At 36.6% G+C, this 71,303-nt stretch overlaps 3 protein-coding genes and 1 pseudogene across 3 annotated transcripts; all 4 read left to right on the top strand.

Moving 5' to 3' along the window:
• Window positions 1-20,974: 20,974 nt before the first annotated feature.
• Window positions 20,975-21,907, top strand: LOC116599892 (olfactory receptor 4S2). The gene has a single exon (XM_032359836.1). The coding sequence runs from the start codon at window positions 20,975-20,977 to the stop codon at window positions 21,905-21,907; it is 933 nt and encodes a 310-aa protein (XP_032215727.1).
• A 12,808-nt stretch (window positions 21,908-34,715) lies between these two features.
• LOC116600021 (olfactory receptor 4C11-like) lies at window positions 34,716-35,648 on the top strand. Its single transcript, XM_032359983.1, has one exon. It carries the CDS (start codon window positions 34,716-34,718, stop codon window positions 35,646-35,648), a length of 933 nt encoding a protein of 310 aa, XP_032215874.1.
• A 6,408-nt stretch (window positions 35,649-42,056) lies between these two features.
• LOC116599891 lies at window positions 42,057-43,002 on the top strand (annotated as a pseudogene).
• Window positions 43,003-57,131: 14,129 nt separating this feature from the next.
• Window positions 57,132-58,064, top strand: LOC116600104 (olfactory receptor 4C11-like). Its single transcript, XM_032360182.1, has one exon. The coding sequence runs from the start codon at window positions 57,132-57,134 to the stop codon at window positions 58,062-58,064; it is 933 nt and encodes a 310-aa protein (XP_032216073.1).
• The last annotated feature ends 13,239 nt before the right edge of the window (window positions 58,065-71,303 follow it).

Raw genomic sequence — 71,303 nt, 5'->3', positions numbered from 1 at the left:
TTGTACTATAAGTTAGCTAACTGAATTTAAATAAAAATACCCACTTGGCAACCTTAAAAATATTTATTTTGAAAGAATAAATAATTTAGGATAAAACAGAGAGGGAGACAAACCTTAAACCATAAGAAAAAACTGAGGGTTGGTGGAGGAGAAGTAGGTGGAAAGATGGGATAATTGGATGATGGGTATTAAGGAAGGCACTTGATATAATGAGCAGTAGGTGTTATAAGCAACCAATGAATCACTGCATTCTATGCCAAAAATAGTAATACACTGTAAGGGACTGGTTGGCCAGAGAGAGCCATTTTGTTGCAGTGAACTTAGATTGACCCTATGCAGTGAACTTAGATTGACCCTGCCCCTCCCAGAGGAACTTACTTGCAAAGCCTAGATACAAGGGCCAGTCAGGCCAGGTGAAGACATCCAATCAGAAGGGCATACCTATATTTACTGAGGTGAGTTTAAATCCCATTGGCTACCTGTGTGGGGGCGGGGTTCAACCACCCCTATAAAGGTTAGTCTGCAAGGCTGAAGCTGGGGAGGAGTAGGAGAGTCGTCAGAGCCGTCAGAGCCATCAGAGCTCTTGTAAGAGCTGTAAGAGCCATCAGAGCTGTCAGAGCTCTTGTAAGACCTGTCAGAGCCCTCAGAGCTCTTGTAAGAGCTGTCAAAGCTGTCAGGGCTCTTGTAAGAGCTGTCAGAGCTCTTGTCAGAGCTGTAAGAGCCATGAGAGCTGCCAGCAGCCCCGCCGCTACGAGCCGTGGCCTCAGGGAGCAGACTCACCAGAGGAGCCCCTGTCCAGGGAAAGGCCCTGTCTGGGGAGCAGCCTCATCCAGAGTGGCCATGTTGGGAGTGGCCTTGCCGGGTGGTCGTCATCGTCAGAGACAGCTCTGATTGGTCAGTTTGACTCTTGATGCTTGGCGTGAAATAACGCTTTGCTTAACCTTCGCTTGGTATGGGTCTCGTGCCTTTGATCACGGACCCCAACATTGGGGGCTCATCTGGGATCAAATGACGAGAACTTGAGCCAGCATTGGAATTTTTGGGAAAAGCCTCCAAAGGTATTGGGATCTTGGGTATTGGGATCTTGGGTATTGGGATCTTAGGTATTGGGATCCTATCTGTCTGTTTGGAGCTCCAGGGTATAGCCCACCGAGGAGAAGCTGGATGCAGCCATGCTACCAAGGTTTGGAATGGATGCAGGGATGCCCCATCCTTCTGCTGGTAGATTGACAGGGGGTTCGAGTCCCTCTGGGCAGTTGGGAGGTTCGAGTCCCCCTGGGCAGTTGGGGGGTATGAGTCCCCCTAGACAGTTGAGGGGTTCGAGTCCCCATAGGCGGTTGGGGGATAAAGAAAGCCCCCACCAGTGGCAGCTTCTGGGTAAGAATCATTGGGTCTGCAGTTGTCTTTGCCTGGTTCTTTTGTTGTCTGTTATGTGGTTTGTTGTGTTTCCAGGGGACCAAGAAAGTCCCTACAAGCAGCAGGCTCTGGATGGGGATCGCTGGGTCTGCAGTTGTCTTTGCCTTGTTTTTTTGTTGTCTGTTGTGCTGTTTGTTGTATTTGGAGAAATGGGACAAACAGGGAGTAAGGGGCCTGTGTCAACGAACCAAGAATGACCTTCCAGCCCCCAGTGGTGCTAAATCCAGCCACAGTGCTGTCAGAGGACCTTGCTGACCATCCACACGACTGTGGGGAGGTCCTAACCCAAGTCACAGGAATAAGGCTGGATCTCAGAGACATTCCCCTCCCAGATGCCGAGATGACTCTGTTCACAGATGGGAGTAGCTACACGGTCGATGGAAAGAAGTATGCAGGGGCTGTGGTTGTTTCTCCTGAGCAGGAACTCTGGATATCAGCCCTGCCACATGGAACTTTGGCACAAAAAGTGGAACTGATTGCACTCACTAAGGCACTGCAGATGGCCAAAGGTAAAACTGGTAACATCTATACGGACAGCAGGTATGCCTTTGCTACTCTCCATATGCATGGGGCTATTTATAAAGAAAGGGGCCTATTAACAGCAGAAGGAAAAGGAATTAAAAACAGAGGAGAAATATTGGCTCTCCTCCAGGCTATTTGGGACCCAAAAGAGGTGGCTGTTATGCATTGCCTGGGACACCAAAAGGGGACTGATCTGATTTCAAAAGAAAACCACTTAGTAGATCAAGTCGCAAAGCAAGCAGTCTGAGAAACAGTGCAAGAACTGGTTACACTCCTGGATCCAGCCTACCAGAAAAACCGAACTATTCAGAAGAATATTTAAAGTATTTACAGAAATGGGTTAAATTGGACTATAAGGGCACTTGGCTAAGACTAAAGCAGGAAAAATAATTCTTCCTTGAAAACTAGGTAAGAAGTTAATAGACCAGATACATCAGGGTACTCATTTGGAGATACACAAACTCAAGGACCTTATAGGCAAGCAATTTCAGGTTTCTAAATTAGGGCATATGGTTCAGGATGTAGTTGATAGATGTGCTCAATGCCAGGCAGTTAATGTGGGAAGAACTAAAATGGGAAGAGGGAAAAGAGAAAGAGGTAAGGAACCAGGAATTTATTGGGAAATAGATTTTACAGAAATGAAACCCGGAAAATATGGGCACAAATATATGTTAGTTTTTGTAGATACCTTTTCAGGCTGGGTAGAGACTTTTTCTGCCAAACATGAGATGGCAGGAGTGGTAGCCAAAAAGCTACTAGAAGAAATAATTCCTAGGTTTGGGCTGCCTCTTGCGATTGGATCAGACAATGGCCCTGCATTTGTGAGTTCAGTCTCACAGGCATTGGCCAAGGCCGTGGGCACTAATTGGAAACTACATTGTGCCTATCGGCCTCAGAGTTCTGGGCAAGTAGAGAGAATGAACCAGACTCTTAAAGAGACCTTGACAAAACTAATTCTGGAGACTGGCGGTGGATGGGTGGATCTCCTTCCTTCACCCTCCTCAGGGCACAATGTACACCCTATTTAAAAAAGGTGACCCTATTTGAAATAATGTTTGAGGGACACCCCCCCCCGGCTCTGTCCTCAGCTACAGGAGGTTGCCCTATCAGAAATGACTGATCAGTCTATACTCCAGTCACTGCAGGCATTACAGTCTGTCTAAAAAAAAGCCCATGCAGGGATCTGAACTGCCCACACTGGGATGGAGATGGTGGTGGAACCACATCCTTACCAACCCGGGGACTTGGTTTGGATATGTCGCTATCAAGTGGGGAACTTGGAGCCTCGCTGGAAGGGACCGTTTACTGTTATCCTAAACACCCCCATGGCAGTAAAAGTAGAAGTCATTAGGGCCTGGGTTCATGCAAGTCACGTCAAACAAGCCGAGAGTAAGGACGCCTCCCAGAGATGGAAGCTGCAGCCAACAGACTCCGCTGACCATGGACTAAAGCTAAGACTAAAAGAACTGTGAGCTTATTGTTGCTCCTATTGTTACCTGTTTATGTAAAGTATAGGTAGGAAATTACATGAACTGAATTAGGAAAATTGGAAAAGGTAATAGAAAGTGTTGAAGAGCTAACTTATGAGTCTACTGTGTATTACTGTTACTTTTCGCTCCTGTATTATAAACGCCCTAATGTCATTTGTACCAAAGAAAATTAGAGCAATAAAATATTAGTCTTACATGCTCAATATAACATAGAACTTGCTGAAAAGTCAAGGATTTGACTAATTTCCAAAGAAAAGGGGGGAATGTAAGGGCCTAGTTGGCCAGAGGGAGCCATTTTGTTGCAGTGAACTTAGATTGACCCTATGCAGTGATCTTAGATTGACCCTGCCCCTCCGAGAGGAACTTACTTGCAAAGCCTAGATACAAGGGTGAGTCAGGCCAGGTGAAGACATCCAATCAGAGGGGCACACATATATTTACTGAGGTGAGTTTATATCCCATTGGCCACCTGTGTGGGGGCGTGGCTCAACCACCCCTATAAAGGTTAGTCTGCGAGACTGAGGCTGGGGAGGAGTAGGAGAGTCATTTGAGGAGTAGGAGAGCCCTCGGAGAAGAAGAAGGAGAGCCCTCAGAGAAGAAGGAGAGCCCTCGGAGAAGAAGAAGGAGAGCCCTCGGAGGAGTAGGAGAGTCATCAGAGCCGGGAGAGTCAGAGCTGACAGAGCTGTCAGAGCTCTTGTCAGAGCTGTAAGAGTCGTGAGGGCCACCAGCGGCCCCACTGCCCCGAGCCGTGGCCTTGCCGAGATGCCTTGCAGGAGCAGCTTCATTCCAGGAGTGGCTTCTTCGACTTGAGGCCTCCTCAGTGAGAGGCCTAGTCAGGAGCAGCATCGTCTGGGGAGAGGCCTTATCCAGAGCAGCCACATTGGGAGCGGACTTGCCAGGGTCGTCGTCGTCACCTTTTCATAAGAAACAGCCCTGACCGGTCAGTTAGATTCTTGATGCTTGGCGTGAAATAAAGCTTTGCTTGACTTTTGTTTTGTATCAGTCTCTTTCCTTTGATCACGGACCCCAACAACACCATCTAGTAACCAAATGAATTTAAATGAAACCAGGAAAAAAAAAAAAAAAAAGATGTCCCTTTCAAGGTGAAGGGTATCTTGGTCTATCTATCCCCTCCAACATCAAGAGATACACAATACCAAGTAAGACTCTTTGGACTGGGACGGTGAAAGATTTTTCCTCTGGGTGTTTTACTCTGGCCTATTTATAAAGTGAATCAAAAAGCTTCTGGTTTCCACGGAGCTCAGAAAAAGAAGAGGTCCTGTTACATGTCCAGGCTGTGGTGCAAGCTTCTATTCCACATAGGTGTTATGATTCAGCAAATCCAATGGTGCTTAACGTGTCGATGGAAGAAAGGTTTGGCAGCACTTAGTGTCCTTACCATATGGTGATTTATTATTTTGGTGTAGAATGCAGTGATTCATTGGTTGCTTATAACACCTACTGCTCATTATATCAAGTGCCTTCCTTAATACCCATCATCCAGTTATCCCATCTTGCCACCTACTTCTCCTCCACCAACCCTCAGTTTTTTTCTTATGGTTTAAGGTTTGTCTCTCTCTCTGTTTTTATCCTATATTATTTATTCTTTCAAAATAAATATTTTTAAGGTTGCCAAGTGGGCATTTTTATTTAATTTCAGTTAGCTAACTTAGAGTACAACATTAGTCTTTTATGTTGATGTTGGCAGCCTTGGGAGTCCTCCATATATGAACTGCAGTGCAGACTCTCAGAATATTGGAGCAAAATTCTGCCATCTTCTATGGATAATTATTATTCTTTTGAGAAATGGCTTTTGGTCTGCTACTGGGCTTAGCCATGGGCCACCAAGTTTCCATGAAAGCTGAATTTTTTATCATGAACTTGATGTTTTCAGACCCTTAGAGCCATACAGTTGATGTGTGAAGCAGCACTCCATTATGGAATCAAATAATCTCCTGTTACACATGGTTTTGCTTTCCATGGGCACAGTGACCTGAAGTTCAGAAACAGATGATGGTTCTTCTGACATATCATCAGAAAATAAGTAATAGTCTAATGCTACATGACAATGCCCGTGTCATTCACCTCACTTCATCTCATCACAATGGTATTTTTTCACCTCACATCATCACAAGAAGAAGGGTGACTAGTGCAAACAGGTATTTTGAGAGAGAGAGATACCACATTCAGAAAACTTTTGTTACAGCTATTGATGAATTTTTTTCTATTTATTATTATTGTTGTTAATATTTTACTGTGCCTAATTTATGAAGTATGCTATATCTGAGGTATGAATATATAGAAAAAATAGTATTTATAATACTATCCATAGTTTCAGGCATCTACTGAGGGTCTTGAAACATATCTCTTCTCCCACATAAGGAGGGACAACTTTATAGGTGATCTGTCCAAGCAAGAACTAAAGAAAAATTACATGAAGAAGTGCCCAGTTGTTCATGATCACCACTTTTCCTATGATGCCTTCATTCTCCCAGCATGCACCCAAGGTCTTGTGGAGCTTCGTTATGATCAACTGACAGAAGAAGAAAAGATTTGGTCCTGGTATACAGAAAATTTTACACTGATATGTAGGTGTAACTCATGAAATAATAGACACAGAACTACAGTCCCATTCTGGAAAATCCATAAGGTTCAGTAGTGAAGGGAAATTATTTCAATGGGTAGAACTCTAACCAATGCACCTGGTGTTCTCATTCTTGGAAGGAGAAATGGCCAGATGTACATCATATATTAATTCATGAATTTTAGCCAAAGGAATGGCTGAATAATCAGGGACTTGGAAAAACACAAAGACAAACAGACAAACAAAACCCATAAAACAAAACCCATAAAATTGGAAAATCAGTAACAAGAAAATTTGAGGAAGATGAATGTTTCCATACCTTAAATACACAAAAAATATTTATGTCCCTTCTGAATGCTCACCATTAAATGACCAGCAGAGGAAGATTTTAATAATTAAGTGAATAAGATGACTCATTTTGTGCATAAAACTCAGGCTTATCCCTACCCACTCCTATCATCACCCAGTAGGCTCATGAACAAAATGGTCATGGTAACAAGGATGCATGAGCTCTACAGCATAGACTTTCACCAACCAAAGCTAACCTGGCCTTGTCCACTACTAAGTGCCAAATTTTCCAGTAGCAGAAACAACATGAAGTCCCCAGTATGGCAGCATTCCTTGGCATGATCTGCCTGGTTACAGATTGATTACATTGGACTGCTTCCATCATAAAAGGACAGTATTTTGTTCTTAAAGCCATAGACCCTTTTGATATGGATTTTCCTTCCCAACAAGCAATGCATCTGATAAAACAACCAGGCACAGACTTAGAGAAATTTTTGTCCACAATCATAGCATTTCACACAGTATTGCTTCTGATCAACAATCTCACTTCACAGAAAATGAACTGGTACAATGGGCCTATACTCACAAAATCACTGATATTATTATATTTCCCACCCTGTTGAAGCAATTGGCCTGATAATGGCAAAAAGACCTTTTGCAGAACTAGTTATAGTACATGCTAGGTAGCGATACCTTCCAAGTTTGGAGCAAGAGTCTTCAGTTTCCTGGAAGCCTATTTATGCTCTGAATCAGCATTCATGGCATGTGGCTGTTCCTCCCACAGCCAGGACCTGTAAACAAAGTAGGAAATGTGAGAGGCACCATTTATATTGTCTTTGATGACCTACTAATTTTTGCTTCCTATTCCATTTAGTTAAATTTTCTTGTTTCAAAGTCCTCATTCCAAAGGGAAAAAATGACTCCAGAAGGAGACGCAAAGAGTCTATGGAACAAAGTGTTAAGACAGCTCCTGACCACTCTGGCTAGTTCATGAGTTTGAATCAATAGACAAAGAAATAAGTTATTATGTTGGTTGGGTGATTGATCCCGGCAACTGAGAGGAAATCGGATTACTTCTCCACAATGGAGATAAGGAAGAGTATATCTAGAATAGAGGAGATCACTTAGGACCACACTTAGTATCACCATTCTCTGTGATTAAGGTCAATGAAAAACAACAACATTCCAATCCAGGCAGACCTACTAATGACCCAGACGCTTCAATAATGAAGGTCTTTGTTTCTTATCAGCTGAAGAACCACAGCTGGGTTTTATGGCTGCTGAAGGCACACTGAATACAGAATGAATAACAGAAGAATGTAGTAAAAAATATTAGCGGCAACCATTTGAGTGTTACAAAATGAAAACTGTAATTATTTTATTTACTTCTTATGTTATGAATATGCCTACATGTGTGAATATATATAAGGCAAATATCTGTTTTCTTCCTTTTCTTATTATTGTATGAAACTGAAGATATATTAACTTTCTATCACAGAAGGGTAGCATTTTTTTTTAAATTTTCCATCCTAGTATTTAACTTACTATCAATAGGAAAGTAAAAATCACACAAGAAAATGACCTTCCCTTCTTGTGGAGATTTTAGTGAATTTTCAGTTGTTTGCAGGATAGTTGTATGATGTTAGATGGAATTATGACCTTGTATTGTCTTTATTGGGGATTAAGTATGATTTACAGAAATGTGTATAGGTGCTATGTGGATAATCAACTGACTTCTACGAGTTAATTCTATGTGTTAACTTGCCTAGACCGCAGGCTGCTCAGATACTGTTTTGACTTTTGCTTTGGGTTGTGACTAATAATTTTGGAGGATATTAACTTTTGAATTCATAGGCTGAATAAATTATGTTTCTCTTATTAAAGTAGCATTCTCATCCAACCAGTTGCAGGCCTGACAATTATAAGACTAAGCTCCCTTGAGTAAGGGAGACTTCTACCCAAGTGCTTTCAAACTGAACCATTCCTCAACCTCAATAAGCCATGTGCAACCATGGCCTTCATACCAACAAATTAACTCTCCCTGATTCTTCAGAAGGCTCCTGCATATGGACCTGAACTGAGACATCAGCTCTTACTGGTTTGTAGCAGTTTCTGGCCTTTTGACCCAAACTGGGACACAGATTGTGTAGATTTTGTGATATGCATACAATGCATACAATGTATATTGTTCCAGGAAATGTTAAATGAAAATGATGACTTTACTTTAGATGGAATAAGATTCCATTTTCAGTAGTACCTGTGTATTGAATAGGATTAAACACCGTTGGATCATATCAATAGGAAAGTCTCTTAATTCTTTCATTTGCTTTATGAATACTTATTGCTAAATATGTAAATTTTTTCTAGGTGCTTAAATTCAACAGTGAACAGATAAAAATATCTTCCTTATATTGCTTCATTCAAATATATGGAATTTAAATTTGAGTGTATTTTTCTATGAATGAAATTATCTCTCCATATTATTTTTAATAAGAAGAGTTTCTTTTGAAATCAGGTCCTTGGCTTATTTTCATTTGCACTGTGTTTTGTTTTTGTTTTTGTTTTTAAATATTTGTCTTTATTTATTTATTTATTTATTTAGAGAGTGGAGCAAGGATACAGGCAGAAGGAGAGACAGACAGACACACTCCACAGCAGGATCCACGGCCAGCACAGAGCCTGGCATGTGGCTTGATTCCACAACTATGAGATCATGAACTGAGCAGAAATCAAGTGTCAGACACTTAAATGGATTGAACCATTCAGGCACCCTATGCATTTTGTTTCCAAAGACTGATCTCTGAAATTCATTTGTATTTGAGAAAATTTGCTTCTGTATGGAATACATGTTGTAAATGTACTCAAATACTTGGCACTTATGCATTTAATTGTGCCACTATATGGAAAATGTATGTCATGAGTAAAGACAAGGTTTTTTTTGAAGTGTACGTTTAAATTTATTAATAGATATTTTACATGTAAGAAAGAGCATATGTTTAAAGTGTATATATTTAAGTTTCAAACATGTATACATCTGTGAATCCATCACCTCATTAAATTAGTGAAATTATGCAACCACTTTCCTTGTGCCTTTTTGTAATCTTTTCATCCTGACCACCAATCTATTTTATTTCACTATAGTTAGTTTATATTTTTTAAAATTTTTTATTATGTTCAGTTAGCCAGCTTATAGTATATCATTAATTTTTGATGTGATGTTCAATGATAAATTAGTTGCACATAACTAATAAACCTGGTGTTCATCACATATGTGTCCTCCTTAATGCCTATCACCCATTTACCCTCATCCTTTCTGGTGGATGAGTAATATTCCATTGTATATATGAACCACATCTTTATCCATTCATCTCTTGAAGGGCATATTGTCTTCTTCCACAGTTTGGCTATTGTGGACATTGCTTCTATGAACATAGGGATGCATGTACTTCTTCTTTTCACTATATCTGTATCTTTGGAATAAATTCCTAGTAATGCAATTGCTGTGTCATAGGGTAGCTCTATTTTTCAGGTCTTGAGGAACCTCTATACTGTATTCCAAAGTGGCTGTATCAGCTTGCATTCCCACCAACAATGTAAGAGGGTTCCCTTCTCATTTATTTCCTGTCTTGCTGATTTTTGCCATTCTAACTGATGTAATGCAGTATCTCATTGTGGTTTTGATTTGTATTTCCCCGATGGCTAGTGATGTTGAACATTTTTTCATGTGTTTGTTAGCCATTTGTATGTCTTCTTTGGAGAAGTGTCTGTTCATGTCTTCTGCACATTTCTTGACTGGATTATTTGTTTATTAGGTATTGAATTTGAGAAGTTCCTTATAGATCTTGGATACTAGTCCTTCATCTGAGGTGTTATTTGCGAATATCTTCTTCCATTCTGTAGGTTGCTTCTTAATTTTGTTGACTCTTTCCTTTACACTGCATTTTTTTTAATATTGATGAAGTCCCAAAAGTTCATTTTTTTTCCCTTGCCTTTATAGACATGTCTTGAAACAGGTTGTTCTGGCCAAAGTCAAAGAGGTTAGTGCCAATGTTCTCTAAGATTTTGATGGTATCCTGTCTCACATTTAGGTCTTTCATCCATTTTGGGCTTAATCAGAGAAGGATTTTTCCAGTGTTTAGTACATATAAATAAATATGAGTTCCCTTCCTGTTTCTCTCTTCTCTTACTGAAATCCAGGTATGGGATACTCAAAACATAGATACAAAGAATTCTATTGAAAAGATTCAGCTATGACTTTTACCTTCCTTTGGGGAGCTTTATATCTTTGGGGAGATATTGGAAGATAAACAAGAAGGGGGGAGTCTCTATAAGCTGGCTCCTGGAAAGTGATATAACACTGAATGCAAAATAGGAACCTTAAGAAATCTGTGCTAGTAAGTGACATCCCTCTCAGAAAGGGGATCTGGAAATGCAGAACTGATGTCTAAAAGGTAGAATTCTAGAAAGGACATTGTGGTCTTGGGATCTGATAAATCACAGAGCAAATGCAAGTATCTGAAGATGTAGAGTGCCCAAGCATTGGAGCTGGGAAGCAGGTTATGATCAGCTAACCCAGGAGATTCTGTTTTGGTCAATCAGTAATAGAAAGCCAGGCCATTGGTAATGGCTCTTTTATTGAGCAGCCTGAAAAAAGACTGGTACCTGTTCCCACAACTAGGCAACATCTTGCAGGTGGTAGAAATCTGGAAAGGACATTAGGGTGGCACCCAGACATGGTACAGTAGCTTTGGGTGCATGTGCAGGCCCATGGCCACTTGTGGTTTTAGGGTCACAAAGGACACAGTCACAAAGGTCACAAAGGACACAGTCACAAAGGTCACAAAGGTCACAAAGGACGCAAAGACCCAGGTACTCCTGGGCCCCTAGGATTACCTCTGAGAGAGTTGCAGTAGGTGCCCAACAGGAGAGGCTGCAGTTTTGAGTGCATACAGAAGTGGAGACTGTCTTGGAGGGTTTAATTAAAGAAGGCAGACTATGGTCTTTCTGCTCTGGGTCAGGGTGTGTTTTGCATTTGACCACTTTTGCTCTGTTCCTCTGAAGAGGTGCAGAAAGCCTCCCGGTGGGTGGGGGGGAAGCCACACAGAGGACCAGTTTGCACTGAGCCTATCCTGCTGACAGGGGGTGGGACAAGTCTGCCCAAGCAGGGATACCTGAGAAACAGTGCAGCAGGATACTCCCCCAGAATACAGTCTGGAACAACAGGTGTTATTCTATGGAGGCTTCCAAACACTCAGGATTTTGCTAGGGTACATCTTGCTTGGGTTGTGGTTGATATTTTGGACCATTCATTCATCTACTCAATGTTCTCTGGACAGAATGACAGGAAGGAGGAGCTCATATGAAAAAGAACCAGAGATAGTGTTCTCTGCCACAGATCTAATCAATATGGATATAAATAATATGTCAGACACAGAATTCAGTACAAAAATCTAAAAGTTAATAGCTAGGCTTTAAAAAAATCATAATTGACAATATAGAAAATCTAAGGTCAGAAATGAGATCTATTCATGCCATTAATGAGGTGCGATCTAAACTGCTTACTCTAACTGCTAGGGTCAATGAGGCAGAAGATTGAATAAATTATCTAGAATGTAAGTTGATGGAAAGAGAAAAGAAAAACAGAGATAAGCAGCTAGTAGCCCATGACAAAAGGCTTGGAGAGATTAATTATGCCATAAAACGTCCCAATGTTTAAATTATTGGGATCCTTGAGGGGGTGAAGAGAGAGAAATAGAGGACCAGAAGGTATATTTGAGCCATTTATAGCTGAGAATTTTCCTAATCTGAGGAAGAAAATAAGCATTCAAGTCCAAGAGTCAGAGAAGACCCCTCTGAAAATCAATAGAAATAGATCAGGGGCACCTGGGTGGCTCAGTCAGTTAAGTAGCTACCTTTGGCTCAGGTCATGATCCCAGGGTCCTGGGATTGAGCCCTGCATTGGGTTCACCAATCAGTTGAGAGCCTGCTTCTCCCTCTCCCCTGGCCTGCTGTTTTGCCAAGTTGTGCTCTCTCTCCATATCTCTAATAAATCAATAAAATCTTTAAAAAATTACTTGTTAAAAAAAATAAAAATAGATCAACACCCTGACATACAATAGTTGATCCTTGCAAATAGTACAACCAAAGAAAATATCCTGAGGATAGCTAGGGAGAGGTGGTTACTTAGCGGTGGAGGGAGGAACATCAAAATAACATCAGACCTATCCACAGAAACCTGGCAAGTCAGAAAGTGATAGCAAGGCATATTCATGATACCAGATGAGAAGAACATGTAGCCAAGAATACTTTATCCAGCAAGACTGTCATCCAGAATGGATGAAGAGATAAAGAGCTCCCAGGACAGGAAGAACCTGAAAGAGTATTTTACCACAAAGCCAGACTTGCAAGAAATATTAAAGGGGATTCTGTAAGGGAAGAGACCCCAAGAATAATATAGACCATAAAGTAACAGAGGCAATCTAAAGAAACAGGAACTTTACAGGCAATACAGTGACACTAAGTTCATATTTTCACTAGTTACTCTGAATGTAAATGGGATGAATACTCCTATCAAAAGACACAAGGCTTCAGATTGAATAAAAAGGCGGGACCCATCCATATGCTATCTACAAGAGACTCATTTTGAATCTAAAGATATCTTCAGATTAAAAGTGATAGGATGGAGAACAATTTACTACATGAATGGACCTCAAAAGAAAGCTGGGGTACCAATCCTCATATAAGACAAATTAGATTTTAAAACAAAGACTGTAGTAAGAGATGTAGAGGATATTATATCATACTTAAAGAGTCTATCCAACAAGAAGATCTAACTATTTTAAATATCTATGCCCCCAGCATTGGAGCAGCCAATTATATAAAACAACTAATAACCATAATAAAGAAACATCAATAATAATATATTAAACGTAGGACACCTCAATACTCCACTCACAGCAAAGGAAAAATTTTCTAGGGAGATCAACAAAGAAACAAGAGCTTTGAAGGACATACTGCACCAGGAGAACTTCATAGATATATCCAGAACATTTCATCCTAACAACAGAACACTCATTCTTCCTGAGTGCACATAAAACTTTTTCTAGAATAGACCACATACTGGGTTACAAATCAGGTCTCAACTGATACCAAAAGACTGGGATTATTCCCTGCATATCTTCAGACCACAAGGCTTTGAAACTGGACCTATCAGAAGAAGAAATTTGAAAGGAACTCAAGCACTTCGAGGATAAAGAGCTTCTTACTAAAGAATGATTAGGTCTACCAGGAAATTAAAGAAGAACTTAAACAATTTTTTGAACCAATGAAAATGAAAACACATCAGTTCAAAACTTATGGGATACTGCAAAGGTGGTCCTAAGAGGGAAATTCATAGCCATCCAAGCTTTGATCAAAATAATTAAAAAAATCCCGAATGCACATCCTAACCTTACGTCAAAAGGACCTGGAGGAAGAACAGCAAATAAAGCTTAAACCAAGCAGGAGAAGATAAGTAATAAAGGTTAGAGCAGAAATTAATGAAATAGAACACAGAAGAATGGTAGAAAAAATCAACAAAACTAGAAGCTGATTTTTTGAAAGAATTAATAAGATTGATAAACTTCTGGCCAAATTTATCCAAAAGAAAGGAGAAAGGAGCCAAATTAATAAAATCATGAAGGAAATGGGAAAGATAATAATTTTCAAAGAAATAGAGACAATTATTAGAACTTATTATCAGCAACTATATGCCAACAAATTAGGCAATCTGGAAGAAATGGATGCATTCCTGGAAACTTATAAACTATGAAGACTGAAACAGGAATAAATGGACAATATGAACAGACCAATAACCAGCAAGTAAAGTAATCAAAAGTCTCAAAAAAAAAAAAAAAAACAAAAACAAAAAAAAAAAACAAAGCAAACAAACAAACAAACAAACAACAACAACAACTACAACAAAAACAAAAGCAAGAGTCTGGGGCCAGAAGGTTTCCCAGCAGAATTCTACCAATCATTTAAAGAAAAATCATACCTATTCTAATGAAGCTTTTTAAAAAAATAGAAATGGAAGGAAAACTTCCATTTTTTTTTTTCTATGAGACCAGGATTATCCTGACTTCAAACTAGACAAAGACCCCATTAAAAAGAAGAATTACAAACCAGTATCCCAGATGAACATGGATACCAAAATACTCAACAAAATCCTAGTCAATAGGATCCAATAGTATACTAAAGGGATTATTCATAATGAACAATTGGGATTTATTCCTGGGATGCAAGCGTGGTTCAACATTCACAAATCATTCAATGTGATAGAACAAATTAATAAGAGAATGGAGAAGAAACACAAGTTCCTCTCAACTGATGCAGAAAATGCATTTGAGAAAATGCAGCATTCTTTCCTGATTAAAACTCTTCAGAATTTAAGGATAGAGGGAACATTCCTCAACTTCATAAATTACATCTATGAAAAGAACACAAAGAATATCATTCTCAATGGGGAAAAGCTGAGAACCATTCCCTAAAGATTAGGAACATGATAAAGATGTCCCAATTTCACCACTCTTGTTCAACATAGTACTAGAAGTCCTAGCAACGGTAATCAGATAACAAAAAGAAATAAAAGGCATCCAAACTGGCAAAGAAGAAGTCATACTCTCTTTCTTTGCAGATGACATGATACTTTATGTTGAAAACCCAAATGACTCCACACTCAAATTACTTGACCTCATACAGCAATTCAGCAATGTGTCAAGATACGGAATCAATGCACATAATTTAGTTGTATTTCTATACACTAACAATGTCACTGATGAAAGAGAAATTCGGGAATAGATTCCATTTACAATTGCACCAAAACCCACAAGCTAACTAGGAATAAACCTAAACAAACAGGTAAAAGAGCTGTACTCCAGAAACTGCAGAACACTTATGAAAGAAACTGAGGAAGACGCAAAGAGATTGAAAAATATACTATGTTCATCGATTGGAATAACAAATATTGTTAAAATGATAATGCTTCCCAGAGCTATCTACACTTCCAGTGCAATCCCTTTCAAAATACTATCAACATTTTTCACAGAGCTGGAACAAACAATCCTAAAATTTGTGTGGAAACAGAAAAGACCCCAAATCACCAGGGGAAAGTTGAAAAAAAAAAAAAAGCTGAGAGCATCACAATGCCTGACTTTAAGCTTTATTACAAAAGTGTGATTATCAAGACAGCATGGTATTGGCACAAAAACACATATAGATCAATGGAACAGGATAGGCACCCCAGAAATGGACCCTCAACTCTATGGTCAACTAATCTTTGGCTAAGCAGGAAAGAAGTTTCAAAGGGAAAAAGACAGTCTTTTCAATAAATGGTGCTGGGAAAATTGGACAACCACATGCAGAAGAATAAAACTGGACCATTCCATTTTATCATACACAAAGATAAACTCAAAATGGATGAAGACCTAAATATGAGACAAGAATTCATCAAAATCCTTGAGGAGAACACAGTCAGCAACCTCTTTGACATTAACCACAGCCACTTATTTCAAGACATGTCTCCAAAGGCAAAGGAAATAAAAGCAAGAATAAACTTTTGGGACTTCATCAAGATTAGAACCTTCTGCACATCAAAGGAAACAGCCAACAAAATTAAGAGGCAAACCACGGAATGGGAGAAGGTATTTGCAAATGACATTACAGATAAAGGACTGGTATCTAAGATGTATAATGAACTCACCAAATTCAACACCCAAAACCAAATAATCCAGTCAAGAAATGGGCAAAATACATGAATAGACTTTTCTCAACGATCTATAAATGGCTAACAGACACATCAAAAAAATGATAGCCAGATCACTAGCTATCATGAAAATACAAATAAAAACCACAGTGAGATACCACCTTACACCAGTTAAAACGACAAAAGTTAGCAAGACAGGAAACAAGTGTTAGAGAGAATGTGGAGAAAGGGGAAACCTATTACACTGTTGGTGGGAATGAAATTGGTACAGCCACTTTGGAAAACAGTATGGAGGTTCCTCAAGACCTTAAAAATAGAGCTACCCTATGACCCAGGAATTGCACTACCAGGTATTCACAATAAATATATAGATGTAATGAAAAGAAGGGACACATGTACCCCAATGTTCATAACAACAATATCCACAATAGTCAAACAGTGAAAGGAGCCAAGTTGTCCTTCAACAGATGAATAAAGAAGATGTGATTCATATATACAATGGAATATTATTCAACCATCAGAAATTATGAATACATACCATTTGGATCAACATGGATGGAACTGGAGGGGATTATGCTGAGTGAAATAAGTTAATCAGAGAAAGAAAATTATCATATGGTATCACTTGTATGTGTAATACAAGGAATATCAGAGAACCCTAGGGGATGGGAAGGAAACCTGAATGGGAAGAAATCAGAGAGGGAGACAAGCCATGAGAGACTCTGGACTCTGGGAAACAAACTCAGAGTTACAGAAGAGAGGAAACTGAGGTGATGGGGTAACCAGGTGATGGTTATTAAGGAGGGCACATGTTGTGATGTGTAGTGGGTATTGTATGCAACAAACGAATCCTTCAACACTACATCAAAAACTAATGATGTAATATAAGTTGGCTAATTGAACTTAAAAAAATAAAACAGTCTGAAAAAAATAACCTTAATGTTAAAAACCCATGTGTCATAGGTTTAAAATTTATTCAATAAATGTAATAGGAATAAAAATAAATAAATTAAATAAGTAAGTAAACAAATTAATTAAATTAGGAAATAAGGAAAAAACCTTAAAATTTAACAAGTTGAAAAGACCTCTTGAAATTAAAGCTCATTGTTAGTTGTCTATTGTATTTCTGAATATGGAGGGAGACTTTGGGAGAAAGCCTTTCCCCAAGGTCATTAACGTTTTGCATCACTCTCTTTAAACAGACCTTATAAGAAGTAGAGAAAACAGCATTTATTGCCAAATATGCTGTGAGAGTTCAGATTTCAGTAGGTAGGAGACAAAAATCAGGACTGACAAAGACCTGACTTCTGCCAGCTTTTGAGTTTTGGAGGTCAGAGATTCTCTGATAATAATTATTCATAAAGCAATCCCTATGGCATCAATCTATTGTGGATAACTGCAATCAAATTACCTCAGAAGATATTGAAGAAAAAATTGAAATTGGAGCTGTAGAGAATATTGGTGAGATTTTTTTCTTCTAAAATTAAAGTAAAATGGATTATGTAAAAAAGGAATTAAATACAATTGCTATATTTTGAATATCTAAAACATAACTGCAAGTCACCAGTCTCAGAAATAAGTGGAAAATAAAATTATTAATATGATGGTCAGATACTAAAGTACCTCCATACATGATTATAAATTGGGTAACATGATTGTGAATAAGAAAATATCAATAATTTCAAAAGAAGTTGACATTGTCATCTTTCAAATGTTCAAAAAGTGGAGGAAGAAATTCTTTGAGATAGGTTGTAATTCAAAGACTAGTAAAAATTCCCTTAGAGCCCCATAGATTGAATAATGGTAGCACCATACCCGGGCTTGTGTTTAAATGCTCAGTTTCTTCTAAGTGAGAGCCAAACAACATAATTAACAGTTATCAAAAATTACTAGTTCTATAACCAAGAAGACATTACACCAACTCCATCTGAAAGAAAAAAGTGTAATCCTGCCTTTCTCAGCGACAAAGATTTCAGAGAAGACAAAAATGACAATAGGCCTCTAGATAAAGATACTGGCAGGGTTACCATTAAAATACTGCATTCCCTTAATGTTCAATTAAAACAGACATAAGTAAGAGTACACAATGTATAATGCTTCTAAAAGAATTCACTATCCAATCTATACTATTCAAATATTAGCAACAGGGTATGTTTCCATTGAACCACTTAATGTATTCCTATAGTACAGCCAAAGAGACGCACACACATTAACAGTCATTACATACTCATAGTTTGGGGACTTTGAAATGGTAAATATTCATGGTGTGTAAAAAAGCATGATACATAACCATGATCTTAATTACATTAAAATGCTTACTTTTGTAGATACACACATGGGACCTAGAAGTCAAACTGTAAACTGCTTGTGATTATGGATGACTTTGTTCTTTGCTTCTTGTGTTTTTCAATTTCCTTTTATGCACATGTTAACTTTTAAAAAAACAAATTTTTAAAACCTACAAAAAAAAAAACTACTAGTTTTCAGACCTTTAAAACTGAAAGGTCCTTTCAGTGAAAATAGCTGGACATTTATTTATTGATTGTTTGTTTGTTCGTTAGTTTTTGTTCTTTTTTAATTCAGAGGGATAAAAAGAGGAGAAAGAACATGTAAAAGTAGGGGGTATTCTTAAGTCTAAACTTGAATTCTTATTACTACTATGATCTTTACCATTGATATTATCAATTCATGCCACATAAGAGAAAGCACATTTCCAATTACTACTCCATCAGCCATAATACACAGATCTGAGAAAACACAGCCATGCAGTTTCCCAAAAGCTGGAAGAGCCAGTCACAATGTTGCAACAAAGGGACAGCTGAGACAGAGTATAGTAGAAGCTATATGTGTTACATGTGACAGACCCAGAGGAGATAGGTCCTCAGACAGACAAAATTCCTGATCATGGCCTATGATACTGTACAATGCCAAACTAACATACCACTAAAGGAATTATTTGTATCTGTGGCTTACTTTGAGAAAGAACTTGTACGTTTAAATCAAAACTATTACACAATCTCCTTTCCACATGTAACTTCTGGTGAACTCACTAGAGCACATGAAGTCTCAGCCCTGAGGAGGCATCCAATATTGTTCTCTTCCTAAATACATTTGAAATATTTTCAGTGATGTTCTCCTCAAATGTCTAATGCATCCTGATGAGGAGACCAATATAAACAATATGAAACCCAAAGATTAAAAGGATGGTGAATGGAGGACCCAGGTGCCAGCTGTGGCTACAACATAGTTTTATACAAGAAAAATAAAGTGAACTAAATCTTGTTAAAAAAAAAAAAAAGATGACGAATGAATTAGTGAAATTAAAGGCAGAGTCCTTCCTACCCACCCGCCCTCATTTGAATTTTTCATTTTTTAGTTAACAGGCAGATGTTTAAAAGTAATTTTTGAGGAATTCTCAAAAACTGGGTTTGAAGATGAGAAATCACCCAGGATTTCACTTCTGCTCCTTTCAAATCCAACAGTTCTTGATGTGTCTCTGCAGTTCCCTTCATTGCTTTATCTTATTTTGTCTCTGCCTCTTCATAAGGGTTTCATGGCTATTCCAGGCTGACATAATGGATTTAATTTCATAGTAGAAATAGCTGCTCATATAATAGATGGTAATGAAACTGAAATTTTCTCATTTCACAAAAGGGATAAAAGAAGACTCTTGAAGCTGAATGATTTATTTATAAAATTTCAGCACCGTTGTCTCTAAAGGAGACATGTACCATTTTTGTCCTCTAACTATACCCATCACCTCTTGAGTAAAAGGCCTTGATATCAAATAGGGAAACACAAATTCATTTACTCAAAGATCAGAGTATTCTAAGAGAACCTGCAGACATCATTCACACTCAATTACTTGAACATTCATGGCAGTATTCAGAAGGGAAAATATGGGGGTATGTTTTCACATCTGTGACAAAAATAAGGTAAGCTTTTCCAGATATATAAAAAATATCATATTGCCCAACACTGAATTGTTTCAAAATTAAGTCAACTGCCTTATACAAAATTAAGGGGGTTGGGGTAAATTGGAAGGGGAGGTAAACCATGAGAGACTATGGACTCTGAAAAACAATCTGAGGGGTTTGAAGTGGTGGGGGGGGTGGGAAGTCGGGGTACCAAGTGGTGGGTATTACAGAGGGCACAGATTGCATGGAGCACTGGGTGTGGTGAAAAAATAATGATACTGTTATGCTGAAAATAAATAAATGAAAAAAAAACACACTAAATTTTCTTCAACATGGATGGAACTGAAGGTTATTATGTTAAGTGAAATAAGTTAAGTATAGAAAGTAAATTATCATATGGTATCACTCACATGTGGAATATAAGGAATTGCACAGAGAATCATAGGGGAAGGAAGGGAAAACTGAATGGAAGAAATCAGAGAAGGAAACAAACTGTGAGAGATCTGGAGTCCAGGAAACAAATTGAAGGTTACAGAAGGGGAGGGGGGTGGGGGGATGGGAAAACGAGTGATGAATATTAAGGATGGCATGTGTTGTGATGAGCACTGAATGTTAAATGCAATTAACAAATCCTTGTACAACCTAACACTAATGATGTAATATATATTAGCTATTTGAACAAGAAAAGAACTACTAAATTTTAAGAAACAAACGAGAAAAAAATTAAAGGTGGGAAATTCTTCATTAGATGTGTGACTTGGAGAATTTGCTCTAATGTTAAATTGCTTCCTCATCTAACATAAATGAATGACTAAACATAAAAGTATGATGATCAAAATATATACCCCTTAATTTCTCTAAGGATACATGCCAAGAAGCAGTAAATATCCATTTTTACATTTCCAACTACCACGATTCTCCACTTATTTTGAGTCATAAGTACTTGTTCCCTGTTATATTTTTCTTTCAGGTAATTTCATTGTCTCTTGGGAACTTGCTGTGCTAGAGTAATTCCATGGAAAAAATAAACAATGTGACTGAATTCATTTTCTGGGGTCTTTCTCAGAACCTAGAGGTTGAAGAAGTTTGTTTTGTGGTGTTTTCTTTCTTCTACATGATCATTCTTCTGGGGAATATCCTCATCATGCTGACTGTTTGCATGGGAAACCTTTTTAAGGTTCCCATGTATTTCTTCCTCAACTACTTGTCTTTTGTGGATATTTGTTACTCTTCGGTCACGGCTCCCAAGATGATTGTTGACCTATTAGCCAAGAGCAAAACCATCTCCTATGTGGGGTGCATGCTGCAACTGTTTGGGGTACATTTCTTTGGTTGCACAGAGATCTTCATCCTTACTGTTATGGCCTATGACCGTTACGTGGCTATCTGTAAACCCCTACACTATACGACCATCATGGACAGGGGCAGATGTAATAAAATGTTACTGGGGACCTGGATAGGTGGGTTCTTTCACTCCATTATTCAAGTGGCTCTAGTAGTCCAGTTACCTTTTTGTGGACCCAATGAAATTGATCACTACTTTTGTGATGTCCATCCTGTGCTGAAACTTGCCTGCACAGATACATATGTTGTCGGTGTTGTGGTGACAGCCAACAGTGGTACCATTGCTCTGGGGAGCTTTGTAATCTTGATAATTTCCTATACCATCATCCTGGTATCCCTGAGAAAGCATTCAGCAGAAGGCAGGCGCAAAGCACTCTCCACTTGTGGCTCCCACATTGCTGTGGTCATTATCTTTTTTGGCCCCTGTACGTTCATGTATATGCGTCCTGATACTACCTTTTCAGAGGATAAGATGGTGGCTGTATTTTACACCATTATCACTCCCATGTTAAATCCCCTGATCTATACACTGAGAAATGCAGAAGTGAAGAATGCAATGAGAAGACTGTGGAGCAAGAGAGTTTTCTCAAAAGCTAATGGTTAATAGTTGAAGGTAACAATTTAACCTGGATGATCTTAAATTTTCTTTTCTGCTCAACAAAGAGAGTAGTGAAAACCTCATAGGGTTTTTGAAAGGACAAAAGACAGAATAACACTTTCTACATACCTGAGGTATTATTTATCATTATTATTATATTTATTTTAATATTCCATAGGTAGATAAATGTTCTGAATTATCTAGGCCAGAGAAATCTTATTAAACAGAAACTCGGGACGATGATACTGACTCCTTTTGTTTTCTCTTCCCCATTTTGGAATTTCTGTCATTTTCCTTTGATTGAGAGTCTACTATGAAGTATTTAAGGCTATTTTCTAGATTTAGAACTCTGATAGAAACATATTGAGTACTCAAATATGTATATGTTGCATGCACAAAAGGATACAGGAAAAACTAACAGAAATCTGAAGTACAGTACTCTGATCTAAGTCCTCCAAAACACAGTGGAAACTAAACCTATCAAGGCTGCAAAGGGAAGGGAGTTTGTACAGTATGTGAAAGAGAAAATAGGTTTAAAACACAAAAGATCTGCCCTCTTCCTCTACTCTTGGGAGAAAGCTTTCCATTCTCTAGGACTCATTTTCTTTACCCAAACAGTAAGGAAATTGGGGAAACCTCTAACATCCTCATTGGGACACTAACATCTCATTCATATGCTTCTGCTAACTGACTAATCTTGCCTTCTCTGTAGTTAGTGGTCTCCAATTAACATAAAGTGCCTAAAACAAAAACAAAAACAAAAAACAACAACAACAAAAAAAAAGAAACTGAATGAAAACAAAGAAAACTGTGATCAGTAGACCACTTGAATCAACAGGGCAAATAAAATGGTGAAATGCACAGCTGGGAATCTATTTCCTCTAATGTTTGAACCACTTCGCTTAACTGAATACACTGAGCCATTCATCACACATCTCTCACTTCATGCACTCTGAGCTTTATTTTTCTATATAACAAATTAACATGTCACTGATTATCATTTCCACTGTTTCAGTTCCTTTTGCACAAATCTGATTGTTTGACTGCCTATACCTGAGTAAATATTTATGATGAAGTTTGCGTGTCTTTGGGTGTGTGTAGCTTACATTAAGAACTGTACATAGTGCTCTAAAAAAAAAAAATCCTTGATATTGATGCATTCACAGAAGTAAAAATAAGAGAGACCAAAAGCAGCACCATTTCTGGATTGGAAGTTATGATGAAGAAACACTGGCCCTGGAACCACACCATGGAACATGTTTATTGTCCCAGTTTGGAATCTCAATGGATTTCCATTCACTCAGTTTTTAATGATGACTAGATTAGTACTTCTCCAACTAGTTTGATCATGGGAGTCATTGGAAGAGACTTTTGAACAGATAATAGTATCTGTGTTCAGAGTTTCTAATCTCTTTGGCCATGATTAAGGGGTATTCAAAAATCTATATTTTTAACAAACTCATATCATACTTGTTATACAGTTAGTGGCACATTTGAACACTTAGATTTGGAAACAGAAAGACTAGAGGATACTTGATGTCCTTAGAGCACAAGAGGCCTATGAGTTAATGAAATTCCGGGAGTCCTACATTTGAATATATGCCCCTGCCTGTTCTACTAACTGATGCAAAGGAAGATAAATTTGAACTAAATTTAGAAAACAGTGGAATAAATGACTATTATCCATTTGTAACTTTCATCCACAGCAATCTTTCATTCATGTATTTGCACTAATGTCTTGACTACAAAGGGACATTAGTTCCATTGAAGTCCTGACATCCTTAAGAATGTAAAAGATTATATATATATAAAATATTTTATTTATATATATAACATATATATATGACATATATATAAATAAAATATTTTATTTATATATATATAGAGAGAATATATATACCAATTCTACTTATAGATATATCTACATCTATATCTGTCCCCTGTTCTATACACTGAGAAATATATATATATATAGATATCCATATAGATATATCCATAAGTAGAATTGGTGATATATATAGCAAATCTACTCTACTTCTGGATATATTTGAAAGACTAAATGAGTATCTTGGGACCATCTGGCTGGCTCAGTCAGTAGAACATGTAGCCAAGATATGGGGAAAAAAATGATCTTCAATAGTTGAATGGATAAAGAAGATAAATATTATAACACCATTAAAGAGAAGGAAATCCTGTCATTTTCAATGACATGGTAAATCTGGAAAGCATTATGCTCTGCAAAATAAGCCAGAAAGAGAAAGACAAATACTGTATATTATCACTTACAGGTAAAACCTATGGGGTGGTGGCAGAGAACAGTTAGAGAACTTATTCTAGCTAAATAAAAGATTTATATTAAGCTTCCATAAACAACACTGTGTGGTATAGCTGTTAAATCATTGGACAATAGAATGTCCATAAATAGATCTAAATGTGTAATTGTTTAACAAAATGTCAAGGTAATTCAATGGGGTAAAGAATAGACTTTTTTTCAACTAAGTGGGCTAGGTCAATTGGATATCCATCCGAGAAGAAAACAAACTTCAATTTCTACTTTATATCATACACAAAAATTAACTCAAAATAAGTCAGAGACCTAGATGTTAAAAGATAAACCTATAAAAGTAGCAGAAAAAAGTATTTTTAAAGTTAGTTTAGATCAATATTTATTAAATATAACAAAGTAAGCATGAACTATAAGAAAAACTGAAAATTGAAAAAAAATTTCTAAATATTTTAGCTCTTTTCTTCATTGGATGTTGTCTCTTTTAAAAATGAAAAGGTAGGGGTGCCTGGGTGGCTCAGTGGGTTAAAGTCTCTGCCTTTGGCTCAGGTCATGATCCCAGGGTTCTAGGATTGAGCCCTGCATCAGGCTCTCTGCTCCACGGGGAACCTGCTTCCTCCTCTCTCTCTGCCTGCTTCTCTGCCTACTTGTGATCTCTGTCTGTCAAATAAATAAATAAAATCTTTACAAAAAAGAAAATAAAAGGTAATACATGGACTAGGGAAAAAAAGATATATATAGACACACATTCATGTATAAACATTTATATTATATACAATTTATATACATATTTTATATAAAATTATATATAAACATACACTTTATATTTATTTTTATGTTAGCCACATATGTAAAAAGGCCTATATCTTGAATATATAAAGAACACATACAGTTTAAAAACAGGAAACCTAGAACTACTATTTTTAAATTATGCAAAAGAATTGAAAAGGAATTTTTCAGGAACTGATGATCCTCCTTCTAACATTATGTCAGAAGGTCAGTGGTAGTCTAATGCAACAACACAATGCCTATGTCATTCACCACATTTCATCTCATCAGATCATCTCATATCATCACATATCATCAGAGGAAGAAGGGAGAGTACAGTACACTCAGGAATTTTGAAAGAGGGAGACCATATTCAGATACTTTTGTTAAAATATATTGTTGAATTAAAAATATATATTGTTGTTATCTATTAGGGTGCCTAATTTATAAATTAATCGTTATCACAGGTATGCCTGTATAGGTATAGTGTTCAGCAATATCCATAGTCTCAGGCATCCACTGAAGGTCTTGATACACAACACTCCCCCCACATAAGGAGGGGATACGTTTTAGGTGATTTGTCCCATGCAGGAACTGAAGAAAATGTTACATGAAGTGCCCAAATGCTCACAGTCCCCACTTTTGCTCCCATGCCTTCTCTCTCCCAGCCTGCGCCCTAGGCCCTGTGGGGGAATTCACTATGATCAAGTGACAGAAGAAAGGATTTGGGCCTGATGTACAGAACATTCAGCAGTGATATGTAGGTACAGCTAAAATGTGAATACATACAACCCTACATCCCCATTATGGAAAAATCCCTGAAGGCCATGGTGAAGGGAGTTTCTCTCAATGGATAGAACTTGAAATAATGCACCTGGCATTCACTTTCTTTGAATGAAAAATGACTGGATGTAGAAATTATACTGATTAATGGGTTTTGGCCAAAGTTTGGCTGAATAATCAAGTACTTGGAAAACAAACAAATATACAAACAAACATTATTGGAAAACTGGTAACAAGAAAATTTGAGGAAATGTCATGTTTCTATACCTTTCTGAATGAGTAAAAGCACACAAAAAATGCACAAACATATTTATGTCCATTGTGAATGCTCACCAATGACCAGCAGAGGAGGATTTTAAGAGTCAAGCAGAAAGAATGACCCAATTTGTGTATACTAGTCAGGCTATTTCCCAGACACTCCTGTCATTACCCAGTGGGCTCACGGACAAAGTGACCATGACCCAAGCACTTCAGTAATGAAGGTTTGTGTCACTCCACTAGCTAGAGAACAACAACCAGCTCTGTTGATTGCTGAAAGTACACTGAGTACAGAACAGGTAACAGAAGAAAGTAATTACAAATTAATCCTGTGTTTCTCTGCTTGACTTATTTCGCTAAGCATGATACGCTCTAGTTCCATCCATGTTGTCGCAAATGGCAAGATTTCATTTCTTTTGATGGCTGATAAGTCAAGCAGAGAAAGACAACTATCATATGGTCTCCCTGATATGAGGAAGTGGTGATGCAACATGGGGGCTTAAGTGGGTAGAAGAAGAATCAATGAAACAAGATGGGATTGGGAGGGAGACAAACCATAAGTGACTCTTAATTTCACAAAACAAACTGAGGGTTGCTGGGGGGAGGGGTTTGGGAGAAGGGGGTGGGATTATGGACATTGGGGAGGATATGTGCTTTGGTGAGTGCTGTGAAGTGTTTAAACCTGGTGATTCACAGACCTGTACCCCTGGGGATAAAAATATATGTTTATAAAAAATTAAACAAATTAATCCTGTGATTGTTATAAAAATGAAGACTGTAATTATTGCATTTACTCCTTATATTAAGAATAATTTGTGTGCCTGAATATATATATGTACACATATATATCCATATATATGTGTGTGTGTATATATATATATATATATATAATATATTTATTTTCTTCCCTTTCTTATTACCTTACCATGAAACTGAAGAGATATTAAATTTCTGCCATAACATTTTAGTATTTTTATTTTCCATCATACTTTTTAACTAACTAAATATTAAGGAGAAAGTAAAAATCACCCCAAAATTTAAAATTTTCTTCTTGTGGAGATTTTAGTGCATTTTTTTTTGTATACAGGATTGTTGGATGATGATAGTTGGTATTATAACCATATGTAGTGTTTATTGGAGATTAAGTATGATTTATCCAGACATGTATAGGTCCTATGTGAATAATCAATGGACTTCTAATGTCAATTTTATGTGCTAACTTGCCTAGACCACAGGGTGCTCAGATTTAGCTTTGATTATTGTTTTGAGTTATGACTATGTGATTTTTCTGGATGATATTAACTTTTGAATTGTTAGAATGAATAAAGTAGATTGTTCTCACTGATGTAGGGTCCTCGTCTAATGAAATGAAGGTCTGAAAATTACAAAAGGCTAACTTCCCCTGAGCAAGAGGGAATTCTCCTGCCTGAGAGCCTTCAGACTGAACCCTTAACTCTTCTGTCTGATGGCTCGCACTCTGACACATTAACTCTTCTCTGATTTTACACTAGCTTCCTGCCTATTGAGCTGAACTGGGACATTGACTCTTTCTGGTTTATTGCAGTTTCTGGTGCTTAGACTCAAAATGGGACATTGTGCACTTTTTCCAATTGCCATCTTCCATATACACAAAAGCATATTCTTTTCAATATGTTGTATGTGTGTCTGTGTGTGTGCACAGAAAGATTTTAGATCTTCATGGATCAAGAGACTCAATATTGTTTAGAGGTCAATACTATCTGAAACAACAAGCATTTTATGCAAACCTTATCAAAACTCCAAAGACAATTTTTGCACATAGAAACATCAGCTGAAAGTTCCACATGGAATTTCAAGGGATCTTTAGGAAACAAAATCTTAAAAAGAAACATTTGCTTCTCCTAATGTCCTCCATGTTATTCCTCATGCTCCACAAGTGAAAACCTATGATAACTGACTTTCTTTGCTTGACTTATTTCACTCAGCATACAGGGAGGACATTGGGAGAAAGAAAGGAAAAGTGAATTGGGGGAAATAGGAGGGGCAATGAACCATGAAGGACTGTGGACTCAGAGAAACAAACTGAGGGTTTTGGAAGGGAAGGGTGTGGGGGCATGGTTGAGCCTTCTGGTGGGTATTAAGGAGGGCATGTATTGCATGGAGCACTGGGTGTGGTGTATAAATGATGAATCTTGGAACACTGAAAAAATAAATTTAAAAAATTTTTAAAAAGAACCATTTGTATGTCTCACATGTCCTGATTTTGAAACATTATAAAACTACAGTAATCAAAACTGTGGTAATGGCATGAAGACAGGGACATAGACAAATGGAATGAACTGGAAAGCCTGGAAATGTAACATCCCTTATATGGTCAGCTGAATTTCTGCAAGGGTGACAACACCATCCAATAAGAAAGAATAGTGTTTTCAACAAATAGTTTAGCCAAACTAGATATTCATGTACAAAAGAATGAAGGCAGACCTCTTACTTATACCACATACAAAATAAACTCCAAATGGATCAAAGACTTAAGTATAAGAACTTCAAACAATAAAATGTTCAGAAGAAAACACTAATGATGCATCATATGTTGGCTAATTGAACACAATAAAAATAAAATATAAATTAAAAAAACTCTTAATCTCATAAAACAAACTGAGGGTTGCTGGGGGGAGGGGGTTTGGGAGAAGGGAGTGGGATTATGGACATTGGGGAGGGTATGTGCTTTGGTGAGTGCTGTGAAGTGTGTAAACCTGGTGATTCACAGACCTGTACCCCTGGGGATAAAAACATATGTTTATAAAAAATAAAAAATTAAAAAAAAACACCTCAGGATATTATCTTACAAAATAATTTCTTGAATATGACATCATAAAAACACAGGTTACAGAAGAAATAAGTAAATAAATTGGACTATCTCAAAATTAAAAACTGCTACGCATCAAAGGCCACAATCAACAGAATGAAAAGCATTTCATGGAATTCCTAAAACTCAGTATCAACAAAAGACTTGAATAAATATTTCTCAAAAAATATATACAAATGGGCAATGAGCACATGAAAAAAATACTCAACAACACTAAAGAACACTCATGTACACTGTTCATAAGAATATAAAAATGTTGCAGCCGCTATGAAAGTATGACATTCTTTAGAATGCTAACAATATGATGACCAAGTGATCCAGCATTTCCACTTCTGGGAATATAACAAAAGCACTGGAAGTGGGGACTGGAAGAGACATGTGTACCCTCATGCCCATATCAACATTAGTCACGATAGCCCAAATGTGCAACCCATTTGTTGCAAAATGTGGAATGCATACAATGGAATATTATTCAGCATGGAAAAGGAAGGAATTTCTGACCCATGCTCAACAGATGTACTTTGATCACATATTAAATGAAATAAATGTATTTCTAATAAATTTTATATGTTGTAACAGCATTAGATATACACAGAAATTGTGCAAACGATATAGAGTTCCCATATGCTTTGCACTCAGTTTCCCCTGTTACTATCTTACAAGGTATGGTTTATTTGTCGCAACTCATTCACCTGATGTGAACACATTATTTTTAATTAACATCCATACTTTATTCATATTACTTTGTTTTTAACTAAAGCCATTTTTCTTCTCCAGAATCTCATCCAGCATACCACATTACAGTTGTCATGTCTTCTTCAATATCTCTAGACACTGACAGTTTCTCTGAATATCCTTCTATTTATTTGAGTAACGTTGACCATAGAGCATTATATTAGTTTTGCTTGTGTAATACAGTGATTCCACAATTCTTTAGCTTATTCAGTGCCCATCATAATAATTATGCTCAACTTTTCTTGTTTTTGATAACCTTGAATGTTTTGGGGAGAACTAGTCAGATATTTTATATAAAAACCATCATTTGGGGTTTGTCTGATATTTCACTCAAGATTGGACTGAGGTTATGGATTATTGGGGAAAGTCATAGAGGCAAAGTACAATTTGCATCACATCATGCCAGTGGGTACATAATTTTGTTGTGACTCATCACCATTGATGTTAATCTTGATCACCTGGTTGAAGTAGAATTTGCCACATTACTCCCCTCGCTTCATTACACGATGTGGAATTTTGGAAGGAATTCATTTGTGTGCAGCCCACAAATAAGAGATTGAATGTTATCTAATAACCCTTTGAGTGCATAATATCTACAAAATAATTAGGAATTCCTTTTTATAGGAGATTTTCTTCCCTATTATCCCCTATTTATTAGTTTTTTAATTTAAATGTTCAAATTGTTATTTGCAGATTTCTTAAATTATGAATTATATATCAATTTGTGCCATTTACTGTGTTGCTCAATTTTTTTTTTCTCAAGTTTGGCACTGTGGGCTCTTCCCATTGACTCCTGTGTCACTTTGGCAGATTCTCACCACAGTGTGAGGTACCTCTTTGTGTGTGTGTGAGTGTGCACGCACGCGTGTGTGTGTGTGCGCGCGTGTGTGTGTGCGTGTGTGGTTGTGTGTGTCTGCGTGTCTGTTACCACTTTTCTTTCTTACAAGTTCATCTTGTACATTCCCCACCTGAGACCTAGAATCAGCCATTTTTTTTTTAACATTTTATTTATTTATTTGAAATAGAGAGAGAGAGATCACAAGTAGGCAGAGAGGCAGGCAGAGAGATTGAGAAGCGGACTCCCTGCTGAGCAGAGAGCCCGATGTGGGCCTCGATCCCAGGACCCTGAGATCATGACCTGAGCCGAAGGCAGAGGCTTAACCCACTGAGCCACCCAGGCGCCCTAGAATCAGCCATTTGATTAAGAAATCCTAATTAATTTTCTTAGAAAAAAATATCAGGAACCCAGTCCTGCCACTAGATCTCTAGATAATCACTGTTTTATTATTCTGTCAAAAGTCATCCTTTATGACCCATATAAACACATTATTTACAAGAAGAGGTCAACTTTTCCCCCAAATCCATTAACACATAGCGAAGATGAAGTTTTTATCACATCTGGCTCATGCATCTTAATTAAAAGGGAAGGAACACTTAAGGGAATGACCTCCCAAGACTTTTGTATTTTGCATCATTCATGTTTAAATACTGCTGTAGGAAAGGCAAAAAGAAGCATTTCCCTGTCCAAATTACAAGTGAGAGTGGATATCAGAAAGTGTGGGATGAATCCTGGAGCAACTTTGCCTTGTGGCATGCAGGTGAGAACCTGAGTCTCAGTGACATCAAAAGAGATCAGACAGAATTTTATTTTATGTATGTATGTATGTATGTATTTATTTATTAACAATTTTTTAAATTAATTTGACAGAGATCACAAGTAGGCAGAGAGGTAGGCAGAGAGACAGAGGAAGAAGCAGGCTCCCTGCTGAACAAAGAACCTGATGTGGGGCTCGATCCCAGGAACCTGGGATCATGACCAGAGGTGAAGGGAGAGGCTTTAACCCACTGAACCACCCAGGCGCCTCATCAGACAGAATTTTAGAAAGATATTTTTTATTCTTATTGGAGTAAAGAGAGACTGAATTACATTGAAGAGAAAAGAGAATGACTGAACATCCTACCCTTTGCATAAACTTTTAAAAAACCTGGTGAGATTTATGTTGGGGATTAACTTAGTTGTATTTAATACTCCGAAAAAATTCATCTGATAAATGCCACAATGAGCACCTAACACATAAAAGGCATTTGTGGAAGGATAGAAAGTTTAGGGAATTTTCTACAAGTGCTTAACAGTCTAAACTGAGAAGACAGAATAAAATAAATACATAGTAGCTCCTGGTGGAGAGAGAGGCAAATAAAAATTGTATCTAGTCCAGTGTTCCAGGATGCTCCCTGGAGATGATGATTTTACTTGGGATGTAGTAGGCTTCCATTTTCAGTGGTAACAGAATATTGAAGGACTGAATACTATTGGATTGTATCAAGAGGAGATTATCTCAATTCTTTCATTTAATTTATGAATACTTTCTATTAAATGTGTGCATTTTTTCTAGCAGTGAGCAATAAATATTACATTCTTCATGTTGCTTCTTCAGAATGTATGCCTCTCTAGTTTCTTCTTATTTGAACTATACAAATCTTTCAGTCTATATCTTTGTAAGGTAGATGGATGATAGCTAGTAGATGATAGATTGATCGATAGGTAGATAGTAGATTGATAGGTAGATGTATGGATGAATTGATAGGTAGACATCTCATTATAATATTTAATTGTTAAAACAATCACACAAACAAGCTTCACTACTGTTTGCTGAAGAGTTGGACAACCAGCATATTTGGCAAACTCCTGAGGGTGTAGGGGAACCTGTAGTGAATGGCAGTGTGGTTGGGATATGATGTAGGAATGAGCCTTGAGTCCAGAACTGTCTCTACAGTGACTCATCCTCACACAGACATTTAAATCTTACTCTGGCCCTGGGAACTTTGCTGTTTCTGCGGTCTATGTCAGAACACAGCTGTTACCATCCAGTAATATGCCAATGTGATTACCCATCTACTAAAAGAAGGTCTTTAAAAAGCTTTATTTTGTTGCAGCATCACTATGACAGATTTTCAACTACCAATTGGAATATTTTAAAAGGTAAGTCATCCTCCTAACTTTGATTCCAAGAAAACTATTTCCCCACCCTGAGGCCATACATATGCTATCTGGATACTCTTGTAAATACAATAATTGATATGAGTTCATGTGTGTGTGAAAACATTACCATCTTCAACAGATAGTCCTGAACTGTGCCACTTTACAACTTATTTTAGAAACCATTGTGTGTGTATGGTGTATGTATATATATATATATATCTATAGATATATATATATCTATAGATATATATATAGATATATCTCCACTTTCCTTGGTTTGATGATTACATACAATACCATCCTTGAATCATTTAGCTTCCTTATGGAGGGCATTGAAGTTGTTTCTTAACTTTGGTCAACATGGAAAGGATTGCTGTGAAGATCTTCCTGCCTATGAATGAGATTTTTGCAGCAAATGCAAACACTAGATGTGTGTCTATGTTACACTGAAATATCATCAATGCTAAAAATCACCCCCGCAGAGATTGTATCCCTTTAAGCTCCTGCCAAGAATGTGTGGAATCAATTGTGTCCAACATCATTTTCAGAACTGTTTGTTAAGAGACATTTATCAAAACTGTCATTTTGTTAATCTGATAAGCGAGAAGATATATAATTGCAATTTGAATTGAATGTATTTTTCTATGAAAGAAATTGATAAACTTTTCACATTATGTTTAATAAGAAGAGTTCCTTTGAGGTCAGTTCTTTTGCCCATTTTCATTTTCACTGCTTTTTATTATTATTATTATTATTATTATTATTATTATTATTTTGTTGATTTATTTAGGGGGGGGCGAAATGCAGAGGAAGGGACAGAGAGAGAGGGAGAGATAGAATCTTAAACAGGCTCCATGCTCAGCACAGAGCCTAGCACGGGGCTGGATTCCAGAACCCTTAGATCATGACCTGAGTGGAAATCCAGAGTTGAATGTTTAACCAGCTGAGCTACCCAGGCACAATATGGATTGTGTTTTCAAAAACTGATCTCTGAGATCCATTTATATTTGAGAAAATTATGCTTTTGTCTGTAATACATGTTGTAAATATACTTAAATGCCTTGGCACTTACACATTTAATTGTGCTTTATATGGGAAATATATGTGATGAAGACAGAAAAGGATTTTTTCAGTTTGCTATAGATAAATGAATATTATTTCCCTTCCTGTTTCTATCTTTTACTGAAGTCAGGGCATGGGACTTACAAGAACATATGTTCCAAGAATCATATGAAAAATTTTAGCTATGACCTATAGTTTCTTTAGCTCATTGTCTAAATCCCTGATGCTTAAAATAATATGAAATTTGAAACAATATTTTGATTTATGCCAAACATTCCCTATCTATCCTTTATTTTAAAAGTCTCAGTCTCTCCTTGTGTCTTAAGAAAATATGCGGAAAGACCCATCAAAATACTGGACAATGTGAAGAATTCCACTTTGGACAATATAGTATAATTTAAAAAGTGCAAAACTGTATGATAGAAGCTGAATGTACAACTGTAAACAACTATACATTGTTGAGAGTTTAAGCAAAAGGAAATAAATTTAGTCAAGGTAATGGATTTAAACTTAATGATGGATTGGACAAATTGACCAAGTGTTCACAGCTAAAATATTGCTTCACTCTTGTCTTCTCTCTCTCTCTCTCATAGATTTCATTCAAAACAAAAACAAAAACAAAAACTGTTAAAAGTTTCTACATTGCTTGATTGCTCAGAATATTATTAGAAGATACTTTATAAATGAACTATCAAGGTCAAAAAGTATGAAAGCACATTATGTATAACATGCAATAGTTTCCATTTGTCAACATTCTACCCCAATGGGTCCTTGATGTAAAATAAGGAAAGACACTCAGCTCAAATTCACTAAATTAATGTTTACTATGCCCAAAGAATAAGGTATTCTTTAATTATTGATATATTTCATTGTTTCCATAAGTAATCAGGTAAAGAGTTTGTGAATAAATATTATGATTTCCACTTTATTCAGATGAAAACAACATAGAAGGTAAGGGATAACCCAATGGTAAGTGGCACTTCCATGATCGAGCATATGGATTTGACCTCCAAATGCAGCACTAATTTCATGTGTTTTTTTGTTTTTTGCAGATTAATTATTTCTAACCTGCACTTTCTCTAATTGACCTGAAATAATGCAAAAAATTAGCAATGTAACTGAGTTCATACTGCTAGGATTGACCCAAGATCCTATGAAAAGGAAGATAGTATTTGTAATCTTCTTCATTTTTTATGTGGGAACCATGGTAGGGAATTTGCTGATTATTGTGACCATCAAGTCCAGCCGGACACTTGGGAGCCCCATGTACTTTTTCCTATTTTATTTGTCTCTTGTTGATGCCTGCTTTTCAACTTCCATAGCCCCCAGACTAATTGTGGATTCACTCTCTGCACAAAGAACCATAACTTACAATGAGTGCATGACTCAAGTCTTTGCACTACATTTCTTTGGCACAATGGAGGTCTTTGTTCTCATCCTCATGGCTATTGATCGCTATGTGGCTATTTGTAAGCCCTTACATTACTCAACCATCATGAGTCAGCAGTTCTGTACCATCCTGATTATTATTGCATGGTTAGGGGCTTTTTTTCATTCCATCGCTGAGATATTGCTAGCCTTGAAATTGCCTTTCTGTGGACCCAATTTGATTGATCATTACTGCTGTGATTTGCAACCCTTGCTGAAACTTGCTTGCATGGACACCTATCTGATCAATCTAGAATGGGTGTCTAACAGTGGGACTGTTTGCACAGGCAGTTTTATGATCCTGATGATTTCATACATTATCATCTTGCATTCACTGAGAAACCACAGTGCAGAAGGGAGGAAAAAAGCTCTCTCCACTTGCATTTCTCACATCATTGTAGTAATCTTATTCTTTGGTCCATGTACATTCATATATGCACGCCCCCCAACCACTTTCCCTATGGACAAGATGGTGACTGTATTTTATACTATTGGGACCCCTTTTCTCAACCCATTCATCTACACACTGAGGAATGCAGAAGTGAAAAATGCCATGAGAAAGCTATGGCGTATCACAACTACCTCAGAAAGCAAGAGATGAATTGAGGGGTCTTTTGATTCCATAATCTGTATAGATATTAAGTATAATGGTGTGTATCCTTATTTAACCAATTCAATCTCTTACAATGCACCTGATTTCCTTACTTTATTTCTGTACTTCTGCCCTCAAACTAGTAGCATCCCTCATGTCATCAACCTGGTTCTTACTTTTCCTGAGAGCTCAATTCTGACATTGCTGATTATGAAATACTCCTCACATTTCAGTCTACACTCTGGTTTGATAAGGAGAAAGATATTTATACAATCACAACTGGTCCAATAGTGAGCATCCATAAGTGAAGAATTGCCTGTAATCTATGTTCTGTAATTCTCTCTAGAGTAAATTTCAAGTAAGGTACCCTGCTTTAATTTGAACTCATTTAAAGCAAAGGAACTAACATTCTGCTTTTAGAGATTATTTTCATTATGTCATTAGTTTATCTTAATAAGTTCCACATGAGTGAGCCAAAGGCCAAAAAGATTAAAAAAAAAAAACTATATGTCATCTATTTCATAAACAGTTTCTCTGTACCCCAATGTTTTTAGCAGCAATGGCCATGGTTGCCAAATTGTGGAAAGAACCAAGATTCCCTTCAACAGACGAATGGATAAGAAAGATGTGGTCTATATACACTATGGAGTATTATGCCTCCATCAGAAAGGATGAACACCCAACTTTTGTAGCAACATGGACAGGACTGGAGGAGATTATGCTGAGTGAAATAAGTCAAGCAGAGAGAGTCAGTTATGATATGGTATCACTTATTTGTGGAGCATAACAAATAGCATGGTGGACATGGGGAGTTAGGAGAAGGGATTTGGGGGAAATTGGAAGGGAAGGTGAACCATAAGAGACTATGGACTCTGAAAAACAATCTGAGGGGTTTTAAGTGGTGGGGGAGTGGGAGGTTGGGGGAACCAGGTGGTGGGTTTTAGAGAGGGCATGGATTGCATGGAGCACTGGGTGTGGTGAAAAAACAATGAATACTGTTATGCTGAAAATAAATAAAAATAAATTAAAAAAATAAAGATGTAAATATGAAAAATTAAAAAGCAATAAAATATTAGAAAAAAATAAAAAGTTTCTCTGATTGTTTTTTTTTGACTATCAGGACAATCAAAGCATTATGGATGGGATTTTTAAAATGTACTATTACAAAAGCCTGGAAATGTTCAGCTAATTTATATGATTGGAATATAGGAACTACAACAAGAGAATAGTGCAACTCTAAGGTAGAGGGAAGTAAAAATATTGTAAAGACTAAATATGAATTTAAAATACAATAGAGATAAAACATATTTTCTGATATTGTAGTACAAAAAAGTAGAACCCAATTTGAAGGGAGGAAAAAATCACATTATTTCATTTACTGCTTTGTTTTATCAGTGGAATAAAAGAAAGTACCAGAGGCATTCAGAAATATACACTTGAAGGTCTTTACTTAATGGATTTAGAGTGAACCTGCTTTTGCAGCAGGAAGCCACTTTGTTTCTCTTCTTGTGCTTTCCTACTAAAGAGATAGTGTGGATTGACAAGTTAGAATTTCCAAGAGAATGTTGGTGCTCATAGTGAACGGAACAGATTAGCACACATGAATTGAATATGTGCACTTCAAGGCTTATAGAATGAATTTTTAAATTCATTAATTTCAGAGGGTACAAAAATGTTAATTTAAAGTTATCCATGCCCCCTGATGTTTATATCATCATTATCTACAATAGCAGAACTGTGGACACAGCCCAAGTTGCCACTTTCATTGAATGATGAATGGATAAAGATGTGATATTATATATATATATATATATATATATATATATATATATATAGTCCCATTATATATATGTAATGGTATATTATTCAGCCATCAAAAAGAATGAGATCTTGCACTTTGCAACGACAAGGTCTGAACTAGAGAATATGAGGCTAAGCAAAACAAGTCAGTCAGTGAAAGACAAATACCATATGATTTTACTCATGTGGAATTTAAGAAAAAAATCAGTACAGGGAAAAAGAGAGGGAGGGGAGCAAATCAAGAAATGGGTTCTTAACTATAGAAAACAGATGGTTACTAGAGGGAGGGGGCTAGAAAGATGGGTTAAATAGGTGATGGGCATTAAGGAATACACATGTTGTCATGAACACTTGGTGTGGTCTGTAAATGTTGAATCTATAAACTATACACCTGGAACTCATATTACACTATATGTTAACTAACTGTAATCTAAATAAAAACTTGAAAATAAATAACAAATAGAATTCATTACTTGCAGTGTTTCCAAGCGTTCCACATCCTTAGTAACTGTGAAAAGATACAATTTTATTTTTAATGCTCTTACCCATTAATTACGTGGAAAACTTTTAATGCCAATAGTTTCCTCCTGTCAAAGACTATTTAAAAAAAATCATTAAAATATCATGCTTTCAATGTTCTCACTACTTTTTGCTTTTTGGGTTATTATGAAGCTAGTGACTGCTCTAGTGTCCCAAAATTGGCATACTGACATAAAATGTATATATATTTTAGTTGCACAAATAGATTCTCTAACATACATATAATATGAAAAGATCACCACAATATAACTAATTAGTACATCTATCTTCTCTATATAGTTACCATTGCATGTGTGTGTGTATGTATGTGTGTAAGATTTAATTTACATCTATCCTCTTTTTAATTCCAAGTATACATTATGGTTAACTATAGTGAACATGCTGTCGTGGCCAGTGCGACAAATCGATCTGGAATGTGAGGGTAAGAGGATGGTGAAAAGAAATTAAGAGACAAAGAGATGGGGACAGGAGGAGCACCAAGAAAGATGTCCAATAGTGTCAATTTTATTCAAGGCAGCAGCAAGGCATTATATAGCTAACAGAAACAAACCTAAGAAAATATCCATTTTTAGCTGATTACTAAAGAGTTTGCAACATGCACAGAAAATCCTTCACATTTTCCCATTATCTATTTCCCAAGCACCAATAGCAGACCCTCCAGTGCCAGATGTACTGACTTCAAGGCTACTCAAGACATAGTTTATGTAAGCACAGCACAATCTCACAATGGTGTAGTCTATGGCCTGTGCAAGGACAGCAAGAACCAGCCAAGAATTTATGACCCCAACCAAATTGTTTCTATCTGACTAGCAAATGTGTGGGAAGTCACGTAGGCGAGCACACAACACATAACACATACCCTTTCTCAGTGCTACTTGATTTTACTGACCTAAGCCCTTTGTTGGCTATTCAGCCTTTAAAGGAGGCATAAGTCAGGGCCTGGTTTGGTCCTTGTCTCATACCATGGTATATATTAGATCTCTATAATTTATTAATTCTACATAACTGAAACCTTGCACCCTTGGGACAATGTCACTCCATTTCTCCCAATCCCTGGCCTCTGGTAACCACCATTCTACTCTCTGCTTCTGTGAATTAAACTATATCATTTACACATACAAATTAGATCATGCGATATTTCTATTTCTGTGACTTTCTTGTTTCACTAATTTCAAGTCCTCCAGCTTCATTCAGCTCCAATTTGTTATTGCAAATGACAGAGTTTTCCTCTTTTTAATGTCTGAATAATAAAGATCTCACATTTTCTGTTGATCTGACAGTCAGGGATGAGGTTTTGGTCATACTTTGGCTACTGTGAATAATGATGTCATGAACCTAGGAATATAGGGAGCCCTTCACAATTATGATTTCAGATCCTATCTTACAGCAGGATTGATGGATGGTAGTTCTACTGTCAATTTTTTGAGGAACATCGATACTCTTCTCCATAATGACTATATCAATTTATATGCCCATCAGTAGTATACATGGGATCCCTTTACTCCACATCCTCACCAGCATTTTTATCTCTTGTCTTTTTGATAGTAGTCATTCCAACAGATGCAGAGTGGTATCTCATTATGATTTTGATTTGCATTTTCCTGATGATGAGTGTTGTTGAGCACCCGTTGTTGTACCTGCTGGACATTTGTATGTTGTTGGAAAAATTACTATTTTGTCCCTTTGCCTATGTTTTCACAGAAGAGATGAACGAAATCTCCATAGTTTCTGCTCAATTTTCCTGTGAACCTGAAACTGCTTTAAAAATAGAGTCAATTATTAAGAAAATATGTTAAGAAGAGAAAATATAATATTAGAAAAAGTCATCTACTCAATTAGCTCAGAAGAACATATAAAAGAATTAAAATAAGTTAAAGAGAAACAAAAAAAAGTAAACTACAGTAAGATGAACTATTCCCCATACATTTAACAATTGTATGTTTAACAATTTAACATTTAACAATTACATTAAACTCAAATACACTGCACTTGCAAGGCAGAATCTGACAGGATAGACGGAATAATCTTCAGCAAAAAGTAGTAGACCAATGATATACATGTCAATATGTTAAATTCTAGAAAAAAGATACCATGCACTATGAGTAAATGTTGTGATTAAATTTACATGAAGTTAAAGAATAGACAACACTAAAACACAGTGAGAGGGGCACCTGGGTGACTCAGTGGCTTAAGCCTCTGCCTTTGGCTCAGGTCATGATCTCAGAGACCTGGGATCCAGTCCCACAAGGGGCTCTCTGCTCACCAGGGAGCCTGTCTCCTCCTCTCTCTCTGACTGCTTCTCTGCCTACTTGTGATCTCTGTCTGTCAAATAAATAAATAAAATCTTAAAAAAAAAACAAACAGAGAAATCAGGGTAATAGTTGCATTAACTGAAAAAGGAGTATGACAGAAATTTCTGGGTGAAGAAATGTTGAATCTGTTAATGGTGTGTGACTATATACATTTATTCAAACACCTGGGTGGCTCAGTCATTTAAGCCTCTGCCTTCAGCTCACATCATGATCCCAGGGTCCTGGGATAGAGTTCCACATTGGGCCCTCTGCTCATTGGGAGCTTGCTTCTCCCTCTGTCTGCCACTCTTTCTGCTTGTGCTTTGTCTGTGAGAAATAAATAAATTATTAAAAATACATTTATCAAAACTAATCAAACCATAGGCTTAGAACATCTGTATTTCATTGTATCTAAAATTTATCTCAGAAAAAGAATTGTATTACTATTCTCACTTTATAGATGTGGAAGCAAGGGTATATCATGCCAAGAAATGTGCCCAGGATTAAAAAAAAAAAAAAGTTGCAAGTTCAAAAGCAAGATTCCAATCTTTCTTTCTGACTTTTCAAACCAATACAGTACACTTAACCACTGTGGTAGTCATTTTCAACATTGTGCAGAAATCTGGGAACTCAAGCATGAAAGGACATTGAGAAGGGAAGAAACGGAGCCACATCAGAGGCCAAGGTAAAAGTACTCTCCAATAAAAGCAACACATGAACACTTTTCTGAAATAGCATTAGAGACATTATAAGTATGATGATCTTGTCAAAAGATTACTAGTTCAACACTGTGTATTATAACATAACAATGTAGGGAAAGGACTAAAAATTTTCAGGAAAAAGGTCACTAGTATAATTTGATCTAATCTTGGCTCTGCCCTTTATTAACTGCTTCATCTTGGGCAGGATCCTTATATTCTTCTCTATGTACATATCTCCTACACTGTGAAAGAATTATAAATTCATAGTGATAATTATCTTACAGACCTGTAGTGAGGATTAAACAGCCACACTTCTGCAAACCCATAGCACAGGAAGAGTCTAGTAAATTTTAGTTTATGTTATTATTACTATTACCATTAGTCTCTGTAATTGTTTCTTCATTCTTGAAAAATGAAATAATACTAACTACACACGTTACTGCCATGCCATGCACATAGCAATCAATCATTAAAAACACATTTATTAACTATTGTAATGTTAACAATATGTACTATCAATTCATTTGTAGTAGCTCCTGGAGACTTCTGTCACATTCTCATAAGAAACACCCTGTTACACTTTTTGGCAACTGTTATAAATAGGGTGATACTGGGCTTTCTGTCACTGGCTTGCATCCCCTTACTGAACCTCAGCTGACTTCAGCAAGGCACACAAAGTTCTTACCAGACTTACATGTAAGAGTCTCTCTTCCTCCAACTCCTGTTCATCCTTCCACTCACACTCTCAATTATCTTCCATGTGTCCTCATTCCCTTAGGATAAAGGAAAATTCCCTAGCTCTATATTCATAATTTTGGCACCCATTTCTCACCATGATTTTCAGAATTAAGAGCCAGTGGGACTACATCAGGATAGGCTTTTTGTCATCTCAGGCAATGATGTGCACACTGACGCTCTTCAAGAACTCAAAACTACGTTCTATCTCAAAAACCTCATGAGAATCCACAACTCAGTAGAGTTTATGCATTTATTATTTATAAGATGAAGAAGGTTAATAAAGTTAAGATTACATTGATCAAGGGGATTTCTTTTCTAGGTAATACAATTAATCAAAATATTAAATGATGGAGAATAGGAACAACCTGACGGTTTGTTCGACTGGGGCTCACAGAAAATCCAAAAATGCAGAAAATCATGTTTGTTGTGGTTCAGGTTATCTATATTATCTCTGTGGTAGGTAATGTGTTCACTGTGGTCTTTATCACTGCCAGCCCATTTTCAGGGTTCCCCTTGTCCTTTTCCCTGGCCTCTCTCTACTTCACTGATCCCTGCTATTCTTCTATCAATATCACTACAGTGATCTTAGATTCACTCTTTGAAAAGAAGACCATCCCATTTAATGCCTATATTACCCAAATATTTGGAGAAATTTTTGGAGGTGCCAATGATATCCTGCTTACTATGATGGTGTATGACTGCTATGTGGCTATCTGCAAGCCATTGCACTACATGACCATCATGAATTGATGAGTTTGTGGCCTGCTAACAAGAATGGTGTGGGTGGGATTCTTCTGCATGCAACCATACTAGTCCTTTTTATCATCCCATTATCCTTCCATGGCCCTAACATCATAGATCACTTCATGTGTGATCTGAACCTTTTGCTCAATCTTCTCTGCACAGATATCCACATTCTAGAGTTCTTTGTGGCTTCCGAGAGTGGTTTCATCTGTCTGTTAAGCTTTCTCCTATTGATGATCTCCTATGTGGTCGTTCTGCACTCCGTAAGGAACCACAACTTGGAGGTGAGGCACAAAGCTCTCTCCACCTGTCTCCCACATGACAGTGGTCATCCTATTATTTGTGCCCTGCATATCTGAGTACATGAGACCCACAGCTATGTTATCTATTGATAAGATAATTACATTGTTCTATACTACAATGATGCCCATGTTAAATCCTTTAATCTATACCTTGGTAAATGACCAGATGAAAAATGCCATTAGGAAACTGTGAAGTAAAAAAGTTATTTTAGGTGACACATTAAATGTTCTTCAAGTTCTCCATTGATGCAACTCAAGCAAAGTCAAAAAGACACTTTGAATGATCTCAGCAAAGAACACCTATGAAGAAAAGAATAAAAAATGACTGCTAAAAATCATAGATTTTGCACTGAGAAGAGAAGAAATGGGTGCAATAAAAGGAAAAATAATCTTAACCCAGGATCATTCCTTGCATATTTGGACATTTCTACCAAATTTCATTTTAATTTACTACCTTCATTCATGTATATGATTTATAAGCTTTCATCCTAATTCAACAATTAAAAATATATGGGAATCGAGCTGTAATCTCTCTAACAATCCAAGAGGGAGCCACTGTCATTACTCCCATTTTATAGGTGAGGAAACACAAAGGTGAGTATCAAAATAACTGGACTAAAGAGTCAGTGATCAGAATCTACCTGATTTTTCAGGCCATGCTCTTCAATGTTGTGATACAGTGCCAGACAATGATGACAGAAAGACGGTTATAATAGCTTCCATTTATTGAAGTGGGGATTTTAGAATATTATACATTTTATATAATAGTATAATATTTACATATTATAGATAGCATACATATACATGTTATATTATTTTATATGAGATATATCATAGTTACACACAGGTATGTATAATTATGTGTTATATTTATATTAATTCATTATCTATATCAAAATTCTATGGACATTTCATTAAAACTCTTCTCATTTTTATCATATTTGATAATAATGCATCCACTATAATATAGGGATATGTAACTACATTAGGAATAGAAAAATAGTGGTCCACTAAACCCTTAAGGGGTAGGTGAAGAATATTATACCATGTTTCCAAATTTCCTTGTAGGCTTTGAATCATTTTGTATTATTCACATCACCCATCTTATGCTGATAAGCCATTAGAAAATGCAGTGCTTCAAATGAAGGATTATTTTAATGTCAGACAGGAATGTTTATTTTGCAATATATATTTATCTCATAATGTTCTTGCATGCTAACCAAAAAGTAATTTCTATATGTACAATGTATAGTGAATAATAAATGTTGAATAAAAAATAAAAGTATAAAGGGAGATGAATAAAGTCAATAAAATGTACAGGGAAAAATGACTGAGTTGAAGGAATTTTTTCCTATTTATCTGATTCAGACTCTGAGACTTCAAGCTAGATCTCTTTGAGAAACCACAGTTTGTTGTAATTCCTGCTTAGACTGTGTGATGAGAAACAAATTGAAACGGATTCTCAGTGAAGGAGCAAATAGTTTATTTGGATACTTTCTCTGCTCTCAGCAAGATTTCATCATATGACTGGGAGCTGTATTTTCTCTTTCCGTTAGCTTAATTTTGGTAACATTTTATTTTGAGAATGTATTATTAAAACTATGTGACTCCATCTACACACAAAACAAAGGCAGCATAAATATATCCCACTTATCCCTTCTATCCCTCACTCATTAATCAACAGAAATTTCTTAAGCCCAAAGAATATATTGGACACATTGATAGCTGCTGCACTTACGATGGTAAGTAGAGAGAAACCTTGTTCTTGCCTTCCCAGGCTTCATATCCACTGAGAGACAGCCAGAGGGGAGCAGAAAATGACAGTGCAGTGTGATAAATGATAAGGTAGTGGCAGCACAGGTGCTATGAAAGCATGTTTGAGGGACACACAGCAAAGACCTCGGGTTTCAGGAAATGTTCCAAGATGAGAGGACATACAAAATGGAACTTGAAACTAGAAATCAAGTCAGGAGTGTGAATAGGTACACATAAGTTGGAGTAGGAGCATTCTTAGAAGAGAAAATACCTAACAAAGGCCAAGGTGTGGAAATCAGTATTCATGAAACCTCATGAATGCAGTGTGGCTATGGTTGTGAGTTCATCTACTCAAGCAATAATTTTTTTTTTTAATTGAACTATCACCGTGTGCCTGGCAGTGTGCTAGAAAAAGAGCACAAGGTATTGATTAGGTAAGAATCTGGAGAGACAGGAAGAGAGAAGAACTGTCTCGTAATCCTGTTGAAGTTTGCTGCTAACTACCAGGGAGTAAACATTGGAAGGCCTTTTGATCCAACAAGTGATAGAGTTTGATTTGTGTTTGACTTCATAACTGTATGGGTCATTAGTGTGTGAAATGGATTGAAGGGAACCAAGAGTGACTTCAAGATGTTCCTGAAATGACTTGGTATGAAAGGGTGGAGGTCTGAAGTATGGTGATGCTGGAGGGGATGAAGAGTGTCTATCATGCTCTGTCTAGCTTATTTCCCTTCAATCCTTAATGCCCCAGCTGACTATAAATATCTCAGAGCTCAGTGCCCCAACTTCTCTGTGGATTTGATCCAGAAAAATATTGTATGCTTTGCCCACCATTCCAAGACCCAGCGGAAACCAATGAACAGCCGGGTGGACACATTCTCCCAAAGTGGAACTGGTCCTGTACTAAAATATACTCCCCAGGGTTCTTATGGCTACAGGCTGAAGCCAAGGACCTGTTGGGAGCATAATATTCTTCTGGAACTATAGTCAACTTCACTCAACCCTTGTCCTTAAATTCACTTGTATGAAAATCCCTAGCTCAGATTCTACATCTAGGTAAACCAAACTAACACTGAGAGATAGAAGAATTTAAAAAATATTTAGGAGTATAAACAGAAGAACTTGACATGGGCTGAAGATTAAGAAAGTAGCCATGGATGAAAAGTAGATTCTTCCTTGGATTATGGGGAGGATAAGGGAACAGACATGAGTCTTCTTTGCCCATTGAAGTAGCTTCTCCTTCTTAGGCTGAAGATTTAACTCTGCATTGTCTAAGGAAACTCTAATGGGTCTCCCAGAGGCACCTGCCCTAAAAGAAGGGGATGATTCTCCTTAGGACTCACCCCCATTACTCTCTTTGTTCCTAGACCTATAAGTAGATGTGAGTCCCAGCAGATCACTAAAAGTGAGGTTCCAGATGTGACTCATGAGGAACACACTACACTCCAAAACAATGATGTCTTTTCTAATACATAAATACAGAAATATGATACTCATGAAAAAAAAATTCAATAAAGTCAAATTTCTTGATATGGGTTTACAAAGCAGAGATTCTTCTTTTAATTTTGTAGCTGGGGAACTCAGAAAAAGCTAACAGTTTTTCTGCTTGGTGGCTGATATATGAATCAAAAGGTGGCTCATATTAATCAAATTAGAGTTGCCAGACATGACTTGATTTAATGGAAAGGGAGAGATTTAAAGGTGTTGGAATACTGGAATGTAGATTGAATTTGTCAAATGCTTTTTCTGCATCAATTGAGAGGACCATGTTGTTCTTCTCTCTTCTTATGATTTGTTCTGTCACACTGATTGATTTGTGAATGTTGAACCACCCTTGCATCCCAGGGATAAAACTCATCTGGTCATGGTGGAAAATCTTTTTGATATTCTGCTGGATCCTATTAGCTAGGATCTTTTTGAGAATCGTGGCATCCATATTCATCAGGGATATTGGCCTGAAATTCTATTTGATGAGGTCTTTGCCTGGTTTATGGATCAAGGTAATGCTGCCTTCAGAGAAAGAGTTTGGAAGTTTTCTTTCAGTTTTCTTTTCTCTTTTTTTTTGGAAAAATATTTCAGGAGATTAGGTGTTATTTCTTCTTTGATTGTTTGGTAAAATTCCACCAAGAACCCATAAGGTCCTGGACTCTTGTTTTTGGGAGGTTTTTGATCATTGCTTCAATCTCATTACTAAATATTGGTCTATTCAGGTTGTAAATTTCTTTCAGTTTCAGTCTTGGAAGTTTATAGGTTTCCAGGAATGCATCCATTTTTTTTTAGGTTGCTTAACTTATTGGCATAGAACTATTAATAGTAACTTCTGATGACTGTTTCTATTTCCTTGGTGTTAGTCATTATCTCTCCCTTTTCATTCTATTTTATTAATTTTTGTCCTTTCTCTTTTCTTTTGGATTAGTTTGGCCAGTGGTTTATTGATCTTATTAATTCTTTAAAAGAACCAGGTTCTAGTTTTGTTTATGTGTTCTACTGTGTCTCTAGTATCTATCTCATTGATCTCTGTTCTAATCTTAATTATTTCCCTTCTTGTGCATGGACTTGGCTTAATTTGTTGTTGATTTTCCAGTTCTTTAAGGTATAAAGAGAGTTGGTGTATTTTTTCAATTTTTCAAATATTTTTCAATTTTTTTTTTTTTAATTGAGGTCTGGATGACAATGTATTTCTACCTTAGGACTGCCTTTGCCATATCCCAAAGGTTTTGGACTGATGTGTCTTCATCATCATTGGTTTCCATGAATTGTTTAAGTTCTTCTTTGGTTTCCTGGTTGATCCAAACAAACTTGTGGAGCATAAGGAATAACACAGATGACTTTAGGAGAAGGAAAGAAAGTGAATTGGGATAAATCTGAGAGGGAGATGAAACATAAACTGAGGGTTTTGGAAGGGAGACAGATGCAGGGATGGGTAATCCTGGTAGCTAGTATTGTAGAGGGCACATATTGCATGAAGCCCTGGGTGTGATGCATAAACAATGAATCTTGGAACATTGAAAGAATAAAATAAAATTTAAAGAAATTAAAAAATACATAAAAAGTGGCAAAACAAAAAAAAAATAATAAAATAAAATAAAATAAAGGATGAATTTTTTTTATTTATGATCTACTTAACCAATCTGGGAGTGTCCAAAAGACATACCTTTCATCCTTTTATCATGACTGTGATAAATAAATTTGGCACGATAGTCCCAGCACTCATGAAAACCTTTTATGATCACTGTTTTTTTGTAGACCAGAACTTTAGTGTCACTAAACTGGGAAATCCCAATGCAATGGGAAATAGTTGATCTAAGATAATAGTGGCCATGTTGTAGTACTCAGGCTCCTCAAGGAGCTTGAGGAAGGAAGGAAAGCATGCTTCCCATAAAGGAGAATAGATGCAAAAAACCAATGAGATAATCAATACAAACAGACTAACAGGGTTGGGTAATTTTTGACAGTGTTCTTAGAAATAAAATAGAGAGGAAGCATATTCAAGTCTTACTTATCCAGGGTAACAAAAAAAAGTCTAGGCTAAGTAAACAGAAGTCTAACTCAATCATAAAATCAGAGATTCATGCCCTACTGCTGGGATGTGTCAACTCACAATAATTCCCAGACTAGAACCAGTTTATGCACTTATTTGATGAATTTTGATGATGGTATTTGATGAATAAAGGGGAGATTGGATTCCCATGATGAAAGACCCTGGGACATTTCTATATATTAATCTTCCCCTCAGCCTTCCCCAAGGGAGACCTAAGCAAGCTGTGCATTGGAGAAAAGAAAATAACCAGTGTTTCAGCCACTTCTGGACATACTGACTTGAAAATGATTCCAGGAAATCCAAAACAATAGTATAATCCACCAATCAGAACAGGATCTTAAGAAGGAATGTTGTCATTGGAGCTTTAGCTCAGGCCTAATCTGCATTGTAGGCAGTAGGGTAGGGAAATGAACTCATCCTATGTATTCTTCCCAGTTCCAGAACACATTATTTGAGAAGACGCATTTGCAACTGGCAGAATTCCCACATTGGTTCCTTGACATGGAGGTTATAATGGTGAAAAGCCAAGTAGAAGCCTCTAGAACTACCCCTATTGAGGGAAGTAGTAGACCAAAAGCAATACCACTCCCCTGGAGGAATCATAGAGATTAGTGCCAAGGACTTGAAAGAGACAGATGGGTCATTCCCACAAAACGCACATTTAACTTACTTATTTGTCCATTGCAGGAGAGAGATGGATCTTAGGGAATAACAGTGGATACTTACAAGTTTAATCAGGTGGAGACTCAAAGAATTGCAAAAGCTATCGCAGGTATGGTTTCCTTGCTTCAACAAATTAACAGATTTTCTGGTACTTGGTATGCAGTCCCTGACTTGGCAACTGCTTCTTATCTCCCTGTCTGTAAGGACCATCAGAAGCCATTTGATTTCAGGTTACAAGGCCAGCAATATGTCTTCCATGCCCTAATGCTGGGATGTGTCAACTCTCCAGCAGTATGTCATAATTTAGTTCATAGACATCTTGATTGCCTTTTATTTTCCATACTGTACCAGTATGTACATTATATTAGTGACATTATGCTGAGTGAATCTAATGATCAAGATGTATCGACTCTAGATTTATTGGTAAGACATTTTTGTCAGAGAATGGAAAATAAGTGCAACTAAAAATCAAGGGAATGAAACACAGGGAAAAGTCCAGGGCCAGGGGTATAAAGCATATCAAAATATTTCTTTTGAAAGAAAAGTAAAACACGATAAAAGCAGAGAGGGAGACAAACCATACGAGTCTCTTAACTATAGAGAACAAACTGTGGGTTGTTGGAGGAGATGGGGGTGGCTAAATGGGTAATTTAATGATGGATATTAAGGAGGACAGTTGATGTAAGGAGCACTGGGTGTTATAAGCAACTAATGAATCACTAAATTCTACCCCAAAATTAATAATACTTTGCATTTAACTAAACTGAATTTAAATTAAACCAGGAAAAAAAAATATTGATTTGGAGATAAAGCTTATCTTGCTCCATTTATCCCCTCTAACAGCAAAAAGATACAATACCCAAAAGAACTCTTTGGACACAGAAGGCAACAGACTTTTTCTCTGGATGTTTTACTTTGGCCTATTTTTCAAGTGACTCAAAAAGATGCTAGTTTGAGTTGGACTAAAGGCAAGGCTCTGCCACAGGTCCATACTGTGGTGCAAGCTTCTATTCCAACCATTAGCTCTTCCTGTGTGATGACTTGCCCTCTAACACATTTACTCTTCCCCGATTTTACATTAGTCTCCTGCCTATGGACCTGGACTAGGACATCGACTCTTTCTGTTTTACTGAGGTTTCTGGTGCTAAGACTCAAAATGGGACATTAATTACACAGATTTTGTGCCTGCCAGATTCCGTATACACAAAAGCAAATTTGTGTGTGTGTGTGTGTGTGTGTGTGTGTGTGTGTGTCTGTGAAAAGATTTCAGATCTTCATGGATCAAGAGACTCAATATTGTTCAGATTTCAATAATTTCTGAAACAATACACATTTTATACTACCCCTATAAAAACTCCAATGACATTGTTGGTGGGAATGCAAGTTGGTGCAGCCACATTGGAAAACAGCATGGCGATTCCTCAAGAAATTAAAAATAGAGCTTCCCTATGACCCTGCCATTGCACTACTGGGTATTTACCCCACAGATACAGATGTCGTGAAAAGAAGGGCCATCTGTACCCCAATGTTTATAGCAGCAATGGCCACGGTCGCCAAACTGTGGAAAGAACCAAGATGCCCTTCAACGGATGAATGGATAAGGAAGATGTGGTCCATATACACTATGGAGTATTATGCCTCCATCAGAAAGGACGAATACCCAACTTTTGTAGCAACATGGACGGGACTGGAAGAGATTATGCTGAGTGAAATAAGTCAAGCAGAGAAAGTCAAGTATCATATGGTTTCACTTATTTGTGGAGCATAACAAATAGCATGGAGGACAAGGGGAGATGGAGAAGAGAAGGGAGTTGAGGGAAATTGGAAGGGGAGGAGAACCATGAGAGACTGTGGACTCTGAAAAACAACCTGAGGGTTTTGAAGGGGTGGGGGATGAGAGGTTGGGGGAACCAGGTGGTGAGTATTAGAGAAGGCACGGATTGCATGGAGCACTGCAAAAACAATGAATACTGTTACGCTGAAAATAAATAAATAAATTAAAAAAAAAAAAAACTCCAATGACAATCTTTGCAGACATACAAAAATCAGCTGAAAGTTTCATATGGAATTTCAAGAGTTCTTAAATCAAATAAAAATTCTTGAGAAGAAAAATTTCTATGTCCCACATATCCTATTTTCAAATTATTATAAAGCTACAGTAATGAAAACTACAGTAATTAAGCCAGGGACTTAGGCAAATGGAATGAACTGCAGAGCCCAAAAATTCACCATCCCTTATATGGTCAACTGAATTTCTGCAAGCGTCTCAAAACCATCCAATAGTAAAGAATAGTGTTTTCAACAAATAGTTTAGCTAAACTAGATATTAAAAATCTAATTATGCAAAAGAAAACTAGATACACAAAAGAATGAAGGCAGGGGTGCCTGGGTGGCTCACTGGGTTAAGCCTCTGCCTTTGGCTCAGGTCATGATCTCAAGGTCCTGGGATGAAGCCCCCCATGGGGCTCTCTGCTCAGAGGGGAGCCTGTTTTCCCTTCTCTCTGCCTGCCTCTCTGCCTACTTGCGATCTATCTCTGTGTCAAATCAATAAATAAAATCTTTTTATTTAAGAATGAAGGAAGACCCTTAAATTATACCACAGACAAAGTAAACTCCAAATGAAACAAACACTTAAGTATAAGGACTAAAACTATAAAATGTTTAGAAGAAAAAATAGTGATGTATTATATGTTGGCTAGCTGAACACAAAAACAACAGCAAAGAATAGATTATAAATAAAATAAAAGCTTCAGGACATTACCATAGGAAATAATTTCTTGAATATGTCAGCCAAAAACACAAGTTACAGAGAAGATAAATTAATTTATTAAAATATGTCAATATTAAAAATGTCTATGCTTCAAAAGCCACAATCAATGGGATAAAAGGAAATTCATGGAATTCCTAAAACTCAATATCAACAAAAGACTTGAATAAACATTTCTCAAAAATATATACAAATGGGAAATGATCCCATGAAAAGATACTCAACATCACTAAACACACTCATTCACACTGTCCATAAGAATATAAAAATGTTGAAGCCACTGTGAAAGAAAGAAATTAAGACCTCCTTCAGAAAGTTAACAATAATGACCAAGTGATCCAGCATTTCCACTTCTGGAAATATAGTAAAAGCACTGGAGGTGGGGACTAGAAGAGATATGTGTACCCTCATGTCATATCAGCACTAGTCATGATAACCCAAATGTGCAACCCATGTGTCCATCAACGTATGGATAAACAAAATGTGAAATGCATACAATGGAATATTATTCAGCATGGGAATGGAAGAAATTTCTGACCCATGCTGAACACAGATATACTCTGATGACATATTAAATGAAATAAACTGTGTATCATCATGTCTTCTTCAATACCTCCAGACACTGAGAGTTTCTTTGAATATCCTTTATTGATTTATTTCAGTTATGTTGAAAATACAAGGTTATATTAGTTTCACTTATGTATATAATGATTCCACAATTCTAGTGCTTACTCAGTGCCCATCACAATAATTCTGCTCAACTTTCCTTATTTTTGATAAACTTGAAAATTTTGAGGAGAACTAGTCAGACATTTTATATAAAAACCTTTATTTGGGGGCGCCTGGGTGGCTCAGTGGGTTAAGCTGCTGCCTTCGGCTCAGGTCATGATCTCATAGTCCTGGAATCGAGCCCCGCATCGGGCTCTCTGCTCAGCAGGGAGCCTGCTTCCTCCTCTCTCTCTGCCTGTTTGTGATCTCTATCTGTCAAATAAATAAATAAAATCTTAGTAAAATAAAATAAAAATAAAAAAAAAAACACCTTTATTTGGGGTTTGCTTGATGTTTTTTTCAAGATCAGACTGGAGTTCTGGGTTTTTGGGAGAAGAGTCACAGAGGCAAAGTGTCATTTGCATCTCATCATGCCAACAGGTACATACTTTCATTGTGCCTCATCATCCTTGAGGTTAACCTTGATCACCTGATCAAGGTAGTGTTTGTCACATTGCTCCTCTGTAAATTTATTTCCCCTGCCAGTTTCCACAATGTGCCTTTTGGAAGAAATTCACTTGTGTGCAGCCCACAAATAAGAGATTGAGTATTATCCTATAACCCTTTGAGAGCAGAATACCAACAAAATAATTAGGAATTTTTTAACGGAAAGTTTGTCTATTATTTCCTATTCACTAGCTATTTATTTAAGTGTTCATATCACTATGAACTTTGGATCTTTAAACTATGAGTTATGTATCAATTTGTGTCATTTATTTTGTTGCTCAATTCTTTTCTAGCTCTAGGCATTGTGGGCTTTTTCCAGAGGCTCTTGTGTCCCTTTGGCATATCTTATCACCCTGTCAGTTATCTATGTGTGTGTATGTGTGTGTGTACGGTGTTCCCACTTTTTTACTAGTTCATCTTGTACATTCCCCACCTGAGACCTAGAATCAGCCTTTTGTTTAAGAAATCCTAATTAATATTTTTGGATAAATGTATCAGGAATCAAGTCCTGCCACTAGATCACTAGATAATCACTGTTTTTTTTTTTTTTTTTAATTCTAGTCAAAGCACGTCATTTATGGCCCACATAAACACTTTTTAATTGCAAAAAGAGATCAGCTTTTCCCCAAAGTCCATTAATACATGGTGAAGATTAAGTTCTTGCCAGGTCTAGCTCATGCGTCTTAATTAAAAGGGAAGGAACACTTTAGGGAATGACCCTCCCCAGACTCCTATATTTTGCATCATTCATGTTTAAATATTGCTGTAGGAAAGGCAAAAGACAAATATTTCCCTATCAAAATTACAAGTGAGAGTGGATATCAGAAAGGGTGAGAAGAATCCTGGACCAACTTTGTCTTCTGGCATGCAGGTGAGAACCTGAGCCTCAGTGACATCAAAAGAGATCAGACAGAATTTTAGAAGGATATTTTTTATTCTCACTGGAGTAAAGAGTGACCAAATTACATTGAGATGAAAAAAGAATGACAGAACATCCTACCCTTTGCATAAGCTCTTAACACAACTGGTGAGTTTGTGTTGTGGATTAACATAGTTGTATTTCATACTCTGAGAAAATTCATCTGATCTATGCCAAATGTGCACCTAGCACATAAAAGGCATTTGTGTAAGGATAGAAAGTTTAGGGAATTTTCTACAAGTGCTTAACAATCTAAACTGAGAAGACAGAATAAAAGAAATACACAGTAGCTCCTGGTGGAGGGAGAGAGACAAATGAAAATTGTATCTAGTCCAATGTTCCAGTATGTTCCCTGGAGATAATGATTTTACTTGTGATGTAGTAGGCTTCCCTTTTCAGTGGAAACAGAATATTGAAGCACTGAACACTATTGGATGGTATCAAGAGGAGGTTTTCTTAATTCTTTCATTTACTTTATTAATACTTATTATTAAATATGTACATTTTTCTAAATGATTGAATTCAACAGTGAACAAATAAATATTACCTTTCTTGTGTTGCTTCTTTAGAATGTATGCCACTCTTATATATATTCTTATTTGAACTATACAAATCTTTCAGTCTATATCATTATAAGATAGATGATAGATTGGTTGATAGATGATAGGTAGATGATAGAAAGGTAGTAAATTGATAGGTAGATGTATGGGTGTATGGATAGACAAACATCACTATATAATACTTAATTGTTAGAAACCACAGACAAGTTTTCACTCCTTTCTGCTTAAGAGTTGGACAAAGAGCCTATTTGTGAAACTCTTATGAGTGTAGGGGAAACTGTAGTGAATGGCAGTGTGGTGGGGGCAGTGCATCTGGGACATAATGTGGTAAAGATCCTTGAGTCTAGAACTGTCTCTGCAGTGAGTCACCCTCTTACACAGATTTTTAAATCCTGCTCTAGCCCTAGAAATCTTGCTGTTTTTGCAGCCTGTGTCAGAATACAGTTGTTATGTACCAGTAATATGCCAAAGGCAGTAATAAACCAACTACTAAAAGAAGGTCTTTAAAAAGCTTTATCTTGTTGCAGCATCATTATGACAGATTATCAACTACCAGTGGGGATATTTAAAAGGCAAGTAATTCTCTTATCTTTGATTCTAAGAATACAATTTCCCACCCTGAGGCCACAAATATACTATCTTGATACTCTTGTAAATACAATTAATTGATATGAGTCTATGTGTGTGTGTGTGTGTGTGTGCATGAGTGATTTTATTATGCTGTTAATGAAAATATTACCATCTTCAGCAGACAGTCCTGAACTCTGCCTCTTTACAACATATTTTATTTTATTTATTTTTTTTAAAGATTTTATTTATTTATCAGAGAGAGAGAGGGAGAGGGAGCACAGGCAGACAGAATGTCAGGCAGAGGCAGAAGCAGGCTCCCTGCTGAGCAAGGAGCCGGATGTGGGACTCGATCCCAGGACGCTGGGATCATGACCTGAGCCGAAGGCAGCTGCTTAACTGAGCCACCCAGGCGTCCCTTACAACATATTTTAGAAACCATTGTATATATAGCCACTTCCCTTTGTTTGATGATTGCATAAAATACCATCCCTGAATCATTTAGCTTCCTTTTAGTGGGCATTGAAGTTGTTTCTTACCTTTGGTCAACATGGAAAGGATTGCTTTGATGATCTTCCTGCTTATGAGTGAGATTATTTGCAGCAAATGCAAACACTAGACCTGTGTCTATGTGACAATGAAATACCAATGCTAAAAATCACCGCTGGAGAGATTGTATCCCCTTAAACTCCTCCCAAGAATGTGTGGAATCAGTTGTGTCCAACATCATTTTCAGAACTGTTTGTTAAGAGACGTTTATTGAAACTGTCATTTTGTTAATCTAAAGGAAAAGATAAATAATTGGATTTGAATGGAATGTATTTTTCTATGAAAGAAATTGATAATATTTTCACATTATTTTTAATAAGAAGAGTTCCTTTGAGATCAGTTCTTTACCCTATTTTCATTTCCATGGGTTTTTATTATTATTATTATTTTGTTGATTTATTTAGAGAAAGAAAGAAAGAAAGAAAGAACAAAAGCAGGGGAAGGGGCAGAGGGAGAAGGAGAGATAGAATCTTAAACAGCTCCATCCCCAGCACAGAACCTAGCATTGGGCTGGATTCCAAAACCCTGAGATCATGACCTGAGTGGAAATCAAGAGTCGAATATTTAACTGGTTGAGCTACCCAGGCACCAAATGGATTGTGTTTTCAATCTCTGAGATCCATTTAAATTTGTCTGCAATACATGTTGTAAATATACTTAAATGCCTTGGCACTTATACATTTAATTGTGCTATCATATGGGAAATGTATGTGATGAAGACAGAAAAGGATTTTTCCAGTTTTGCATACATAAATTATTATTGTTTCTCTTCCTGTTTCTATCTTTTGCTGAAGTCAGGGCATGGCACTTACAAGAACATATACTCCAAGAATCATATGAAAAAGTTCTAGCTATGACTTGGAGTTTCTTTAGCTCTTGTCTAAATCCCTGGTGCTTAAAATAACAAGAAATTTGAAACAGTATTTTGATTTATGCCAAACGTTCCCTACTTATCCTTTATTTTAGTCTCAGTCTCTCCTTGTGTCTAAAGAAAATATGCAGGAAGACCCATCAAAATACTGGATGAGGTGGAGAATTCCACTTTGGACAGCATAGGGTAATTTAAAAAATACAAAATGTTATGACAAAAGCTGAATTCATAACTGTAAGCAAATATAAATTATTGAGAGTCAAAATAAAGGAAAATAAATTTAGTCAAGGGGAAAGATCAAAATACACTTAATGATGGACTAAACAAATTGACTGAACATTCACTGCTCAAGTATTGTTTGTTTCTCTTGTCCTATTTCTTTCTTTCCCTCACCCTGTCTCACTCTCTCTTTCATAGGTTTCATTAAGAAAAAAAAAAAGGTTCTATATCATTTATTGAATGTTCAGAATATTTACTAATGTTTACATTCATTTATTGAATGTTCAGATATTTATAAAGTAAAAAACTTTATAAATATCTATCAATTTTGAAAAAGTATGAAAGCACATTATATATATCATGCATGGGTTTTCTCCTTTTTGCAACATTCTACCCTAATGGGTCTATGATGTAAAATAAGGAAAGATATTCAGCTCAGAAAGATATCCTCTCATAATAAATTAATTAAGTTAATGTTTATTATGCCTGAAGAATTGGACACCTTCTCATTATTAGAAAATTTCATTGTTTCCATAAGCAAACATGTGAAAATATTGTGAATAAATATTATGATCCCTGCTTTATTCAAGGGAAAACAACACGGAAAATAAGGGATTACCCACTGGTAGTTGGACCTTCCATGAACAAGCATATGGATTTTACCTCCAAATGGAGTATTCATTTCCTCATATTTCTTTCTTTGCAGATTAATTATTTCTAACCTGCATTTTCTCCACTTGGCCTGAAATAATGGAGCAAAATAACACTGTTACTGAGTTCATACTACTAGGACTGACCCAAGACCCATTGAAAAAGAAGATGGTATTTGTAATCTTCTTTATATTTTATGTGGGAACTGTGGTAGGGAATTTGCTCATTATTGTGACCATCAAATCCAGCCGCACACTTGGGAGCCCCATGTACTTTTTCCTATTTCATTTGTCCCTTGCTGATTCCTGCTTCTCAACTACAACAGCCCCCAGACTAATTGTGGATTCACTCTTTGCACAAAGAACCATATCTTACAATGAATGCATGACTCAAGTCTTTGCAATACATTTCTTTGGCCCTGTGGAGGTCCTTGTTCTCATCTTCATGGCTATTGATCGCTATGTGGCTATTTGTAAGCCCTTACATTACCCAACCATCATGAGACAGCAGGTTTGCACAATCCTGGTAGTTCTTGCATGGATAGTGGCTTTTATCCATTCCACTACTGAGATAATGCTGGCCTTGAAATTGCCTTTCTGTGGACCTAATTTGATTAATCATTACTGCTGTGATTTGCAGCCCTTGCTGAAACTTGCATGCATGGACACGTATATGATCAACCTAGAATGGGTGTCTAACAGTGGGAGCATTTGCACAGGCAGTTTTGTGTTTCTGATGATTTCATACATTGTCATCTTACATTCACTGAGAAACCACAGTGCAGAAGGGAGAAGAAAAGCTCTCTCCACTTGCATTTCTCACATCATCGTAGTAGTCTTATTCTTTGGTCCATGTATATTCATATATGCACGCCCCCCAACCACTTTCCCCATGGACAAGATGATGTCCGTATTTTATACTATTGGGACCCCTTTTCTCAACCCATTCATCTACACACTGAGAAATGCAGAAGTGAAAAATGCCATGAGAAGGCTATGTCATATCACAACTACCCAAGAAAGCAGGAGATGAATTGAGGGTTTTGTTGATTCTTTAATCTGTACAGATGTCAAATATAATAGTGTATATCCTCACTTGTCCAACATACTCTATTACAATGCACCTGATTTCCTTACTTTTTACTGTACTTCTGCCCTCAGACTTGTATCTTCCCTCATAATGCCAGCCAGGTTCTTACCTCTCCTGAGAGTTCACTTCTGACATTGTTGATTATGAAATACTCCTCACATTTCAGTCTACACTCTGGTTTGATAAGAAGAAAAATATTTATACAATCACAACTGTTCAAACAGTGATTATTCATAAATATAAAAAGAGCATATCCTCTAAGACTTGTAATTCTCTCTGTAGAAAATTTCAAACAAGATATCCTGTTTTCTCTTGAACACATCAGAGCAAAGGATCTAAATTTGTGTGTCAATAATTATTTTTATTATATCATTAGTTCATTTAAAAAATTTCCATAATGGTGAGCGCAACATCAAAAAGGTGTGTTTGTGTGTGTGTCTATATCTATCTATCTATCTATCTATCTATATATATATAATTTATTATTTATAATAAATTAGTATTACTATTCTCCTTATTTTTTCCTTTGACTATCAGGATAATTGAAACATTACGTATGGGATTTTTTAAATGTAGCATTACATGGCTTGGAGATATTCAGCTAAGTTATATGATTTGTATATAGGAGCTACAAGAGAATTCTACAACTCTAAAAGGAAAAGAAGCAAAATAATGTACATTGTCATAACTAAATAATAATTTAAAATACACCATAGATAAAACATATTTTCTGAAATTGACCTATAGAAAAGTAGAACCCTGTTTGGAAGGGTGGGAAGCATATTATTTCATTTACTGCTATGTTTTATAAATGGAATAAAGGAAATTACCAGAGGCATTCAGAAATACTTACTTGAATGTCTCTAGTTAGAATAAACCTGAGTCAGAGTGAACCTGCTTTTGCAGCAGGAAGCCACTTTTTTTCTCTGTTTGTCCTTTTCTAGTAAAGTGGTAGTGTGGATTAACAAGTTAGAATTGCCAATAGAATTCTGGTATTCATAGTTAACAGAGAAGATTAGCAACCATGCCTTGAATATGTGCATTCCAGGGGTATTCTCATGAATTTTTGACTCATTGATTTCAGAGAGTACAACAGTGTTAATTCAAAGGTGTACATGCCCCTGATGTTTATACCGACGTTATCTGCAATGGCAAAACTATGGACACAGCCCAAGTTTCCGTTGAATGATGAATGGAAAAGACATGGGGTATATATTACTCAGCCATTAAGAAGAATATGATCGTGCTATTTGCAATGACAAGGTTTGAGCTAGCGACTATTAGGCTAAGCTAATCAAGTCAGTCAATGAAATAGAAATACCACATGATTTCCCTCATGTGGAAATTAAGAAAACAATGAGTTTAGGGAAAAACAGAGAGAGGTGGACAAATCAAGAAATGGTTTCTTAACTATAGAAAACAAACAGATGGTTACCAGAAGGGAGGTGTCTAGAAGGAGGGGTTAAATAGGTGATGGGGATTAATGAGTGGACAGGTTGTGATGAACACTTGGTATGGTATGTAAGTGTTGAATCTCTAAATTGTACACCCGGAAATCACACTACACTGTATATTAACTAACTGTAATCTAAAAAAAAAATTAAAAAAAATAAATATAAATTTTAAAAAAACTTGAAAAATAAATAAAAAATAAAATTTATTACTTTCATGTATTCAAGTTGACCACATCCTTAGTAACTGTTACAAGATTCCATTTTATTTTTAATGCTGTTGCCCATTATTACCTGGAAAAATCTTTTTAATGCCAAGAGTTTCCTCCTGTCAAAGATTATTTTAAAATAAATTCATTGAAATATGATGTTTTCAATCTTCTCTCTACTTTTTGATTTCTGAGTTATTATGAAGTTAATGACTGCACTAGTGTGCAAAGTTGGCATGTTCATGGACAAATTATATATACATATACATATGTGTGTGTGTGTGTGTATATATAACAAATTGATTCTTGATGTACCACAATCTAAGTAATTAGCACATTTATCTTCTCTTTATAGTTATGTGTGTGTGTGTGTGTGTGTGTGTAAGAATTGAACTATACCATTTCCAAATATAAGTGATATCATGCAGTATTTCTCTTTCTGTGTCTTTTTTATTTCACCTAACTTCAAGACCTCCAGCTCCATCCAGCTCCGATTTGTTACTGCCAATGACAGAATTTTCCTTTTTTTAATGTCTGAATAATAAAGATCTCACATTTTTTCTTTTGATTCTCAGTTAGGGATGAAGTTGTATCTATACCTTGGCTTCTGTGAGTAATGATGCATTGAACTCAGGAATGTAGATAACCCTTCACAATCATGATTTCAGATCCTTTGGATATATACCCAACATTAGGATTGATGGATGGCAGTTCTACTTTCAATTTTTTGAAGAACTAATAAATTCTCTATAATGACTGCACTAATTTATATGCCCATCAGTAGTGTACATGGGATCCCTTTATTCCACATCCTCACCAATATTTTGTATCTCTTATCTTCTCAATAACAGTCCAACAAAGTTGATTTGATAATTCATTATGGTTTTGATTTGCATTTCCCTGATGATGACTACTGTTGAGCACTCTTTGAGGCACCTGTTCACCATTCGTAAGTCTTTGAGAAATGTCCGCTCCGTCCCTCTGCTCATTGTGTAATCAGAGGAGATGAAGGAAATTGCCATAGCTTCTGCTCCATTTTCCTGTGAGCCTGAAACTGCTCTAACAAAGAGTCCATTATTTAAAAAGATGTTAAGAAGAAGAGAAAACTGAATATTAGACAAAAATCATCTACTCAGAAGGATATAGAAAAGAAAGAAAATAACTTACAAAGGGGGAAAAACATTTACTATAAAGAAGTGACTCCCAAATATGTAATATTTATATCACATGCCAATGCAAAGTACTTGAAAGGCAGAAGTTGACCAAACAGACAGAATAATCTTCAGCAAGAAAAGAAAAGGACTGATACACACATCAATATGATAGATCCCAGAACAAAGAAACCATGTACTATGAGTAAATGCTGTGATTCAATGTGCAGGAAGTTATAGAATAGACAATACTAAAACGGAGTGATACAAATCAGGACAATAGTTGCATCTGAGGGAATTAACTGAAAAGGAACATGACAGAGCTTTCTGGGTTGATGAAAGTATTCTAGGTCTTGAATTTCTTAATGGCTATGTGAGTATATACATTTATAAAAACTCATCAAACCATATCCTTAAAAGGACAGCATTTCATTATGTATAAAATTTATCTCAGAAAAAGAATTTTATTACTAAACAAAGCAAAACCACCACCACAAAAAAAAAAAACCCTTACTAATATATCTAAGCATTACTCAATCAAAAAAATAAATAAATAAAAATTCAGATTTAGTGATTCTTTCTGGGGAGGGGCGGGTAGAATAGTCATTGTCATTAAAAATGTACTCCCATGAGTAGAAGATTACAAATATTTTATTGAAAATTCATATATCATAGTTACTCTAAATGGTGGCCTTAGATTTCACAAAAGTGAAAAACCTTTGTAGTGAAAATTATGTCATCAACAAAGTGTAAAGCCAATCCAAAAACTGAGAGAAAATACTTGCAAATCATGTTTAAAAGAAGGAACATGTTTGCTGATTTTATAAAGATCTTATTAATATTACTTAATAATGAAAAGGCAACAGCCCAACTTAAAAATTGACCAAATATCTGAGTAAACAGATCTCCACAAAAATATTCAAATGGCCAAAAGAACATGAAAAGATGTTTAACCCCTTTAGGTAATAAGAAATGGGAACCTCAGCCATAAAGAGATATCACTTTCCACCCACTAAGATGTCTATTAAAAAAAAAAAAAAAGAGTAACAAGTTTTAGTGACATGGTGGCGAAATTGGTGATAGCAATCTGAAATGGTGCAATCGCTTTGGAAAACAATGTGTTTTAGCTCCTCAAAAGATTAAACATTTAAACATTTAAACATTTAATAATAATGACCTAGCAATTCTAATTAATCTTAGGCATTTACCCAAGGGAAATGAAATACACATGCACACCAAAAACTTGTACGCGATTGTTCATTGCATCTTTACCCATAGTTACTAAAATGGGGGAACAATCTACATGCCATTCAACTGATGCATGTGTAAATTATATATTCATAAATGGGAGTGTTACTCTTCTACAACGTGAATAAAACTTATGCTAAGAACATTACCCTAAATGAAAGAAATAGGTTAAAAAAGAAAACATACTGTATAATTCCTTTTATATGAAATGTCTAGAAAAGCTAATCTATAATAAAGCAAAGGAGATTAGGGGACCCCTTGGTGGCTCAGTCTGTTCAGCCATGACTGTTGGTTTCTGCTCAGGTCATGATCTCATGGTCATGGGATCAAGCCCAGTTGTGCTTTGTATTCAGTGTGGAGTCAGCTGAAGAGATTCTCTTTCTCCCTCTACCCCTCCCAGTGCTCCAAATGGGAGTTCTCTTTCTCTCTCTTTAAAATAAAATAAAGAAGATTATTACTTGTCTAGGACCCCTTAGATGGTGATGTAGAGGAATGATAAGTGACTATAATGGGTATGGAGTTTCTCTTTAGAGTTGTAAAGGTGTTGTAAAATTAGGTAGTATCCATTGTTTCACAGCCTTCTATACTAAAAACCATTAAACTCTATACTTTAAATACATGAATTGTATAGTATGTAGAATTTATCTCACTGACAAGGCAAAGCTGGAAAGAGGCAAATACCCATGGGGTGAAGGTGAATGTCACCTGACCAGTCAAGCAACTAGAGCTAATAGCTGAATGTGAGGCAGATCAAGCATGAAACCCAGGTAATAATGTGGCACCACATTCCTCCCTTCTCCTGCTGGTAGGCATAGATGCCTTAGCATTGCCCTGCATTTCATCATGATACTATGAGACCATAGATGAACAGAGTTATGGAACTATTCTCCATCTTTAGGGTACTCATGGGCCTAACTTGGCAGGACTTTGGCTCAAATTATGGGGCCACTTCTGAAATCCTACCCACAGATATTCCCTGTTGCTGCTGAAGTAGTAGATACTGTGTGACATGATTAGAACCTAATATGCCCAGTAGCTTACCCATCAAGCTTGCTTTCTGCTTTAAATGCTCCTGCTGCAAATTCTGATTCTGTGTTTTTTTGGGTTTTTTTCCCCTATAACTTCTGGAAATGTCCAGTGCCATGGGAAGAGGGCAGTGCAAATGGCCTGCTCTGGAGTTGAACTTTATTTTTATTTATTTATTTATTTATTTTTGGAGTTGAACTTCAGCCAGTGGGAAAGGCTAGTCAATAGCTAATTTCCCTCTTTTATGGCTATTTAGAAAAGGAACATATTGTCTCTCTTAAAAGGTCCAGTGAGATCAAGAAATCAGCTGTGTAAGTGGTGAAACTAGCCAAGGGTATGCAGCTCATAAGTTCCTCTAGGAATAGAAATGAGTAAGAGTCTGAAATTTTGGACATTGTATGAAAAAAGAAGAGGAGATTTGATGAAAATAGAAAGGGTAAAAGAAAAAAAAAGGAAAAAAGGGGAGAAAGGGAAAAATAGGAATAGTAGAGGAATAACAAAGGATGTTAGTGGTCAAGATCATTATCAATGGCTTACAATCACAAAGTAGATGCATGGAAGCCTGCATTACAATTTCTCCCAGATATAAACTAGAAGTCAATTTCCCAATGATTTCTGCAGAAATCAACAAAGATTTAATTAAAAAGAAAAGCAGTGAACATTAATGACACTATTGAATCAGCACTTTTCCAATCAAATGAAACTTTCAAAAGAGTAGAAGAAATAAAATTCAATAGAGAAAGAACCCCAAATAGACATATGATATATCCACTATGTTAAAAATTTATCATCTTTACATATACTTTACAACATTAATCTCATGAACAAGATATCAATTGTAAAACAATTGTTTCTGTTTACAGAAATGTTTTGGATTCATGTTGGTCCTAAATACAACAATTGATTGGGTTTTAAATTTAACAAATAAAGAAAAATATTTAAAATTTTTAACAGGTTGAAAAAACATCCTGGAATTAGCTCTTTTGCTCATTGGATGTCATCTTTTTAAAAATGAATAGGCAATACGCGGACTAGGAAAAAATACTGTATGTGTATAGAGACACACACTTATGTATATGCATTTTTTAACATTTCAATTTTACTGTATTGTTTTTCAGTGTTCCAAGATTCATTGTTTATGCATCACACCTATGACCCTGCAATTTCACTACAGATGTAGTGAAAAGAAGGGCCATATGTACCCCAATGTTCAAAGCAGTAATGGTCACGATCATTAAACTCTGGAAAGAGCCAACATGTCCTTCAACAGATGTATAAGCATTTTATTTTATATAAAACTTACATATTTAATTTCACATGTAAATTATACATGAATATATACTTTATGTTTAATATTTTGTGTAAACCATAGATATAAGAAAAAGACCTGTATCTAGAACATATAACCACACTTACAGTTTACTAATAAGAAACACAGAACTACTATTTTTATGTTGTACACAAGATTTGAAAAGAAATTTAAAAAAAGATATACAAATGCTGGATTTTAGGGTAGTTCTATTTTTAAATTTTTAAGGAAGCTCAGTGTGTTTTCTAGAGTGGCTGCATCACTTAGCTTTCCCACTGACAGTACAAGAGCGTTGCCTTTCTCCACACCCTTGCCAACATGTCTTATTTGTTGTATTGTTGATTTTAGCCATTCTGGCAAGCATGATGTGATATCTTCTAGTAGCTTTGATTTTTATTTCCTTGATGTTCAGTAATGTTGAGCATCTTTTCATGTGTCTGTTAACCATCCCAATGTCTTCCTTTGAGAAATGTTTATTCAAGTCTTCTGACCCTTTTGAATTTATTACTTGTTTTTGAGTTTTTTTCTATACTTTAGATATGACCCAACATTCCAGAAATTGCAGTACTACCAGGTATTTGTGGAAAGAATACAGAAAAAACAAGAATACTAATTCAAATGGATACCTGCACCCTGATATTCATAACTGGATTATCTACAAAGGCCAATTACGGACACAGCCTGAATATACATCAAATGATGAATGGTTAAAGAAAATGTGAGAATAGATAAATAGATAGATAGATAGATATAGATAGATAGATAAGTAAACCCATAAAAGACTCTTTTTTATCATTTTTTAAAATTTTATTTTACTTTTTTCACTGTTCAAGATTCACTGCTTATGCACACTCAGTGCTCCATGCCGTGTGTGTCCTCCTTCATACCCACCACCAGGCTCATCCATCCCCCTACCCCTGCCTTCCAAAACCCTCAGTGTGTTTCTCAGAGTTCACAGTCTCTCATGGTTTGTCTCCCCCTCCAGTTTCCTCCAATTCACTTTTCTTTTCCTTCTTCTAATGCCCTCTATATTATTCCTTAATCTCCACAAGTAAGTGAAACCATATGATAATTGACTTTCTCTGCTTGACGTATTTCACTCAGCATAATCACCTCCAGTCCTGTCCATGTTGATACAAAAGTTGCGTATTGGGCGCCTGGGTTGCTCAGTCATTAAGCGTCTGCCTTCAACTCAGGTCATGATCCTGAGGTTCTGAGATCAAGCCCCGTCTCAGGCTCCCTACTCAACAGGATCTTTCTTCCCCCTTCCCCACTCCCCCTCCTTGCGTTCCCTCTCTCACAGTGTCTCTTTCTATCAAATAAATAAATAAAAACTTAAAAAAAAAAGTTAGCTATTTATCCTTTCTGATGGAGGCATAACATTCCATTGTATATATGGGCCATATCTTCTTTATGAAACAGGCTCTAAAATTTAGAGAACAAAGTGGCGGTTACCATAAGGTAGGTGCATAGGTGCATGGGGAATGGGTTTTATCTTGTTTATTAACTAACTGGAATTTAAAAGAGAACTTTATCCTTTTTGAGGTTATCTTGTGTATGATTAAGAGAATGGGTTAGTTTCATTCTCCTGTATGTAGCTGTCCAATTTTCCCAGCACCATTTATTGAAGAGACTGTCTTTTTTTTTTTTTTTTTTTTCTTTTTTCCATTGGATATTTTTCCCTGATTTGTCAAAGCTTAGTTAACCATAGAGTTGAGGGTCAATTTCTGGAGTCTTTATTCCATTCCATTGATCTATGCATCTGATTTTGTGCCAATAGCATGCTGTCTTGGTAACCATAGCTTTGTAATATAGCTTGAAGACAGGCAACATGATGCTCCCCCTTTGTTTTTCTTTTTCAACATTCCCTTGGTGATTTGGGGTCTTTTGTGGTTCCATACAGCTTTTAGGATTGCTTGTTCCAGCTCACTGTGAGACAGGAATCCATCAAAATCCTTGAAGAAAACATAGTCAGTAAACTTTTTGAAATTGGCCACAGCAAATTTTTCAAGACACTTCTCCAAAGGCAAGGGAAACAAAAGAAAAATGAGCTTTGGGGAATTCATCAAGATAAAAACATTGTGCACAATCAAATGACACAGTCAACAAAACTAAGAGGCAACCCATGGAATGGGAGAAGACATTTGCAAATGAGGTCAGAGCTCAGTGCCCCACCTTCTGTACAGTTGCCCCAGGACAAAACTAGATAAACAGCTGGTATCCAACACCAAAAAAAAAAAAAAAAAAAAACTTCTCAATCTCAACACCCTCAAACCAAATAATCGCATCAAGAAATGGACAGAAGACATGAACAGACATTCTCTAAAGAAGACTTCCAACAATATCTGGTGCATGATAAATAATGAATTAAAAAAAAAGTATAAATGAAGGTGAATAAAGTTAAAAAAAGGTAGAGCAAAAAAATATTCAGTTGAAGAAATTTTTTCATATTTCTATCTGATTCAGACTTTGAGACTTCAAGCTAGATCTCTTCAAGAAACCACAATTTGTTTTAACTCCTGCTTAAAATGCATGATGAGAAAGTAATTGAAACTGAGATTCTCAGTGAAGGAACAAATAGCTTACCTTGATAATCTTCCTGCTATCAGCAACATTTCATCATATGATTGGGAGTTGTTCACATTATTTTTCTCTTTTAATTAGTTAGTTTTTGATAATATTTCATTATGAAAGGTATTTTTAAATACATGACTACATCTACACACAAAAATCTTCAGGATTAAGATATTCCACCTATTCCTTCCACCTATCATTCATTAATCAACAGAAGTTTCTTGAACTCAAAGAATGTATCAGACACACTGATGGTTCCTGGGACTTCAATGATAAATAGTGAGGAACCTAAGTCTTGTCTTCACAGAGCTTCAAACCCACTGAGAGACACCTAGAGGGGAGCAGAAAATGACAACACCATGTTATACATGGTAAGATAGCAGCTTCACAGGGTCCTGTGAGCATGTTTGAGGGACACACAACAAAGGCTGGAGGGTTCAGGAAAGGTTCCAATTGAAAAGACATACAAAAGAGAACCTGAAAGAAGGAATCAAGTCAGCGGATGGAATCAAGTCAGCAGTGTGAATATGTTCACATCATTTGGTGTAGGAGTATTCGTGTAAGAGAGACTACATAACGGATGCCAGGGGGTGAAAATCAGTATGAGGAAACCTCATGAATTCAGTGTGGCTACAGTTGTTGATTCATCTTTTCAATCAACAATTAGTTATTGTACTTTCACTGTGTGTCAGGCAATGTATTAAGCAACAAGGTTATAAAAGGTAAATAGCAGCATATGAACTTGGAGAGACAGGAACAGAGAAGATGATGAAGAGTCTCATAATCCTGTTAAAAATTACTGCTAATACCCTGAGGCACACATTAGAAGACCTTTTGATCCAGCGAGTGATGTGGTCTGATTTCAATTTGAGATGATAACTGCATAGGTTATCAGTGTGGGAAATGGAATGAGGGAAACAAGAGTGACAGCACAATGTTACTTAAATGACTTGGGTGTGAAAAGATAGAACCCTGAGGTGGTGCCAGTGAGGATACAGAATATGGTAGACCCTATTCTGTCTAGCCCCACTTCCTAGCTGCTCTGTGTCTGGGGTACTAAGAGGTCAGAGCTCAGTGCCCCACCTTCTGTACAGTTGCCCCAGGACAAAATTGTAGGCTATGCCCACAATCCCAGGACCCATAAGGGACCAATGAATTACAGGCTGGTCCCATTGCCTCAGCTGGAACCAGTCCTATATTACAATATATATCTCAGAGTTCTCATGGTATCAGGATAAAGTCAAGCCCCAACTGGGACCATAAACTTCTTCCTGTACTATAGTCAGCTTCTTTCATTTATTATCCTTAGAATTCACTTTCATGAAAGTACTCAACTGAGAATCTCCCTAGGGAAACCAAACTATCAAAAGATAGAAGATTTTAAGAAATATTTAAAGAAATAAACAGAAGAACTTGACATGGGATGAAGATTTAAGAAAGAAATCATGGAGGAAAGCCAGATTCTTCCTTTGATGACTGGGAGGATGATGGAGCAGAGAAGATGAGTCTTCTTTGCCAGTTTAAGTGACTTCTCCTCTTAATCTGAAGGGAGATTAATTAACTCTGCATTGCCTAAGGAAACTGTCATACTCCTCTCCCAGGCAGTAGCCCTGAAAGAAAGGGCTGATTCTCCTCAGGACCTACCCCCACCACCCTCTTTACTCCTAGACCTATAACTAAGACATGAGTCCAGCAGACCTCAAAAGGTGAGGTTTCACATGTGACCCATGAGGACCACACTACATTCCAAAATAATGATGTGCTTTCTAATTTAAAAGGACAGAAATAGGATAAAATAATGGAAGAAACATAAAATTCAATCAAGCCAAATTTCTTGTTATGGGTTCACTAAAAAGAGAAACTTCATTTAATGTTGTAGCTGGGGAACTGAGTAAAAGTTAACAGTTTTTCTGCATGGAGGCTGAAATATGGACCAAAATGTGACCCATATTATGCAAATGAGCATTTGACCTGACTTGATTCTAGGAAAGGGAGAGATTTAAAGGTATAGGGAGGTTGGAATGTTAGATTGGATTTGTCATTTGAGATCTGCTTAATCTCCCTGGAAGGGTCCAGAAGACATATCTTTTATCATGACCGTGAGAAATAAATTTGTCATGCTAGTCCCAGCACCCTTGAAAACCTCTGTGATCACTGTATTTTTGTAGACCAGACCATTATTGTCACTGAACTGGGAAATCCCAATGCAAAGGGAGATAGTTTACCCCTTGTAATAGTTGCCAAGTGGTAGCACTCAAGCTCCTTAAAGGCAAGGAAGGTGTGCTTACCATAGAGGACAGAAGACTCAATACAATAATCAGAATAATCAGTCACTTCCAATGAGGTAGGCACCTGCTGTGAGGAACACTGGATGTTAGATGTAACTAATAACATTAAAAATTACACCAAAATCTAATTATGTACTATACAGGTGGCTAACTGAACATAAAAAAGAGTATATGATGAGCACTGAGTAATGTAGAGAATTACTGAATTACTACATTGATTATCAGAAAATAGTAGGACACCATATGATAACTGTACTGAAGTTCAACTTTTTTAAACAAAATATGCTTTAAAAAAGCCAAAAAAATATTTTGGCTAGGTTTTTACAGTGATCCTAGAAATCAAATAGAGAGGAAAACTATTGAAGTCTTTCTTGATCTGGGTTAGAAAAAAAAAATCTAGGTTAAGAAAACAGAATTTAACTTTTTTATGATTTTTATTTTGTTATGTTAGTCACCATACAATACATTAGTTTTTGATGTAGTGCTCCAAGATTCATTGTTTACATATATATAACACACACTGCTCCATGAAATATGTGCCCTCCTTAATACCAACCACCAGGCTCACCCATCACCCTACCCACTTCCCTCTAAAACCCACATTTTGTTTCTCAGAATCCACAATCTCTGATGATTCAACTACCCCCCAACTTTTCTTTTCCTTCTCCTAATGTCCTCCATGTTATTCCTTATGTTTCACAGGTGAGAGAAACCATATTTTAATTGATTTTTTTTCTTCTTGATTTTATTTCACTCAGAATAATCTCCTCTAGTCTAATCCATGTTGATGCAAAAGTTGGGTATTCATCCTTTCTGATGGCTAAGTGATATTCTGTTGTATATATAGACCACACCTTCTTTAACCATTCATCCGTTGAAGGGCATCTTGGCTCTTTGCACATTTTGGCTATTGTGGAATTGCTACTATGAACATTGGGGTACAGATGGCCCTTCTTTTCACTACACCTGTATCTTTGGAGTAAATACCCAGTAGTGCAATTGCTGGGTCATATTTTTAACTTTTTGAGGAATCTCCACACTGTTTTCCAAAGTGGCTGTATCAACTTGCATTCTCACCAACAGTGTAATAGCGTTCCCCTTTCTCCACATCTTCTCCAGCATTTGTTGTTTCCTGCCTTGTTAATTTTTGCCATTCTACCTGGTGTTAGGTAGTATCTCACTGTGGTTTTGATTTGAAGTTCCCTGATGGCTAAGGATGATGAACATTTTTTCGTGTGTCTTCTAGTCACATGTATGTCACTTCTCCAGAATTCAACTTAGTCATAAAAGCAGAGATTCATGGCCTCATAATCAGTTCAGAGACTGGAACCAGTTTATAGACTCAAAATTCCATGAATAAAGCGGGGATTGGACCTCCTTCAGGAAGGACCTTGGGACATTGCTAAAAATGACTTAAAATAATCTTTTCCTTGACTTTCTCCAAAAGAGGCCTACAGCCTTTTTTCTCTCAAATTATACACTGGGGCAAAGAAAATAAGCAGCTATTTCAGGAAATTCTGGACACTCTCTTTGATCTGAAATTGATTCCTAGAAACAACAAAAGTACAATCCATCTCCCAGAGCAGTAGCTTACATAGGACAAGTGATCATTGGAGTTTTAGCTCAGGCCTACTTTCCACTGGGTCCAGTGGATCACTGAACGAATTTTATGGTTACCTCCCCAGCTCTAGAAAGCATGATTTGAATAGACAAACTTTGCACAAGGCAGAATCCCCACATTGGTTCCGTGGCATGGGAACAGAGGGCTATTATGGAGAAAAGCCAAGTGGGAGCCTCTAGAACTAGTGGTACTTAGGAAAAGAATTCTCCAAAAGTGATACCACATTCCTGGAGGAATCCGAGATTAGTGCCACCATCAAGGACTTGAAAGATGAAGAGTTGGTGATTTCCAAAACATAAGCATTT

This window comes from Mustela erminea, chromosome 9 (assembly GCF_009829155.1).
Source record: "Mustela erminea isolate mMusErm1 chromosome 9, mMusErm1.Pri, whole genome shotgun sequence".
Taxonomy (NCBI): Eukaryota; Metazoa; Chordata; class Mammalia; order Carnivora; family Mustelidae; genus Mustela; species Mustela erminea.
This window is presented reverse-complemented; position numbering and strand designations above follow the sequence as displayed.

Coding starts and splice junctions, on each gene's coding strand:
- LOC116599892 (XM_032359836.1), top strand. CDS start 20,975: ATGGAAAAAATAAACAATGTGACTGAATTCATTTTCTGGGGTCTTTCT.
- LOC116600021 (XM_032359983.1), top strand. CDS start 34,716: ATGCAAAAAATTAGCAATGTAACTGAGTTCATACTGCTAGGATTGACC.
- LOC116600104 (XM_032360182.1), top strand. CDS start 57,132: ATGGAGCAAAATAACACTGTTACTGAGTTCATACTACTAGGACTGACC.